General features: G+C 37.9%; 1 protein-coding gene across 3 annotated transcripts; it reads left to right on the top strand.

Moving 5' to 3' along the window:
* Nucleotides 1-34,673: 34,673 nt before the first annotated feature.
* Nucleotides 34,674-68,732, top strand: LOC128108273 (endogenous retrovirus group K member 5 Gag polyprotein-like). Of its 3 annotated transcripts, none has more exons than XR_008217406.1 (3): nt 34,674-34,781; nt 39,845-40,012; nt 40,253-41,409. XR_008217406.1 is itself a non-coding variant. In XM_052734632.1 (3 exons), the coding sequence occupies exon 1, from the start codon at nt 34,856-34,858 to the stop codon at nt 36,275-36,277; it is 1,422 nt and encodes a 473-aa protein (XP_052590592.1). In that variant the 5' UTR covers nt 34,689-34,855; the 3' UTR covers nt 36,278-40,012; nt 47,445-48,903; nt 68,534-68,732. The 3 variants fall into 3 exon arrangements, 2 of the variants coding, with proteins under 2 accessions (XP_052590592.1, XP_052590591.1); XM_052734632.1 differs by lacking the exon at nt 40,253-41,409 and adding exons at nt 47,445-48,903; nt 68,534-68,732 and having other exon boundaries at nt 34,689-40,012; XM_052734631.1 differs by having other exon boundaries at nt 34,689-40,012.
* The last annotated feature ends 3,357 nt before the right edge of the window (nt 68,733-72,089 follow it).

Below are 72,089 nucleotides of genomic sequence, written 5' to 3'. Positions count from 1 at the left end.
TTATATATGAACACACAGCAATATAACACACACACACATACACACACACACACCTATCAATCATTCAATTAATAATAAAAATAATATGTACACAGACAAGTTCAATTCAGAATTACTGCAATTATTTTATCTGCATTTTCTATTTTCTTTATATTGTTGTGATTTAAGTTAAAATAATGAACAAATTAAGAAAATTAATAATATTTTCATATAATATATGATCATGGAAAATAAAAGGCTAGCTAATAGTTGAAGGGGCCTCTAAGTTCTTATGTGGTCTGTGCTAACCTTGAGCCCATCTGTACTTGATAATCACATTCTTTGTTACATTCTCATTAAGCTCATATCAACTAATTGATCACACATTTCAGTTGATTAATACATCCACTTATGTCTGGCTGCTACTCATGTAAATAAGAAAACTTCCAATATGAAATTATTACAGATAATAGCAAAACATGATCCAAGCTTAAGGCAGAAGACAACGAAAGATTTTTTTCCCAATAAATGTAAAAATTAATTAATAGAAATTAAATAAAAGAAATATATAAATCTGCACAATTCATATATATTCATTCTTAGAACTTGTGAACAAGTCTCTTTTTTCCCAGTAATTACATAAGTTTGCAACCTTTTGCAGTCTGTTTTTGGTTTCTTTCTTGTTTCTTTTTTCTCTTTTTGAACATGTGTGTTATTTTAAATAATTTAGGTGTGGTAGTTATATAATGATGCTCATTGTAGCGAGCACATACCCCAGTTACAGGGGAGGAATAATCACTCTTGATTCAGACTTGGTATAACACTCATTTATTCACACAGTGAGATTACAAGCAATATTCATCCTGTCTTCCAAATGGAAGCAGGAGTACCTCTCCGGGTGTACAGGTCCAGACTCGCCATGTCTGTTCCTCTGGATCTTGGGTCAGCCTTCCTCAGGTCAGCCACATCTGCACTGGGGACAGGATCTCACGTCTCTGGCAGAGGAGAGTCGTCTCGCGCGAGGGCCTGACTAGCTCTGTTGGTCAGGTCTGAGGCTTCATCTTTTATATTCTTTCCTGGCTGGGTTTCTAGTCTTATCCCTACTTCCACACATAGCTTATAGTTTATCACTACTCCATTTGTGGTTTATTACATCATTCTATTGCTTATTACTCCTGACCAGGGTTGTTCACTCTAGACCTTATATGTGTTCCTTACACTCATAAACCCAACTTGAAAGTCATATGGAAGATGGAACCTATTTTTATAGGCCTGAGATAGGGGCAAAATAAACTCAATTCTAATAACTTTCCTGGCAGGGCACTGTTTAAATACCTAGCTCCTTCAGCATTGATAGCCTGGATGATACAATATTTCAGCTTTGTGATTTCACCCATTGTTTTAGATCCATGAAAACAAATTATTTCTGTTTGGAAAACAATAATTTAAAACTATTTTGATATCAAATGTGTTAGTCTAGAGCAGTGGTTCTCAACCTGTGGGTCGTGACCCCATGGCAAGCCTCTATCTTAGAAATATTTGCATTGTGATTCATAAGTAGCAAAGAAAAAAATTTTATGGTTGGGCTCACCACAACATGAGAAACTGTATCAAAGGGCCGCAGCATTAGGAATGTTGAGAACCCAGGCCTAGAGCTTAAATAATAATAATAATAGTTATGGAGAGTTGGGAAAAAATGGTAATGCAGGTTTATGTAGCTACCAATTTTACTTCAAACATTATCCTGCTAAAGGTAGAGAGATAAAAGAGCTGTGGACCTGGCATAATTCTTTTACATGCCATAGCCATCTCTTCCTGTTCAATTTGGTGATTTAGTCTTTCTTCACTTTATAATATTGGCGTCCTTGTGAATCGTCAGGTGTCTGCTGCTATGTGGGCATATACCTGTGTCCTCTGCTGTGGTGTGTGCTTCTGTGGCAGGGTTATGCTGTTCCTTTTACTGTTGCCCTGTACAGGGAGGAATTTGGCAATCACAGAGCTGGTGGTCTGTGACTGAGCTTTGGGGCAAGAGAGGGGTGACCAACAGCTTTATTATTGTGATAATAACTCCAACATTAGCTTTGGTGCTAAAAACACATCCATGCAGACTCAGGCTTCTGGAGTTCTCAAGCTGTATTTAACTTTCTTACAATCACACGAGAAATACCCCATCTTAAAACTAAAAGGCAAATAAATTAGGCTTGCTCTGCATAAAGATTATATAAGTTAAAGAAGAAAATGCTTGAAATTTATGATAAGATGATGAAAAATGCACACAAGTGATCTGCCACATTCTTCAGAACTGAGATAGACCACAATACAAGACCAAATATCTAACAAAAGCAAAATATCTCCATAACTATGTTTTGAAATGAGCTGTGAGCTATTGTGCTTTAAAGAAAAATCTTACCTCTAGAGAACATGCAAACAAGCCAAAATAATTTTAGATTGGTTAATTATTGTAATTTGGATAATTAAGATTATATTTATATAGCATTCTTAAGCTCATTTTCCATACTTTCTTCCTTTTTCTATATGTGATAATAAAAAGCTATGTATTCCCCTACTAAACATACTTGTGTGATTTTCTGTCTTTAAAATATTATATTCAGTATTCAATTGACAATTCTTAACAATTAGGTTTCTACCTTTTTATACTCCTACTAAACAAATGCTTTAAAAGAGAATGTTTGCACTACTCTAAAAGGTTCCCATTTTGTGAAACCACTGGTTGGTGAAACAACGTGAACTCATTTTTCTCAGTGCTGTCAGAAAGAATCAGGAATTGAATTGTTATCACACATGTGCTTTTCTATTGTTCTTTTTTCTATTTCCTATTGCTATTTCCTGTTGCTCTATTTTCCTCTTTGCTAGCCTTTGTCTGTTTTCCCTGTACCTTTACATGGTCTAATTTCTGGGCATGCCTGTTGCCTTGTCTTCCAAGGACAGAGGTTATACACAGAGACCACTATAGTGAGTTCAGACATAATTACTCCTTTAAAGAACATGTCCAAATCAGCCCCATTCAAAATCTAAGGCTAAGGACTTCAATATAGTGAGAGGCAGACTAATCCAGTCCATGACAATGTCTTCAATAATTTATACACTGTCATGACTTTCTAAGTTCTGTGGATTTTGTTTCAACAATACCACACACATTTTTTTTTAACCAGTCATGACTTTTTTCTATGCCCTCCCCTTCTCTTTTTGTGGAACAGGCATTTTTTTTCTTTTATGTAAACTCAATTTGAATTTTGAAATGCTTTGACACATTCTTCTGGAGTTAGACAAACGCACTAGAAGGAGAAATAACCAACAGAACCAAAATATGTTGATAAATTTATATTTTGAAAAGGAACCAAGTGGAGGAGTTTAAATTTAATGCTTGAGAAAATACACACTACCACACTGTGGCCATTTCTCTCAGTTTCCTGGTGACTACTGAGGTGGTGTATTTAGCTCTGCTGAATTAGGAAGAACTTCAAAACAAAAATAATCTAGTACCATAACTTTCGGCATCTGTAATGGTTAGTCTTGATTCTCAACCTGGTTGAATCTATGATCAACTAAAAGATTTGCTTTTCCTTATGTCTGTAAGAGCATTTCAGGAAGGGTAGGAGGGGAGGAAGCCTCCCTCATAGTAAGCAGCACCTTCTGGGTGGCATCCTATATATAAAGAAGTTTAAGGAAAAAGTAGAGCTGCTTGCCTACCTGCCCTGCCTGTGGTGATGAGTGTGCCTAGCTCAAGGTTGTTGCGGCTGTCTCTCACGACTGCCCTGCAAACCCAGCTTCTCCACAGACTGAAGATTAGCTGTTCTCTGAGGATCCTCCAGGCCTTCAGCACCAGATTGAGATGGCTGAGACATCCACCATCACAGACGAAGCAGTTCTCTTGAGTTTTCAGCTTCTCGAGCCTACAGCCAGCCACTGTGGGACTGCTTGCACCTGCCATGTCGGATCTTCTTTTGCAGTATACAGTCATTGTGTTGGTTCTGTGCCTCTAGAGAAACCCGATGCAGCATCCTTCATGCAATATAACATGAAGAACTAAAGTAGGCATTAGCAGTAGGAAGAAAAGGGCTAAAAATAGGGAGCAAACACAGCAGTCTGGGGATAGCCTACATGGAACTGGTAATCTTAAGTTTCAAAACAAATTTTGGAGACTAGAGAGATGGCTCAAAAGTTAAGAGAGTTTGTTGCCCTTGCAGAGGTCCCAAGTTCCATTCCCAGCACCCAGATCAGGCAGCTCACAGCCATCATGACTCCAGAAAGAAGGAGAGTCAGATATACTCTTCTGAACTCCACAGGAATATATATGTGGAGGAATATATACATGTATATATAATTATAAAATAAAAGAACATGTTAAAACATATCTGGAGAACACACCAACAAAAGCTATTATGAGAATCCTATGGACTATCAATCCTTTAACCAGATGTTGTAACATGTCGCTGTGCTCTAGTAAGGCCTGCTAAGAAGGCATTAATGTCATGCTGGGGAAATAAATGAGAATTGCATAGCAAACACCAAAGAAGAATATTAGGCAAGAGGCAAACCTGTGGGATGCGACATGATTGGGAAGATGCTTAAGTGTTTGCCCCAGAGGGACATAGTGTCTGCCCTCAAAATAGGAATGTGGAGAGTGGAGGAAACCCTGAGCAAGTGAAATCCTGAGTCAGCGTGTATTATAACATGGCACAACAATTCTGAAGACTCCAAACCTCAGCTACATGTGACAATTGGCAAAGCTGTTACCCATATGGCCCAGGCAAAGCTTCTCTCAGGAGCTTTTCTGATTAGCAGATTAATGAATGATCAACTACGGTGAAAAGACTAGGAACTGCAGCTTCCTTCACCTGGATGTCTACAGCCTGACACTGTTCTTTACAGAGACCCCCTGCAGAGACGAGCTGACTCCCTCCCCTGGCTTGTACCTAAAGCACTGAGGTTTCTGGCTAAGGTGGTAGCAATAGAAGATCCTCCCTAATTCCAGCTGCACTGTGTGCACACTTGTGTCAGCCCCCTGTTCATTTCCTGGGCACCTGTACTGGCTGCTTTTGCATGTCAACTTGACACAAGTTACAGAGTCATCAGAGGAAGGAGCCTCAGCTGAGGGAATGCCTCCCTGAGATCCAGCTGCAAGGCATTTCTCACTTAGTGATCAATGGGAGAGAGCACAGCCCAAGGTGGGTGGAGTCATCCCTGGGCTGCTGGTCCTGGGTTCTACAAAAAGGTGGGCTGAGCAAGCCATGGGAACCAAGCCAGTAAGCAGCTCCCCACCCTTCAGCTCCTGCCTCCAGGATCCTGCCCTGTTTGAGTTTCTGTTCTGACATCCTTCAGCGATGGAACTACATTGTGAAAGTGTAAGCCAAATAAAAAACCTTTCCTCCCCAACTTGCTTTTTGGTCATGGTGTTTCATTGCACCAATGGAAACCTTAACGAAGACACCATTAGCCAGTGTTCCAGGACCCAAGCCATGCGGGAAACAGGACAAGAGTTTCCTAGGAATTGTATGAGAATGGAAAGCAAAGCATGAAGAAAACACCCTGAATATAACTGTGTGTTATACAGAAAACTCCATGAATGTGATCGTACATTTTGTAATTTCTTAGAAATAAAACAGATATTTTTTAAAACTTAGCTTTCCTAGTCACAAAAAAGTAATTGTGGCACACATTTTAAAGGGCTGTTGAACATCTTTAAAGACTGTGAGGCACTCACTATCACACAAGAGCTTTCATCAATAGCATTATTTTTCCTGGAACTACTGTTTCCTTGTTAATTTCTCAATATGCAGCATTATCTCCTGACTGTTATATAATGTCCTTCAGAATTGACTGCCCAACTTAAATTAGCGTGCACTCGAGCTCCACTCGTAGTGCTTTGTTTATTTGTGCATGCTTATGTGGAAATTTATTATCTTGGCAGCACAGTGAGGCCACATTTTGTGTCTAGAATGCCAGAGAGAAAATCCCCAGCAACTAAGAATCCATTATAGGCAAGAAATTTATTTTAAATAATTCTATTTTGAAATAAGTTGCTTGCCATGACTGTGTTAACCACTGTTGGGGCTGTTCATCCTCACCTATACAGAAACTTTGTTTTCCAGGTTCATCACTTTGAAGACTGGATCTTCCTCTCAGTTTATCACTGCTCAGATGATTGACAGCTTTCATAGCTCTACCAGGTGTAACTGAAGATAGCAAATATTTTAACATATGGATATTAACATTAATATAAACTTCCATGTATGTTTACATATCAAATAAGGTTACATTTTTCACTTTACATCATTCAGAAGTCTGATATATTTAATTTCAGGACATTCAGAGAATGCCATTTCAATTCTATGACTTGGAAATATTTCATAAATGTAATGTAGGTGTGCCTGTGGATAGATGTATAACAAAGAAGTTAGGGCCATTTACCTAAGAATTAGTAGTGTTCAACTGAGAGAGAATAAAAATTGCTTTTAGTAGTTGGAGCAATTTCCCACACTAATTGTCTATGGCTCTTCATTTAAGCACCGTGAAATTCTTTGAAATTATCTTTTCTAAATACACAAGTAGATCTCCTGTGGCACCATATGCTAAAATGATTTTAAATAATGGCTGGATAATGGGGAAATGGCAATCAAATAATGTTTCTTGTCAAAACTAGTTATAACAATTTAATGTGCTAAAAGTGAAGGTTGTATTGGAAGTAATACAATTACTTACATAAAAGTAGAGAATAAATCCACTAAACATATCTCTTTTAAAGTCAAATTTATTGAAATGTATTTTCTTTTGAACTTCTTTCATTGCATATGATCATCACACATGGTACTGTGTTACCTAAGACTATTTATTGCATTAAACTGGATATTGTGTGTTCATCATATTCCCCTCAACCCCTACTGGCCCTCCTTTCTAAACACTCCCTCTGTTAGTCCTTGGTCGTACTGGACACTTTACTTAGAGTTTTATGTCATGTACACACATGCAATTTATGTGTGTGTATAACATATAAGGACCTCATATGAAAGAAAACCCCATATTTTCACATCTCTTAAATAGATTAGATGCACCTTTCAAGCTTCAATGCATCTGAATACTTAGATGGACAAGCTTCTGAATAACTTTTTTCAGATTATTTTACTGTAATTCGTTCACTTTCTGCTCCCTTTTTTTTGTCTTATACAACTTGATTATATACAATTTTATTTTTTTATTTTATTTTTTAATTTTTTTCTTTATTAAGAAATTTTCTACTCACTCCACATGCTATCCACAGATCCCCCCTCCCTTCTCCCCCCCAGCCCTCTTTCCCAAACCACCCCACATCCCCACATTCCCCAAATCGAGGTCTCCCATGGGAAGTCAGCAAAGCCCAGCACACTGAGCCTAGACAGGTCCAAGCTCCTTCCCACTGCACCAAGGCTGTGCAAGGTGTCACACCACAGGCACCGGATTCTAGAAGCTTACCCATAGACCAGGGACAGATTCCAATCTCCCTGCCTGGGTGCCCCCCAAACAGTTCGAGCCAAACAGCCATCTTCCGTATCCAGAGGGCCTAGTCCAGTCTCATGGGGGCTCCACAGCCACCAGTCCACAGTTCATGGGCTTCCACTAGTGTGGCAGGTCATCTCTGCACGTCCTCCCATCATGATCTCGACGTCCCTCACCTGCAGTATCTCTCCTCTCTCTCATCAATTGGATTCCCGGAACTCAGCCTGGTACCTGGCCGTGGATCTCTGTATCTGCCTCCATCTGTCACTGGACAAAGGCTCTATGATGACAGTTAGGTTATTTGCTAGACTGGTCACCAGAGTAGACCAGTCCAGGCACCCTCTGGACCACTGCCAGCAGACCAAGGTGGAGTCAACCTTGTGGATTCCTGAGAGCCTCCCCAGCACCCTGCCTCTTCCTATTCCCATGATGTCCTCATCTATCATGGTATCTCCCTCCCTGCCCTCCAATTCTGTCCCTGTTCCAGCTTGATCCTCCCATTTCCCTATGTTCTCATCCTCCACTCCTTGCCCTCTGCCATCCCTCCCCCAGTCCACTCATGTAGATCTCATCCACTTCTCCTTCACAGGATCACCCATGTGTCCCTCCTAGGGTCTTTTCCTGTTAGCTAGAGTTGTGGGTTGCAGTCTGGCCATCCCTTCCCTCCCATTTAGTATCCACTTATGAGTGAGTACATACTATGTTTGTCCTTCTGAGTCTGGGTTACCTCACTCAAGATGATATTTTCTAGATCCATCCATTTGCCTGCAAATTTCATGATATCATTGTTTTTTTAGTGCTGAGTAGTACTCCATTGTGTATATGTGCCATATTTTCTTTATCCATTCTTCAGTTGAGGGACTTCTACATTGTTTCCAGGTTCTTGCTGTTATGAATAATACTGATATGAACATAGTTGAGCATGTGTTCTTGTGGTAAGACTGTCTGCTCCCTTTTCAATGACAGAATATATTAGCTAATAATTTTATATCTGCTTTTATGATCTTCTACTAAAATACACTAAAATAATTTACATGGATTGACAAAATCATTAGGAAAAGGAATGTACCAATTTTCTTTTTAAAAAAATTATTTATTTATTTTATATCCTGACAACAGTTTTCCCTCCTTCCTCTCCTCCCAGTCCCTCTTCCACACCTCTGCCCTGCCCCCATCTACTCCTCATCCATTTATGTTTAGAAAAGAGCAGAGCTCCCAAGGATATCAACAAAACATGGCATATCAAGTTGCAGTACAACTAAGCATTCCCCTCATGTTAAGGCTGGGCAAGGTGACCCAGTATGAGGAATAGGGCCCCAAGAGTCAGCAAAGGAGTTGGAGACAGCCTCTATTCTCACTGTTAGGAGTCCCACAAGAAGATCAAGCTACATAACTGTCACGTATATGCAGAAGGCCTAAGTCAGTCCCATGCAGGCTCCCTGGTTGTCCGTTCAGTCTTTGTGAGCCGCCATGAGCCTAGGTAAGTTGATTCTGTGGATATTCTGGTAATGTCCTTGACCCCTCTGACTCCTACAATCCTTCCTTTCCATCCTCCTCAGCATTGCAAGAGCTCTGCCTAATGTTTGGCTGTGGGTTTCTGCATCTGTTTCCATCAGTTGCTGGATGAAGTCTCTCTAACAAGAATTGGGCTAGGCACAAATCTGTGAGCATAGCAGAATATCATTAGACATCATTACATTGACATTCTTTTCTCCAGTTGTGTTTTGTTCTATCCCAGGTCTCTGCACCATCCAACCTCTGGCTCCTGGTGCTCCAGGCAGTGTCAGAGGTGGGCTCACTCTTGTGGCATGGGTCTCAGGCTGGACCAGTCCTTAGATGGCCACTCCCAAAACCTCTTGCCACCTTTAGCCAGCACATCCCATAGGCAGAGCAATAATTTTCTTCATTATGTTTAGTACACTAACACATATAGTCCATTCTGGAAATTTTAGTAAATATTCTTAATAGTTAGGAAGAATTTCTTCCAGTATTTGCTAACTTCTGAGTACAAACTTCATTTAAAATATTTCCACCTGAAAGTAAAGAAGTGCTGTTACTAGGTAGTTAGGTTGATGTTTAAACACTAATAATTCTTCAGTGTCTGCAATAGCTTGGGGACAGGGAACATTGACTTGGGTGAAGCCCAATGAGAAGACACTTTTAGTAGTGAGACAAATTTTGGTGGTTTTAAGAAAAAAGTTGGGACACTTTTTGAAATTGTGAAGCAACATATACATAATTTAATGGCACACTGTTCATCAAACAACACATAGCAGCCATGACAAAATATTTCTTGGCGGAGGACAAATGGCTCTTAGAGGACTGACACAGTAAATGTATATATAGCAAGGATTTGGGGAAGTTTAAAGAGATGTATGAGAATCACCTCTTCCCACTACCGAGTTCTCTAATGACTTAAATTTCAAACAGCATTTTTAAGAAGATTCATTTTCATTATTATAAATCATGTGTATTTGCACCTGCGTGTGTGTGTGTGTGTGTGTGTGTGTGCGCTGTGTGGTCAGCTTGTGAATGTAGCAAGCACTCCTAGAGTTCAGTAGGGAGTGTTTTGATTGATCCTTTGGAGTTGAAGTTAGAGGGATTTTCAGCTTCCTGATACAGATTCTGGGAAGAGAACTTAAGTTCTCTGCAAGAGCAATAACTTCTAGAATGCCCAATCATCACTCCAGCCAGGCAAACAATGTTTTTACATGAATTACTTACAGCTTTACTGTCAATAAAAATTTAAGACTTAAACTTTTTCATGCAAAGCAGTGTGAGGAAATCTGCAGACCTCCTTTCTCCTGAAACTGCTAAGTGCTATTATAAATATTCAGTTTCTGGAAAATGTCCCCTGGGCATATTATAGCAAATGAAGAACCATTCGTCAAGAAAATCTACTTAATCTTGGGAAAAACAGCATGAGTTGGAATTTGATCTGAGACCTACTCTTTCCTTCTCAGCTGAATGAGATAAAAGCTACAATTTTAGGTTCTCACACCAGGAACAACAGGTCCCTCCTCCTCTTCTGCTACTTTTCAGAAGGCTAGAGTCACCAAAGTGCATGGATGTCACAATGTCCCATTCCATTCCCAGCTTCTTTGTGTTGAAGGCTGGGATTATGGAACAAAGCCCAGCTTCCCTATCACTCTGAGAAGTTTTTCAGTAAGTCTGCTTTTGTCCTCAGAACAGTTGAGAACCTGGAGAAGACACTTAATGTGCTAGACCAACAAGGCAAACAAGTAGACAGACCCATAGATTCCCAACCCTGTTCTCAATGCAAGCACCATATAGCCACCAAAGGTGGTGTTCAACTAGCCAGCAACATAGTTCTCCTGCAAACTGACCACTCAAAAGCTGAGTAGTGTTCCTTGCCTTAAGTCTTTAGAGGACTGGCCTAGGATGCATGTGGATGTGGGCTGGAGCTCCAGCACTGGAACAAATCAATCCTTTAATAAACTACCACAATGAATAGCATTTAGAAAGCTGTGCAAAAATAAAATGGAAAACTGAGCATAAAGAATCAACAGAGAGGAGAGAGATGAAAAGTTCAATAGCTGAAGTAAAGAATGCCACAGAAAATTTCAACAGGCAGTTTGGTAGAGTTCAGAACAGACTAAGTAACCTTAAAGACAGACTGCTAGAAATTAACTTATCAAAGGAATAAAAACAAAGACAGAATTTGGGAGAACGATGATTGTCCTTAAGAATTATGGAGTAGCACGAAGAAACATAGTCCATGCACAGTAGAAACTAGAGGAGGCAAAGAAAGAGAAATAAGGCCAGAGGAATGTGCTGAAAGACATATCAGATGGAAATTTCTCTAACCCGACAGAAGTCAATATTCATGTATTAGAAACTTAGAGGTCTATGAAAAGTGCTGTATTCATCCAATGCAGTCTCCATTAAGATACCATTATCATTATTTTAAAAATTAGAAAAAAACCTTTGTAATTAGTATGGAGGCACAAACAAACAAAACCTGAGTAGCTAAAACAATCCTAGGGAAAGCCAAGAGAATAAACATAATACTACAAGACCACAAAATATATTGAAAGAAATTGTAATCAAAATGGCATGGAATTGGCATAGTAACAGTTTCACAGAAAGGAATAGAGATGAGGACATGAGTCTAAGCACTTAGAGACAACTGATATTTGAAAAAGGAGTCAAGGCTACATAGTGGAGAAAGGGAAGGTCTTTAATAAATGCTACTGAGAACATGGACTATCCATAGGAAAAATAATTGAAAACATTCACCTATCAACCATCAGTTAGAAATTGATCTGAAATAGATTAAATGTGTAAAAAAAATACACTCTAAACAATAAAACTACTAGAAAGCAATGGGGAATTCCTTCTGGATATTGGATTTAAAAAAAGGAATTTAGGAATAAGACTCCAAATTTACAGGCAACAAAAGAAATAACAGATGGATCTACATCAAATGAAAGATCTATATAGGTCTTTCGATAAAGATCTATGTATCGAAAGATCAACAGTTTAAAAAAATGCCTATAGAATAGGAGCAAATACTACACAGATGTATTTGATCAACTGAAAATCTGAAATCTATGAGGAACTCAAAACACACAACAGCAAATTGCAAATGACTCATGCTCATGCATGTAACTCTAAGTAAATATGGACACACACACACAGATACATACATGCACAAACAGACATAGACATAGACATGCACACACAGAGACACACCTCCACACACAGACACACACATATACACATAGACACGCACTCACTGAGGCACACACAGACACACATAGATACACACACACACTCACACACAGACACACACAGAGACACATAGACACGCACACACTGACACACAACACACACAGAGACACACACAGGACACTTAAAAAGACACAGACACTCACACACCCAGATACACACACACACTCACACATGAATAGACACATATACACAGGTGAAAGTAGAAAGGGCAATTGGGTAGAAGAAGGGATATGCTGGGAGACAGGTATAAAAAATGATAATGAGAGGAGGCCATGATAACTAATTAACCTAAAGACAGAAATTGAACATGAAATTAACAACTTTTTTTACTTCAAAAGACATATAAGATTATTAAAATAAAAAGAGAATCAACAGAATGAAATAAAATATTTAAAAATTATATATCTAATAAAATACTTTTTATAGGATATATAAATAATTTTCACAACTAGCTATACAGTTTATAAACAATTTAAATAATTGAGGGTTATTCATAGCAATCTCTTCAAAACAATGTACAAGTAGACATGAAGACGTGTTGGAATATGAAGTCACACAACTACTGGGCAGCTCCTCAAATGATTAATGATGGCCTATAGGGTGGAGGATGATAGCTACATGATATGTCATGTAGAAAAGTACTTACGTAGAAAAGTGATTCAAAGACCCTAAAACTCACTATGATAATGGTTATAACTACCTGTGAATGTACCAAATATTATTCAAGTCTAATGGATATATTTGATGGGCACAGAGGAGTTATATCCATAAAACTATTGTATAAAACAACCTCAAATCCAGAGGCTGGAGGCGTGGCCCAGTAGTTAAGTGCCTGTGGTGCTCTTGAAGAGAATGGGAGCTCTCTAGCACCCATATTATTCTGCTCAGAACCACCTGTAACCCTAGCTCCAAGGTTCTAGCACTCTCTTCTACCTTCCTCAGTCAAATGCACTCACATGTACACATCCCCAAAATGATATACATGCATACACATGGTAAAGCAGTAAAAATAAATTCTTAAAAATAAATATACTTATATTGAGCTACCTTGGAATTTTGTTCAATGTGTGATATGATTTAATTTACTGGAATGTTAATAGAAATGTTCCTGGCTGCATATATACACAAAAAAATGTTGCTTTAAAATTAATCAGACATAAATGAGTGGATAACGTGCTATTAATATACCTCTAGCCATGACAACTTTTATATCCCATTTGTAGCAGAAATCACTTAAATTTATTTTGAGAAATGACATCTCTATTTTGCAACGCCTCATTGGAACTAGCTTCATATGATTTAATATAGCTTGGCATATGTTCTGAGAGATTCAGATCTGAATTTCATCACAAATAAAGAAGTAAATAATGATGTATCCACCACGCTTTTGAATCTAGAGACCATAAACTCATACATGCCCACAGGCACACACACACATACACACACACACACACACACACACACACACACACACACACGCACGCACGCACGCACGCACGCACATGTGCACACACAGACACACACATACAGCAACATTTTTTCAATCAGATTCTCTATTATACCATACCTTAATGGAATTCTTAAATAATGTTTTGCTTTCCTTGAAAAGAAGTCTGTACTTAACAGACATAGTGACAATCACAGGTAAGATGATTGGGGAACTATTAGTTCATGTTCTGCTATCATTTCTGTTCAGATAGTCTATGTTTAGCTGGACAGTTCTAGATTCTTTAGTTTAACTTGAGGAATTTCCAAGTATATGCTTTATCGTACAGGAGATAACTTTTAATTTTCGAGGCCTCTTGCAAAGCAGGAACTAATTGAACAATTAATAAGATGAATCTCATTCCCAGCACTGAGATACTAAATCATGCTCACAATTGGCTGGTTCACTCTCTCTTAAGGCAGACATCTTTACCTAGGACAACCAACTGAGCTAAAGTGTTCTGTGTAAGTCTAGCAGTGTGTCCTCAGAGCACTCATGAAAACACTCTTCCTGCTTTAAGCTGTCAGTAATTATCTTAGCACCTTTTCTTCTAAGCTCTAATGGGTGGTCTGTATGTCAAGAAGACCAAATTAAATTTTCTTTTTCTTTAGTAAATAAAATTGAATAATTGAGTGATTTACTATACTAAGGAGATATTGAAAGGAAACATTTCAACCCAAATAATCTTACTTAAAAGTCCTCCTAGAGAGAGCAGTGAAAAATTACATGGGAATTTGCTTATGTCCATGGCTTAGAAATTTTTCTTTATATGGAGTTTTTTACTTGGCTAATATTTGCAAGGTATTTATGCTATTTTATATTCACTTTACATATATTAAGACATCCTAATCCTTTCAGAGACTCCATAAAATTGGCACTACTTTTACTCAAATCTCATACTGAGAAATTGAGCAACTTGCCAAGTCACTCTGCAGTGAAAAGTCAAATCACCTGGCCAACTGACAGAGCCCACAAGTGCAAGGGGCCCATTGTGCCGTTCATGGGAGTAGGCGGATCATTCTTTGCTGTAAAAAGGAGCTTGTTTCATACCCAAGGCAATATTTTTTCCTATAAAAAGCTCATTAACTACATTAAAGGAAAGTGTACATGAAGGCAACAAACGTTGGGTATTTCCAGTGTATTAGAGAGATTGTTTTCCTGTCAATGAACGGCAGAGTCCAAGAAGAAGGAGTAAGCAACACACATCTGGCCATACTGTGTCTGACACTTGAAGACAGTTTAAGAAGTACTCTACTTCATTCTAGTTTCATGCCAGTTTGGTCACAAAAATTGTTCTGCTTTTGTTGGGTCAGACCTTCTTGGTATGTGAATCACAACTATTTACTTCTGAGTTGTTTAAGTGGTTTGTTCCTGTGGTAGATTTGTGCATTTCTAGCAGTGCGGTATTGAAGTCTCTCTTGTATGGTATTAGAGTCTCTCTCTCTCTCCTTTCAGACCTGTTAATATTTGCTTCACCTGTTCAGGTGCATGCATATTTACAGATGTTATATCCTCTTAATAAAGTGACCCTTTTCACTTATACCACCATTGTCCCACTTTACATATTTTTTAAGAACCCTCTTTTAACTATATTGAGTGTTTCTCCTCCTGTTCCATTTGGTTTCCATTTCCAGGAGATGCAAGCTTCCATCTGTTCACTCTCAGTCTATCTTGCCTGGTCCTAGAGCTTAACTAGAGACTAAAGCCAAGTTCTGTGGCAATTCTGGAGCCTATGGCTGTTAGAGCTGACTTGGCATATGGAAAGAGTGGACCTGCTTTTACCTGATACTGATTTGGAATGCAGGCATGCAGGGAGCTCAGTTTAATCAGTTTTATTAGGATAGGTATGGGGGACCCACCCTCAGTTTTTTCCCCAGGGTACTTTTGAGCAGGGAGAAGTGGGAAATATTTAGATAGAAATATAGAGGAGAGAGACAGAAACACAGGATAGCCTCAAGGTGGCCTGGGTCAAAACCCACCAGCCCTTTCTGGCTCTGCTAAAGGCCTTTTAAAGGAATGAGAAGGGGTGGAGCAAAAGGCCTCCCCCTTGCTAGATCAAAGCATACCTAACACAGCCAAGTGCAGACCCTTCCAAAACCTGGTAACCACGGCCATAAATCATTCCCTTATGCAGCCCTGCTGTGTAAAGCAAGCTCAGATCTCACTAGGAAACCTCTGTGGATCCCAACACATAGGCTCAGTGTTTACATCAGGGGCAAAGTATAGGCTTTATTTCCCCCAACTGTGGTGTCTTAGAGGGCATTTTTCTCCATAGTTCTACCTTGGATTAGGAAGGAGTGATGTGGGTGAACATGTTCTCCCTGCCTTCTTTACCATGTCTTTTCCATGTGTGTGTGCAGGCTCTGTAACTACTCACCTGTTTCCCCAGCTTTTCTGCAGCTGTTTTCATGCATGGAGAGTTGTGAAAACTGTTTCTGTAGATCAATGAGCAGCACAAATCCCTCCTCTTCTATCTTGTTCATTTCTCTGTTGAGTAAGATCTAAATGTGTTCTTAATTTGACATGGAAATAGTCAACATTTATATTTATTCTATCTTTCTATCTATGTATCTATCTATGTATCTATCTATGTATCTATGTATCTATGTATCTATGTATCTATCTATCTATCTATCTAATCTATCTATCTATCTACTGTGGTGATATTTTATTGGTATGTTAATAAATAAAGCATGTCTGGAGATCGGGGAAAAAGGCCAGCCATTTTTAAGTAAACATAGAAGTCAGGCAGGGGTAGCACGCACCCTTAATCCAATTACATAGCAGGCAGGGTCTCTGTGTGTTCAAGGACACGCTAGGGAACAGCCAAGTGTGGTGACACACACCTTTAATCCCAGTACCAATCATAGAGACCTGGAGGTCTGTACAGACAGGCAGTGACAAGGAAGTGAGGTAGCTGGGCTAAAAGCCAATGAAAGGGCAGGACAGGAAGGCAATAAAGGCATGGGTAGACAGGAAGTAACTCACCTTTTGATAGTTGCAGAGCTGGAGAGGTAAGGTTGGTGGCTATCACTATTTTCCTGATCTCTAAGGCTTTCACCCCTATATTTGGCTCCATGTTTCTTATTTAATAAGACTGTTTAGAAATTCAACTACAATCTCCCTATCATCTGTCTCTACTTATCTAGCTTTTCCCATTGATATTATTTTTGCCCTCTCTTTTTAAACTAAAGCTTGATCTTACAAAGTAATTTTTTCATTTATGAGAATATTAAAAAAACTATGAAGTGAACAAAAACTGTAAAATTCTTATTTTAGGGAGGAGAATGCTCCATCTTAAAAAATAATCATAAGTAATGGCAATAAGATTTTGTAGTTATGCTTTTAAGTATTCTGCCTAAAACTATTTAATTTGTTATTTAATAATCTGAGCAAGTTTGCAAATATTTTTTTTGTCTAGAAAATGAGTATATTTCAGGGTAAGACTTCTCATATAAAATTGTGTGATGAGAGAACAATATAAATAGTATTTATGATACATGCTGTTGTAAAATAAAACAGATGACAACGTTTTGTTTGCATGCACATGTTCATTTATATGTGATGTATACACATATACATGTATATATGTGGGTATATTCATGTGTTCATGCAGTTGTATGTATATGTGTGTATGCATGGGCCAGAAGTTGATGTTGAGTGTCTTCTTCATTCTCTCTCTATTTCATAGTTTTAAATATGTGTATGTGGCTGTGCTGGCTAGGCTTATATCAACTTGACTCAAGCAAGAGTCATCTGAGAGGAGAGAACCTCAATTGAGAAAACGTCTCCAGAAGAATGGGCTATAAGCAGACAAGCCTATAGATCAATTTCTTAATTAATGGTTGATGGGGGAGGGACCAGACCATTGTGGGTGGGAACACCCATAAGCTGGTGGTTCTCGGTTTTATAAGAAAGCAGACTGAGCAAGCCATGAGAGCAAGCCAGTAAGCAGTACTCCTTCATAGTTTTTCAGCTCCTGCTTTGAAGTTCTGGTCAAGTTAGAGTTCCTTCCTAGGCTTCCCTCAATGGACTCTGATTCTGGATATGTAAGTCAAATAAATCCCTTCCTCCCCAGTTTGCTTTTGGTCATGGTGTTTTATCACAGCAATAAAAACCCTAGGTAGGACAATGTTTGTGTTGGAGTATGTACACATGAGTTCTGGTGCCTTCAGAGATCAGGAAACAGTGTCATAGCCCCTGGAGCTGAATTACAGTTGTTTGTGAGCCACATGACATATGTCCTGGAACAGAACGTGAGTGCTCTGGATGAGCAATGTAGCCTTTAACTCCTGGACCATCCTGGAGTTTTGCTGATTCAGCTAAGCTGCTGCTCAATCAGCTGCAGGAATTGACTTGTCTCCAGAGTTGGTGCAGACATTAGCCACTGCACTCCTGCTTTACATGGTTGCTAAAGATCTGAACTCAGCTCCTCATGTTTGTAAGCCAACTTATTACCAACCAATATTACCGACTGAGGCATTTTCTAGAAGAGTCCTTAACATAGCTGTCATTATTCTTTAACATAATTTTCCATTCTTGTGTCTAAGATATGCATATTACTTTACTCTGAAATTGTTGCTGTATTTTTTGAATTTATGATGATGTTCATTTCAGAATATATACATGGTGCCACAAGTATTAAGTGCATGAGTAGAAAATTTAAAATAAATAAACCATAATTTAAGAATGAATTGATCCTTTAAAATGCTTTCTTACATAAGTGCTTTATAGATGAATGTTTGCTTATGGTTGCTTACAACCAAAAATAATCATATATAGTTGTTCAAGACAGTAACAGGTGAGGAGAAGATGTGAATGGGAAAACTTTTGAACATATTGATTGTAAGACAAAATATATATGAGGTTTCTTAAAATATACAGGCCATTTTGGGTTTAGAATTCATGGCTATAGTCTAAGCAAGAGCTAAACTCGGGGGTTGTCATTATAAAGACTTTGTGAAGACATTGAAAAGACAGTTATTTCTGGTTTTTAACTAGTAATTTTATTTCCTACGTAAAGCCAAATGCAGAGCAAACTTGATTAAGTGTATGCCAATGTAAACTAGATAGATGGGTTAATATGTGTAGCCACATGCTGATGAACAAGCCATGCAGAATGCTGCACTGAGAAGTATAGGTCAGGGGTTGGTGGATTTGATGGCCTAAAAGAAAAGTTGTATTAAATACAACTCCTAGGGAGTTAGAGCTGAATCATAAACTGGGGTTAATGATTATAGATGATTTTAAGGTTTAAGTGGCTCCTTTAATCCCAAATATATTGATTAAATGAGGTCAATGATCTTAGAGGCTAAGATATTGGAAATGCCATCTCAATCACATATGTGGTAATAAAATGGACGATGTTGGGGTAAAAATGACAGGAGTTTGAATTAAGAACAGCTCTAAGTAAATCTGTGCAAGGATCCGGAAGTGAGGAAACAAAAATCAGACAGTGTCCTACCCTCAATGTCTCCAAGACAGAGATAGAATTTCTCACTGCATTTGATTATTTCAGTGTGTGTGTGTGTGTGTGTGTGTGTGTGTGTGTGTGTGTGTGTGTGTATGTGTGTGTGTGTGTGCGTGTGTGTGTGCTTGAGTGCGCGGGCGCAGGCGCAGGCGCATACCATGGTGTACATGTAGGTAGATGTTAGATGACAACTGTAGGCATTGCATTGCTTCTCTTCTTCCACCAGGTGGATCCTTTGAATCAATCTCAGGTGAAGATTGGCAGCAAAGTATTTTTACCCTCTGAAATCTCTCATAACCACTAAGATCTAGTTTATGAAGCTAGTGATCTATACATGTAGTATGTTTTATTTAATATTATCAGAGAATGAATTTGAAATGCTCAATTTAATTATTAGTACTCTTCCCTTCTCCATGGTTTTGCTTCTGTCATTTCATCTCCCACAATAAACTGTAACCTAAAATATTAACTGAAAATCCATACGCAAACAATTCATAAGTTTTAAATGGTATGCTGTGGTGAATAACATGATGCCATCTTGCACAATTTTGCTCCATCTAGGCTGGTATATAAACTTGGTCCAGTGCATACATTGTGAACATGATACCCACCCATTTGGTACTTAGTGTCTGTCTCAGTTGTCAAATTGATTATCATGGTATCAAGTGCTACTGTTCAAATAACTTTTATTTTACTTAATAATGATCCTAAAGTCCAAAACTAATGATCTTTCTCTTCAGGCATACCAAAAAGAAGTCATTCAATTCTTTAAGCATAGACTTAGCAACTTCATGCATCCATCAGGGGTCCAGGGGTATAATTCCTGTTTCTAAAAGAAAACTACCACAGTCGGAAGACTTCTCGAAGGTTTTCTTTAAAGTTTTCCTGTACCCCAAGCTGTTATGGGTAGAGTGGGATTTGATATATAAGACTTTAGCAATGTGTTTTCATTTGAAAGGAACTACATAAAGACTCAGAAGGTAGTGTTGTGTGCTGCTTTCTGTGTTAATCCAGTAAACTGATAAACTGATGCACAGATTTAATATACTTTTCAGTGTTTCCATAGTTTACTGATAAAGTACTGCATGACCATTAAATGAACTTATTCTGAAAATCTGATAGTTGAGGCAGGCATGTGATGATGGTGATATAATACCTGTTATCTCAGCTCTTGAGAATTGGAGGATGGAGGATCAAGAGTTCAAGGTCATCCTCATCTTAATGGTGAGTTTGAATCCAGTCTGGGCTATGTAGAACTCTGACTCAGAAACAACAAAACTTTTGAGAACTTAAAACATACACCAAACTGTGACATAAACACCACCATAACCAAAATACCTCAAAATACAATGACCAAATCTTTAATTTAAAAATATTTTGAGCAGAGGGCTGGAGAGATGGCTCAGAGGTTAAGAGCACCGACTGCTCTTCCAGAGGTCCTGAGTTCAATTCCCAGCACCCACATGGTGGCTCACAACCATCTGTAATGAAATCTGGCACCCTCTTCCATATACATAATAAATAAATAAATCTTTAAAAAAATATTTTGAGCAGAAAAAAAATGTAGTCAAAGAAAGAAAGAAAAATACTCTAAACAACATACTTTTATGAATCCTTTAACATATGTCCTACCACCAGTTTAAAACAAGTTTAACAAAGGTTGAATTTACCAGACAAAAGTCTTACATAGTTTAAACAAGATGTTTTATAGTCAGTGGCCTGCACCAGAGACGCCTGTGCAGGTTATCATTCATGTTTGAAAGGCATGACCACGGCTTTACTTGTGTTCTGAAAATTGTTAGAGTTGTCAAGCACTAAGTATGTGAATGAGGTTTCAGAAGAGGTGAGAAGGAAGGATGGACCCCTAATGTGTTTGCAACTGTACAACAAGAAAGATAGATTTGTGAAATCTGGAAGAGGAAATGGATTACTACTTCTTTATCACTTATCTCTACCCACATTCACTTCCAATATTAAAGCCAATAGCCAATCATAATTCACTATTGACAACATTATTCCATTATTTATATCTTTTCTCAATAAAATTCTTGAATGTATAGTTTCTTTGTTTATGGGAGAAAATATGGAGATTTATTGATTGAAAGACAAAAATAGATGATGATGATAGATAGATGATAGACAAGTAGATAAACAGTTGATAGACAGAACATAGACAGATATAGAATTTCCTTTTTAAAGGAACTTTTAAAGGACCAAAATTCTAGAGCCACTTTAATTCTAGATAATAAGATAAGTTTTATTTTACCAAAATATATAAAACAATTCATGGGCAATGCCATCGGTTTATTATAAAATAAGTTACCGAATGATTCCAAAGAGATCATTAAGATAATTTCAATTACAAGTTGTAAAAATAAGAACCAAGCAACATTTATTTTTCCTGATCTTCTACCGACTCTTAAATACAAACAAGACAAATGTAGCGGCTTGCAAAGCTCTTCCCCAGGGCAAGGGCTACAGATAAAATGGGTAAGGCTTTAGTTACGATGACCTTGCGAGGGGGCTTTTAGAACCGGTTGTGTAGTATCATGCCAGCAGCACTGCCAGCATGGCAAGGACAGGGCGAGGTAAGAACCTACAGTTTGAATACAGGGAGACAGCTATCCACAGCAATCACAGTTTCAAGGCAACATGTTTTAACAATCCTAGCCAGATTTATTGCAATAAAATTTTCATTTTCTAGCACAATTTCAGTGATTAAATAATTAGTTCTCTTCATGCTTTTCAAATTATTATGTCAGTGAACATAATGTGAGGAGATAAAAAGAAGCATTTTTCTTTGCTCTTAGTAGAAAATTAATTTGATGTTTAGGAACAAAGATGTCCTTATAACTTTTAGAAGAATGTTAGCTGGTGATTTCTCCAAATACTTTCTCCTGTTGTGATCCTTGAGCTAGGCTTAATCTTTGTTTCTGCTCCCCCGATCCCCTGTACCACATGAAGTTCAAATACATGGTTTCAATGAATCACTATTGTTTTGTTTTGTTTTTTGAGACAGGGTTTCTCTGTGTAGCTTTGGAGCCTGTCCTGGAACTCACTCTGTAGACCAGGCTGGCTTTGAACTCACAGAGATCCACCTGCCTCTGCCTCCAGATTGCTGGGATCAAAGGCGTGTGCCACCACCACCCGGCTGAATCACTATTTTCAAGGTAGAGTCCCTATGTTTAAGACAGCGAAGAAGGAACCCCATTTGGATAGCACTGCTTCAGGTTTGAAGCTTTTACATGATCCTTTTCTTCTTAAGTGACTCAAACTGGTAGCTAGGGTAGATCTGTTTAGAATATTTTATAGTATAAAAGCATTTCTGAAATTCTGATCTATTTAGAAATCCTCGGGTACTAACAGGAACCCTCTTTCAATATTGTTTACCGTATACTCAGCCTGTGTGTTGTGATATAAACACACAGGCTTGGAAAGGGGTTACTAAGGAAACCCTTTGAGAGTTCTCAGTGTAAATGATGAAGTGACTAATTTTGAGAAGATACATTAGAGCAGGCACTGACCTGACCATTTTGACCTCAGCAAATATTAATGTATGGCATACAATTAACAGTAAAAAGGCAGGGATTATTATTAAACTCCCTTGGAAATAAGGACAAAAAGGTGAAGGTAGGTAATACAACCTTGTCCAAAGTTCCTGATTACACAAGCAGTTAACCAATGAGGTTCCTTGTCTCATTGCTGTGACAAAAGCAACTTGAAGAACTGAGGGTTCATTTTGGCTTTCAGTTCCAAGAAACACAGTGCCATACAACAGGGAAAGCAGGGCAGCAGGATAACAACATCACATGGCAAGTACAGTCAGAAATCGGAGTGACAGGTGCTCATACTCAGCGTGTTGCTGCTGCATTTCTGTCCAGGAGTTTATCCCATGGAAGATGGAGAAGATGCTGCCCACAGTTAGAGTGGACTGTCCCACCTCACTTTCTCTAACATAGATATTGTTCACAGAGTTGTCTAGGGACTTGGGTCTATGGTAATTTTGCTATCGAGTTAGCTAGAGTTATCTGAGAAGAGACAACTCAATTGAGAAAAATGCCTCCATAAGATTCAGCTGTAAGATATTTTCTTAATTGATAATTGATGGGAAAGTGTCCAGCCCATTGTGAGTGGTGCTTATCTCTTGACTGGTGGTCCCGAATCCTATAAGAAAGCAGGCTGAGAAAGTCATAATGACCAAGCCAGTAACAGCACTCCTCTATGGCCTCTGCATCAGCTCCTGCTTCCAGGTTCCTGCTCTGTTTGAGTTCCTTCCCCAACTTTCCTTAGTGATAGACTGTTACTTATGAGTTGCAAAATAAATTCTTTCCTCCCCGAGGTTGCTTTGGTCATGGTGTTTCATCACAGAAATAGCAGCTCCAACTAGGACAGAAGTTGGTACCAGGATAGTGGGGTATTGCTGTGACAGACCTGACTTGTTGGGTTTTTTTGGGGGGATGGTTATGAAAGAATTATGGAATGTTGGGCTAGAAAAGCCACTGAGTGTTGAGAGCTCAATGAGCTGTCTTGTAGAAGTTTGGAAGAAAGAAAGTTGAGGGCAGTGCAGACAACGGAAACCTGGCTTGTGAAGTTTCAGAGGGAAGGGAAGACTCTACTGGGCCATTTGTTTGAAGAATCTGTGGTGTCTGGTCAGATGGAGCTAAAGAATCAGCTGTGATTAACATGAGACCAGAACCACTAAAGTAAACATTTGCCTTGCTGGAACAATGATTGCTGGTCAGCTAGGACTGAAGAATCATTTGTGATTAAGAAGAGACCAGCATCGTTGAGGTAGAGTCTTTTGACATGAGAAGCGCCAACACCTCCAGTGGCTGTTTGAGCAGACCCGAGCGAGTCTCTGGAACACCAGATGACTCATAATGGAGTCTCAGCTAACTGGAGACCCTCTAATTTGTGCCAAAGCCCAGGATGTTCACTGCTTCCTACCCTTTGTCTGCAGACAGACTGCCTGGACACACTGCCTCCCCGCTGTACACCCTCCACATAACATGGGTTGTGTGTTTTTTGGAATCATTGGACAGTAACTTGATGTAACCTTAGCTGGTGTGTGCATATAAGCCAGTGAACATACATATTAAACCAGATCTGCACCTCCATGCTGGTTTCCAGAGTGTGCTTCCAGGAAAACTTGCTGTGACTCTGGCTCCCCACTCCCCCACTGAGCCACCCATGAGAGGGAACAAAAACCCCACAATCTTGTAAACAGAGCATAAAATACTTTTTCAATCTCTCTTCTTATACAATTAAAATGATTTTGGAGTGTATTCAAGTAGTTATTTTTATCCCTATGCTATTCCTTTGTACATGCTGAATAACATTCCATTGTGTTCCTGAAAATCCTTCATGCCCCCAACTAGGTTGACTTTTGTTTGAGAACATTATAAAATTACTTTGGACTTCAGTTGCACATTACATGGTCTTTTATTTATTTATTTATTTGAGCCATTACTCTAATACTTTGTATCTCACTCTAGTCTACTTTGCATTTATTTAATGATTTATGATGGTTAGGAATTTATACATAATTTGTATGTATAAATTCCTGATCTTTTTTGTTGATGTATCTGATTAAATATTTTATTTACTTCAGGATAACATTTATGTTAAATGGAATTATTTTATAAAATTTATCACATATGTTTTAAAAATATTTTGTTCTTATTTTTGCTAGTGTTTTCATTTTTCTAACGATGTCTTTCAAAGATGACTAAATTACAGTTTTGATCTTCAATGAAGCAATGTAGAGGGAAACAATGTTTCTTAAAAAGCAATTTTTGTGTATCCAAAGTTCACAGAGGTTTTAACATAAATATTTATAGTCTTGGTAGTACCTCTGTCTTCAGGACTCAAATCATCCAGAGAAAATGGACTTCAGGGAGGAAGTAAGCAAGCTACAGAGTAACAACAATTCTTTAGAGCAGGTTTGCAGTGTGTATTCTGAAGTATTGGAACTGGGGAAGAATCTCTAGAAGCACACTCTTTCCTTGTCATGTGGATCCTACGCAGAATGCTGATGGCAGCTTGACAAATTGAAGCTGCTATATTATTTAAATGCAGCAGTAGTCAGAATAGGAGTTTGTTTTTAGGACAATAATATGCACCTCTATCTCTTTGTTTTGCTGAATTTGAGTAAGTAACCACTACCTCATAGGAGTAGACATAAATCATAACTGGACCTGAGTCTCAGACTTTACATATATTATCAAGTAACTAGAGAATTTAATCATTTTGACATTAAATCACTGGTCAAATAGAGAAAAAGAAAATATCACAAATACAAGCTTTGTATCAGAAAGTTGTATTATTGCAAAGTTTAAAAATGAGACAATACATATTATAAAAAAATACTTGAGAACTCTGCTGTAGTATGCAATGGGACTCTCTAGTACTGTTCACATATAACTGGAGTGCCCAATGGTTGAATTCAAGGAATAACTTGGTATGGTAAAATTGAATACATACGTAAGTTCTGAAAGTGAAAAGACAGATAAATGGTAGAGGGAAAGCTGAATTCCTCTTTCTACCACTTGGGGTGACCTTTGCTATGTTGTCCTTTGTTTCAATCCATCAGCAGTGCCCTTTACAGTGTGGTTTCTTTCATTTATATTTACTTAGAAGTTTTCCTTCTTTGAAAAAAAAATTTTTAAACTTTTTTTAACATATAGTACACAATTCTGTTAATACATTTCTGTTAACACAATTCTGTCATACATTTATTTGTCTTTAAAATGTATTTCCATCTTTATTTCCTTCATTCATTTTTTTAAAATATTGCTTACTCACATTGATACTCTTTGTAGTGCGCATGTGCAAACACAAAAGATTTCCTTGCTGAAGACATTTGCAATTAAACATGGGAGATGGATTAGATGTACAACCAACTTAATAGTAGGGAGAAATGAGTACCATACAAGAAGTTAACAGTTAGTTATCAGCAGTGAGAGGATTGGAAGAAAAACTCCTGAACAGTGATGGGTTATAGAACCTTAATTAGTATGCAGGGACTCTATGGAATGAGTAGACTACGGCTCTGAAGACAGCAGCAAAGAAAACATGAGAGATTAACTCAAGAATATGGACAAGCTATACAGTACAGTGGGCAGAATGCAAACATTTTAAAACTGATTGTACTGAAGTTACAGGTAATAAAAGGCAATAGGAAATAGATTTAGAAATAACATTTAAATCACACAGGGATGACTCTGGAATGCTGGACTATAGAATATTCTTTCAGTAGAAAACTAGAAGTGCAACCTTGTTTAGTGGGAAATAGGATGAGAGACGCTGTTAATGATAAGGAGGGGATTAAGACAGCAACAAAGGAAAGTGAAAGAGTAGACAGTTGTGTGTGAGGCAAGCAAGACCATGTTATGGTAGTAGACAGGTCTGTGGAGATTTAAGGAAAGCACTGCAAAGTTTGGGAGTAAAGTAGGTCTCGCCTGTTTGGTGATGTATCTGCGCCAAGAGCTTCGCAAGCATCATTTGATATTATCGGCATAAAAAGCTCCTGGACAGACTATTGGCTCCATTTCACAGAGTGGGAGCTGAGTCCCAAGAGGTTATAGTCAGGAGGCAGAAGAACTAGGATTTGAACTAGGCAATCTAACCCCTGTACTGGGAGCATTTGTACTATTATGGAACTTTGTTGCTAATAGGGAGGGAGAAAGGAAAGGGTAGTATTATGACATAATGGAACTTTTCCAGCCTTAGTGACTGAGAAGCTGTGGGTAATAATCATGGAATTAGTGGCCTAACAGTATAAATGGAGATAAAGTGAGTTCCATTTTGAACTGCTGATCCTACACTCTTCATTTGTCATAAAAGACCAGACATGCATCAGGAGCTCAGGAAAGGGTGTGGGGAAACACAGCCTTTTATTTTGTAAATGGGAGTGATAGAACCTCTGGGAATGGGCAAGACAAGAGAAAGGGCAGGGAGCAGAAGCAAGCAGGCCAAGGCAAGCAGGAGTTGGAAAGTCATAAAGGCAATAGCAATTTCAGCAGGAATCATAAACATAATTTCATCTCAGAGAGTTGAAACATCTTCTAGAGTAGCACTTATCTCCTGCGTAGAGAAGCCATTCCACTGCAGGGCACCATGAGCCTGTAAATCAATTAAACCCAAATTATAAAGTCAAACAGCATCTGTTCCCATTGTGACATAAAATCTGCTAAGAAGAAACTCTAGCTGGAATAAGCTAAAAATTTCATAAGATGCCATCCCACTGAGTTGGTTTTCTTCATACAGTTTCAATAACACAGAGATAGCTTTGGGGGCTGTTGGGTCCTTTGAGATCACCTGCTTTAACACTCTCATTTTATAAGCGTGAAATTTGAGCCTTAGAGAACTGACCACAGGTCACCATGCTAGCTTTTTCATAGATGTGTTCATTTATATTTACACTCACTGTGTGTGTGTGGGGGGGTACTAAGCATTTTGTATTTTATGATAATGCATTCCTGAGAGTAATACTGAGAAGATGTGCCTTTAATGTGTGAATGCAACATTTATTAATATTCTAATTTGTATACATCTTTTCACTCTTTCCTATGAATATAGTCTTCATCATGTTTTGTTTTATGCCCAGTGAGACAGGCATGAAAGCAGAGAAGATCTCTAGGAATTATTTTGATTTTTAAAGAATATTTGTACATCTAGAGAGGAAAAGAAAGGACAGATTAACTTCAGGTGAAGGAAAGGAGGACACAATTAGGTTAGAGGAAGAGATGAAGAGGAGCTGAGGTCAGGGATTGGATGGATCCCTGCCTAAGAGTTGAGCATTTGTTCTTCGTTTTTCTGAAGATGCCACTTAACCTCAGCCCCAGGAGCTGTGACTAATACATTAAGTTTTCATTTCTACAAGAGTTCCTTTGTGTAGCTAATGGAGAGGGTAGAGAGGACCAAAGTGTATCATATAATTTATGAAATGTCATAATGAAGTATCAATTTTCATACAATAAATGTGCACTAGTATTGAACTGACATTTCCTCAGAAGAAGAAAAGGCAAGAGGGCAACCACAGACCAAGGTACGATTTCACCAAAGCTCAGCTTGGTGAGAGCCATGGATTTATTGGGCTTTCTCACAGAGCATGGGGGAGGGGTTGTTCATCAGAGGATGGGTGACTCCCAAAACAGCTGCATCACCATAAATCCAGGCTACCATGAATAGTGACCTCATGAAACTCAAATAGAGCAGGAACCTGGAGGCAGGAGCTGATGCAGAAGCCATGAAGTAAGGCTGCTTACTGGCTTTTTTCTCATTGTTTGCTCAGCCTGCTTTCTTATGGAACCCAGCACTAGTCCCCAGGGTAGCTCCACCTACAATTAGCTGGGCCTTCCCTCATCAAACACTAACTGAGAAAGTGCCCTACAGACTTACCTACAGCCTCATCTTATGAAGTCATTTTCTCAGTTGAACCTCCCCTCTCTTGAATAACTCTAGCTTGTATCAAATAGACATAAAACTAGCCATCACACCAGGGAAAAGAACTGTTAGGATAAAATTCACTTTCTTTTCTATGTACTCATGATCAAGACTATAACATAAGCAGAGATATGCAAGGATATCACAATCAACTGTAATTTATAAAGATACTAAAATTACTTAAGACAAAATAATACAGGGCAGTCATTCACTAGACATATTCATCTATGTTTGCATTTCCTGTTACTGCTGTATGACCCTTATGTTCTTTTCCTGCTACCTTTTGTTCCCCAGCCTTGGAGAAATTTAAATTTAGACTTAAAAAGTAGTTGCATTCTTGTCTTGCTGGTTTTGCTAAATTCTTGGCTAGTTCAGCTTCTTCATTTGAATTGTTTTCTTGTTTCCTCTGTTCCATGGGTGTTCTGGTGTACAAGGCCTTGCCTTGAGCCCCGGGAACCTTGTCTGCAGGATATTTTCCTTCTCTGTCCTCTTCTTTAGTAGTGTCCTACCACTGTTCAATTCCTGCTTAGTGACTGCCCTGACACCTATACCTTCCTCTTTTAAATCATCACCCTCTTCTTGTTCCCTGAATCTGTAATCAGGGAATGTGAAACACCTACAAACAAAACTTCCTAGGAAAATAATTAAGAACACAATACTATATGTATTTTTAAAACTACTTTCTTATAGATTTGAGTTGAACTAGAACTGTAAGTTACAATGACTCATTTTAGGAAAAACATTAATAATTCTCATATTTTCTCTGTAACTTTAGATAAAATCCTCTAGTCATTGAAAATTATTGTACACATTCAAGTATTGTATATAATTTAATTTTAGTAAATGATAGTAACTAATCTTGACTTTTTTTCTTGTGGGATTTCCTTTCTTTGTCTCACTGAATCTTAAACATTCTTAAAGTAAGCTTTGCTTTACTTATTTGAAGTGTAAATCTCTCTGCAAATATGTGCTTTCTAATAATTCCTTCACTAGATAAACCAAGAAAACCTACTCTCTCAAAGCTATAGTTCCAAAAGGAGTTTGGAAAATTCATATACACAGCACCTATCTCCCCCTTTGCCTCCTCAAGGACATAGGAAGGTAACCATGCTAGTGCCCAAAAACACAGACAATATCTCATCTCAGAGCCACCCAAACACTATGTTTCTGCAGCAAATGTGCTAAAATGTTTTTCAACAACCAAGAATTATAATACAAAACAAAGAGTGACATTGTAGTGACTAGCCACCCCTGCAAAGCACGCATAGCTATCCTTTGAAAACCCTGGGCTCCTCTAAGCTGACAATTGTCATCCAATTTTTCTTAGAAGGATGTTTACAAGAACACATTTTCTTTGTATAAAATTTAAAGGGAAATAAAATCTCCTATACCAGCAAGAGTAAGAAGCAGTGAGATTAGTGAGCCCCATCACAAAGAGTATATCCATAGACTTCATAATTTTCTCTCACACATAACTAGTGTTTTCTTCAACTGGAGATTTTATGATTTCAGACCTATAGGGTGACTTTTATTCACTTAAATTCATAGATAGATATTATATTTAATAAAGTGGTATAAGTTCTCTTCTGAGAAATTGATAGTTTTATTTAAACTTTGCAGCCATCCCTTATCTGTGAATGTTCTTGGCTGAAAGTCCAACTTTCAGTGGTACATTTCAACACTGACTACAATTACTATCAGTCAAGAGTGTCCACATCCCTGGGAACTGGAGCTGTAGGTGTCTGTGAACCTACTGGTGTGGGCACTGGACACCAAACCAGGATGAGTCTTCTGCAAGAGCAGGAAGGGTTCTTAACTGCTGGGCCATCTCTCTGTCTGGGTGAAGATTTTTTTAAATTGGTTTGTTTTTAACACTTACTGCAAATACCAAACTTCCAGTTTTTATTTTTATAAGCATATCAGATGATTAGCATAGCTGCAACCTTGTTTCTAATTCCCAGTCTCATTTTAAATTAAACAACCCAATATTCCTTCTTCCCTTCTAAATGTTAAGGAAGTATTAAATGTTAAGAATACACTACATTCATAACATAAACAAATAAGTCTTGACTATGTTGTCCAATTCGCTCCTTGCTTGCTTAAATCCCCTTAGACTGACAATTCAACACAACTATCATTCCTGACAAAGTACATATCACCAAGTACAAACTTATGGGTTTAAAAATTGTTTTTGTCATAGGAAAATTTATCCTCCATCTTCAAACTGTATGTTCAGTCATATTTTACGACTTTGTTTTCAAAAGCTGTGGTTGGTAAAATTGATGAGCTACACTAGTAAACACAGCACGAACATCCTGCGACTTCAAGCAAAAGATTTGTCATTGCCAGAAAACTCAGTTCGGTGGGAGTGATGGCATGTGAGCATGCAGAGCCTTTGCCATCTGGTTTTGAGAAAGGAAAACATGAATGTATCAAGCAAATGCCTCCCTGGACTGCACATGGTCATTTAAAGTGTTTTCTGGACTGGGTCTCTGCTTTTCAAGATTTAATATAACAGCGGTTCTCTTTACTCAGAAACCAAGAGTTCTAACAAGCATGAAAAGCATAGAGTACTGAGACATAAGAGTAGTTTTTAATAAGGCTTCCAAACCTGAACAAGCATGTATATCACCCAAGCATGCACATGAAGGTATGATCACTCGGCTGACTCTAAACTGGGGCTTGGGATGCATCTTCGTAGATGGTACTGAGATTCCTGCTCCTGTTAAACAGAGCACTGTGTCTATGGTTGCTGTGCCATTTACGTCTTTAACACACATTTGAAATATACTCCCAAACCTAATTGTCAAATGAAACCAAGTAAGTAGTGAACATTTTGAAGCTGTTTATTCTCTTGCCCTAGAAATGATTTGGTGAAGACACACCAATCATATTTATTTCAGTGTCTCATTGTTACTAATTAGAGAAGAAAGTACATTCTCTTTAAATTTCAAGATCTCATTCCACCAACATATTCAGCTCTTTTGCTATTTAAAAATCATATTTCAATAAGAAACTTCAAGTAGTGACCTAATGAGCTGGTGATAAAACTAATCCCAGGCATCAGAGCTGTATTAAGGGTTGAATTAATATTTTGCCCATGTGTGAAAAAAATGGAGTAAGTGGCAATAAGTTAATAGATTCTGTCACTAGTGGAGCAAACTAACTGCTTTTTAAAAAACTAACCCTGAACTTTATTCTCACTTCCTACTTAATGGAGAAGGCATGCTCCATGTATTATTTGTAATAGAAAAATCAAGTGATTCTCTCTTGGCTTCATTCTCTCTATAATTTTAACTTTCTATATTTATCACATGCGCCAAATTTGAGTGAAAGCTTGACATGCAGTGTAATTACCCCAGATACTTATAGGATGTTTGGTGCGATGAGGCAGGTTCCATTACAGTTGTCATTACTTCAGTAAACCACTCTGATGTCTTTACAGTTATTTTCTGTTATAAAGGGAAGGAAACTGAAAATTAAGACATTGGTCCTATTTTAAACATTTCAGATGTTTCAGGGGCAAAGCATAAAACTACACCTATTGAATGCGATGGTCATGCAAGCATCCCCTTTGTAACTCTTACTTACTAGCTCTATAGGTGTCAGATGTAATTTTGGTGACACTAAGGATCCTTCTTAACAACCTCTGCCCACATTCCTCCAGGAGAAACTGAAACTGTAGCTTCTGGAATTTATCTTCCTCATCAATGTCCTTGCTCAAGTTAGGGAAGACAATCTAAATAATCTATTTGTCTCCTCTGTCACAGTGCTCTGATTGCCAGCTGCTGGAAGGTTGGTTTGTGTCTGCTCAGGAGTTATTATATCTTCATTGTCTTCAGCCACAGTTTGATCTTGTCTTTAGGATGAATCTGCTGTTATCTATCATCTACTTACCTGTTTATTAGTCTGTCTTTTTGTCATGTTGTGAGGAAACAGGCCACATGCATGAGAAATAAGGGCTCTACTCTTGAGCAGTAACTTGAGCTCAGTAAGAGTCTTTTAGATATATTCTCTCCTTCAAGGTACTTAGTATCAATTTCATTGCTTCCAGCCCAGGTGTACAGCTCCTCAGTCTCCTATTCTTTCACTTTGGTTTCCAGATGACCAGTGAGTCCTTTAGGTCTGCAGTCCCCTCAAAGTGTAATTCTTAGATACACTCCTTCTGTTTGGCAGACTTCTTCTAGCTTTATGACTTCTCTGGAAATGCTGCTCTTCCTCTCATCTCCAACTTACCTTGTATGTTCCTTGGAGCACAACCTCCTTTCAGTGTCTGTCATCCGCAGTTCCTTCATGTTGAAGCTTTCATTCCTTCAAATTTTTTCTAACAGTAAAGATTACTATAAAATAACAACAAAAATTACTACCATGTCCCTTTGTGGCTAACAATCCATCTCATGTGTAACCCTCTTCAGATTTATTTTACAGAAGAAGGTCTACTTTTCATAGCTTCACAATTTTATCTTGTATTTTCTCTGAAAACAAAATTCATTGATTTTACATTCTTCAAATCTCCAGTGATATCATATTACAGTTTAATGAACATTTACCATTTTCTGTTTCTTATAATTTGTCAACTCTTAGCATAATTAATACTCTCTGTCATCTGAAGTTGTCTCCCTTATTCTTGTCTAGAATCACATTTTACTTCATTTGCCACTGTCAAAGGTATAAAATAAAGATTACTTTTAATCTCAAAAAGTAAAGGAAATAATTAAATTTTTTTTAAATTGAAGAGATAGCAATATCCTGTGCTTTTTTTCTTCCCAGACTGAAAACACATAGTTTTGTTCATAGACTGCTGTTCTGAGATTTTTCCCAAATAACAGAAAAGGATTTAAAACACCACCCAGATCCCCTCATTGCTGAAGGCTGTTTGTTCCACCTGGAAAAACATATCCGGTGAACACTAACGAGAAAGAAGAAAGGTTCACCTTTGACAAAGTCATGCCTTCTTTACTCATGACCTTTCTGTATGCACAAGTCACCCTTATATCCAAGGCCAGACAACATCATGGTGACATTTCTAACTCTATCCCCAACCATTTGATACTGGGTTCCTTTGTCTGTTGATCATGAGTTATTTTCTGACTGTGAGAAAATCCAGTAAGGATGTAAAGATATTGTTTACGATTTTGAATGTACCTGGTCTATTCAAAAGTGGGAGAGGTAACTTTTAAGGATGAAATACTGTTTCTGGAGTTATAAATAATTTACTTGATATAACTTGTAAACCTCCTTGTTCCTGTTCAGGTTTTAGGTTTGTGAATCCCCTACCTCTTCATTCTTATATTTATAGTGAGAATAACAATGATGTGTACCTCAGTAGATTTTTCCTTACTTATCTAATTGATTCATTGAAAACACAACTGCAGAGAAACAAAGAAGAAACACTTCTTGCTTTGTAGGTGAGAGTCTGGTGCTCTCCAAGACACCTTGTATTTCTCAAGACTTTGAAGATTTTTTAAAGTTGTCTAATACAGTAGTTGAGTGGATTAAATGATAAATTGTACGATGTGTTCAGTATATAGAACTGTTTAATCATGTAATTAGGACAGTTACCATGAGCACAGTCTTGATTCAGTGCTATGATTTCATGTTTTGTTCTATTTACATTTCAAAAAAAAATTACATTAGTAATCTGTAGTGATGATGATGGGAAAAACATGATCTGAGAGTGGTTTATTTCTTTTGCTTTTTCCCTTTTTCTTTTTGCTATACCCTATCAATTCAATCTGTTGGGAGCAGATGCTGAACAGGCCTTGTGCATAGCCTGTTTGCTTGCCCTAAGTTGCCCTAAGGTGCCCTTTTGTCCTTCCTCTTTTCCTGTGGTCAGTAAGTCACAGGATGTTTACGATATAGCTATTGCTGGAACATTGTTTCAAGAATCAGCTCTCTGCTTGTGGTCTTCCTGTTTGGCTGAGCTGCTGGGACATGGATGGGAACCTGAGGACCGTACCCTGACCCCATGGAGAGTAGGAAGTAGCAGGGTATATAAGGCTGATGGATAGTCAATAAAAAGCTCTCTTTGAATAATGAACCATGGTGTGTCCTGAGTGCTGCTTAACCTCGACGTCCCTCGCCAGTTCTTGGTTCCAGGCCATGTGGGTTGCAACAGGTGGAGGTCCCACTGAGACTTGGAAAGAAGGGGTAAGCATATGAGGCTCACCTTCACAAAGGAAGGGGGAGGATTGGATGTAACAGAGTAAAATAGGGTACGTACCATGGGGGATTCCACAGCTAAGGCTCAGTTGGCCACTGAGTTGAGAGAGCTGTTGCAAAAACAAGGAACAGGTATTAAGTCTAGTACCATACTGACATTTGTGGACACTATAGCTGAAGCTAGACGGTGGTTTCTGACAGGAGGAGGGTTGAATATCCCTGATTGGGAACAGGTGAAACGTGATCTACAGAAGGCATTGAAGGATACGGGACCAGAGGAGTTTCCTATTGCAGCCTTTTCTCTTTGGAGGCTGGTAAAGGATGCGCTATTAACTGACAAGGTGAAAGTGAAGGAACAGTTAGCAGAATGTGAGCAGGCTTTCGCCACTGCCCAGGAAGCTGAAACTAATGAGTCTTTAAAAGGGGAAAAAGAGGAAGAGAAGGCTATGACACCCCGCAAGAAACTTGCAGTTCAGGATGATGAGAGTGACCTGGAGTCTATATATGAGTTGTTGGATGAGGAGGAGCAGTTAGAGAGAGAGGCCGAAGAATTACAACGGCGGCTGCAGAAAACGAAAGTAAAACATAAAGAGCCTTCGGCTCCGATCTGCTGTCGTCCGCCTCCTCATAATCCATACTGGTTGGATAGGGACAATCAGGGTGATAAGGAGGAAGGGAAATGGAGGGGAGTTATCTGGCAGGATACTGTGCAGGATTATCCCATTTCCGAAACTGTTAATGCTGCTGAACAAGCTGTCAGAAATCATGTACCGTTGACATTTAAAGAAATGAAACAATTAAAAGAAGCAGTGAGCAGTTATGGTCTGCAGGCTCCATTCACTGTGACACTTTTTGAGTCCTTTTCAGCTAGCTATTTAACACCTAGCGATTGGCAGCAATTATGCCATGCTGCCCTGTCTGGAGGAGATTATCTCTTGTGGAAAAGTGAGAATCACGAAAGATGCTTAGAGCTGGCACGCATTAATGCGAGGGCCGGTCAACCCCAGAGGAATTATGACATGCTGGCAGGCGCAGGGCAATATGCTGATATTCAACAGCAAATATTGTATGACCCTGCCACTTACACTCAAATAGCTAATGCAGCGGTCCGAGCCTGGAAATCTCTGCCAAACCTTGCTGCGGAAGAACAAATTTCAAAGGTCTTGCAAGGTCCTTTAGAACCCTATGCAGATTTTGTTTCATGGCTTTTGCAATTGGCAGGAAAGATCTTTGGAGATTCTGATCAGGCTGTGCCAGTAGTTAAACAGTTGGCATATGAGAATGCAAATAAGTATTGCAAAGAAGCATTAAGAGGGAGCAAAGGCAAGAGTTTGAATGACATGCTTCATGTCTGCAAAGACATAGATGGTAATCATATTACTGGACAAGTTTTAGCTGCTGCCATAAGACATGGCTTGCAAGGCATGAATGGTGAGGTGCTCGACCTAAAGGATGTTTCCAGTGCAGGCAGGAAGGCCATTTGAAACGTGATTGCCCACAAAACAATCCAAACCAGTCACCTGGAATATGTCCCAAATGTAAAAAGGGTCAGCACTGGAGTAGTGAATGTAGATCTAAATTTGACACACAGGGTAACCCACTACCTTCAGGAATCAGGGGACGGGCCCCGCTCCGGGCCCCAAAAGCCAGAGTGTACGAAGCTATGCAGACCCAAACAGTAATCCCAGGCAGTGGTCACCTCTGTTTCATTCTACAAAACAACCCCTTTCAATTGACCAACTCAGTCAAGGAACACCAGGAAGTGCAGGACTGGACCTCAGTTCCACCGCCAGAGCAATCTTAACCCCTCAAATGGGACCTCAAGCACTACCCACTGGAGTTTATGGCCCCTTACCAAAAGGATCTGTGGGACTGCTTTTGGGTAGAAGTAGTGCGTATATGAAGGGCATAAGGATTTTGCCTGGAGTGATAGATAATGACTATGAGGGAGAGATAAAAATCATGGCAGAGGCAACACAGGGGGGCTTAGTGATCCTGCAAGGGGAGCGTATAGCTCAGCTACTTCTGCTTCCTATTGTTTCTACAAAAAAATAGAAGTTTATGTGTAGCCCAGGGAAAGAGAGGTTTTGGGTCCACTGGTACTCCTCAAGCATTCTGGGTAGCCCACCTAGACTCTAGGCCTAAATTAGAATTAAAAATTCAAGGTAAATCTTTTATGGGGATTCTTGATACTGGGGCAGATGTATCCATTATAGCCAAAGAATATTGGCCTGCACGATGGCCTCTGGAGGATTCTACAGCAGTGTTACAGGGCATAGGACAGACCAGACCACAGAAAAGTGCCTGCATATTGAAGTGGAGTGATCAGGAGGGGCATGAATGACATTTTCAACCTTATTTTGTATTAGGTTTACCTACTAACCTGTGGGGAAGAGATGTGTTAGAAACCATGGGAGCGGTTCTCACTACTCAAGCTCTAAAGGGAGAAAATCCATTCGTTAATAACATAATGATGGATATGGGATGGACACCAGGAAAAGGGCTGGGAAAGGCAGAGCAGGGTTGTGTTGCTGCTCTTACTGCCACCGATGAGGTCACCAGCCTACCTGGAGATCAGAGAGGCTTAGGGCATTTTTAGTATGGGTCACTGGTGTTCGGCCTTCTCCCACACCTATTACTTGGTTATCTGATGAGCCTGTGTGGGTAGATCAGTGGCCCTTACCACCAGAAAATTGAGGGCGGCCCATGAGTTAGTGCAGGAACGATTGTTGGCAGGGCATATTGTCCCTTCCATGTCCCCCTGGAATACTCCTATTTTTGTTATCAAGAAAAGGTCTGGAAAATGGAGACTTTTACAAGATTTACGTGCAGTAAATGCCACTATGCAGTTAACGGGGGCTCTTCAGCCAGGCCTTCCCAGCCCAGTTGCTACTCCCAAAGATTGGCATATGATAGTGCTAGATTTGAAAGATTGCTTTTTTACTATTCCTTTGGCTCGGCGAGATTGCCAGTGTTTTGCATTTTCTGTTCCTTCTATTAATTATAAAGAACCATATAAGCAGTATCATTGGGTTGTTTTACCTCAAGGAATGGCTAATAGCCCCACTATGTGTCAAATGTATGTTGCAGAAGCCATACAACCCATTAGAGCAAAGTTTCCATATGTATATATTACACATTATATGGATGACATATTATTGGCAGCATCCACCCAAGACTGTGTATTACAAGTTTATGCAGACTTGCAGCAAGCACTTGCAGCTGCAGGATTAGTGATTGCCCCAGAAAAGGTACAAAATATGGCTCCTTATCAATATTTGGGATATACTATAAATTCTGTAGGGGTATTTCCACAGAAATTATAATTTCATATTGCAGAATTAAAGACATTGCATCATTGGCAGAGGTTTTTAGGGGAAATTCAATGGCTCCGCCCCTCATTCCAAATACTCACTGGAGAACTTAAGATGTTTTAAAAGGAGATTCTTCTCCGACTTCCTTAAGGACCCTATCAGCAGAAGCCAAGGCCACTTAAGGAAAGGTAGAACAAGCACTACAAGAACTCCAAGTGCAACAAATAGATTATACCAAGCCCTTATTATTGCTAATTCTTCCCTCTGAATTTTGACCTACAGGAGTATTTTGGCAAACAGGGCTCATATTTTGGGTGCATTTATCTGCATCCCCATCTAAAACTTTGAATGCATATTATGAATTAGTAATTTAGCTCATATGGAAAGCTAAATATATGGGGGAATCCTTGTTTGGAAAGTCTCCTGAGTGCTTTGTACTCCCTTAGACACAAGAAATGTTAACTTTTCTTGTGTACTTTCACAGGCTATATAGATAATCTTTATCCAAAACATAAACTTATAGAAAGCTTTAAAGTGTGTAGTTTTATTTTTCCCCATATTGTAAAACAGGAACCTATTAAGGGTTTTTGTTTAATTTTTACTGATGCATCTAAAGGAGGTTTTGCTGTGGTCATCAATGGAGATGAGGTAACGTGGATGACAATGGCCTCCATGACTACATAACAAGCTAAGATTACAGCTTTACAATTGGCTTTGCAAGTTTACTCTTTAGAACCTATAAATGTCTATACTGATAGTTGCTATGTGGCCAAAATGATGCATAGTATGGAAACCACTCCATACACTGGAAAACAGTCCACAGTACATTCTCAATTACAGCACCATTCAAAGGTTAATTTGGACTAGAAAACATCCTCTGTTTGTGGGCCATATACGAGGGCACTCTGGTCTTCCAGCGGTGCTTGCAGAAGGCAATGCCACTGCAGATGTAGCTATTCATTTCACTTGTGTAGTCACCACCTTTGATCAGGCATTTCAATTACATCAGAAATTCCACCTCAATGTGCAAACTTTACAGCATCGTACTGGCTATACTCACACTGAGGCCTTAAAAATTGTATCTACTTGTGCCACTTGTGCTCCTTTTATTCATGTACCATCATCAGGTGTTAATCCTCGTGACCTACGTCCCAACCATATCTGGCAAATGGAAGTCACGCATATTTGAAGTTTTGGAACTTTATCATATGTACATGTGTCTGTGGACACGTATTCTCATTATATAGTAGCCACTCTTCACAAGGGGGAGCGTGCACAAGATGTAATTAAACATCTTTTGGCTGCTTTCTCTTGTATGAGAGTTCCACAGCGTATTAAAACAGATAATGGACCAGCTTATGCCAGCCAAAGTTTTCAGAAATTTTGTTCACAATGGAATATAATTCATAAAACTGGCATTCCCTATAACCCTCAAGAACAAGTGATAATTGAACGAGTGCATAAACATTTAAAGACTTATTTGCAAAAAAAAAAAAACAAAAGAAGGTGAGATGTACAGGGATGTACAGGGACCCCAATTACTCCTTTCCATTATTTTATTTATTTTAAATTTTTTACTTGTGGATGTTCATGGGCGTACTGCAGCTCAATGGCATTTTTCGGTCCCCTCTCCCTCTGAGGTTCTGGTCAGGTGGAAGGATCTTTCCACGGGCACATGGCAGTCCCCAGCACCGCTATTGGCTAGGGTAAGGGGAGCAGTTTGTGTGTACCCTCCAGGTGCTGAGAAACTAATCTGGATACCAGAACAGTGTGTTTGACCTGTGGAACAGACACAGAAATAACATGAAGAACCTCATGATTCCGATGGTGCTGATGGTCCTTAGCCCTTGGGTCTACACAGAGTCTTCATGGAGCCTGGTTAAGAATCCTCCAGTTTTGTTGCCAGTAAGTATTGAAAGCTCTGTGTTTCCTGCTGTCTTTGCCTCTAATTGGACTATTGGAACTGCAGCTAGTAATGTTAAACATGATGTGCAAAGCATAAATGTCACCATGAATTTACATAATTCCCTATGCTTTGCTTGAAATGTTATTGTAGGATTCAATAACACCAAATTTTTTCTTTATTCTCTGGAATGGCTCAGGTGTGGGAGGGGAGGAGTTAAATTGTTCAACTTTGAATTGCAGCCTAAGTATTAATTGCTGGAGTCCTAATGTCACACATGCTGTGGTGGTGAGAATTCCTGCCTTTGTCATGATGCCGCTGGAATAGAATGCAGCAGAATTTCCTTTGCAACTCCATCACAGCATAACTGCTGCTGTAATTGCTGCCATTGCAACTTCAGCTGTTGCAGCCACTGCAGCTTGATTGGCTATTTCCCAGGGAGTGCAACAGGCTACTACTATTAATGCCCTCTTGGAAAGAGTGGCTGGTGCTTTGGACATCCAACAGACTTTAAATGGACAATTAGACAACATATGTTATGTGCCTATGGGTTTTCTGAAATATGTGTAACCCCTCATATTGTTGTGAATGTATCTGCTAAGGTTAAAGAATTGAATGATTACTTGAGAGGGCCATGGAATGCAACTTTTGTAAATTTTACTTTACAATTAGTTCGTGCCATTGTTCATATTAATGAAACTGGAGTCACTCCTATTGATGAAAATGTTTGTTGGCAAGCTATGTCAAAAATTGCTGAATGGGTTACTAGAAGGTCAGGGTCCATTTCCCTACTTATCCTGTGTATACTGGATCTTGGGCTCAGATTCTTCATGGTGTACCGATGGCGTCTCCAGTTTAGTCGAGGCCAATGGGCAACCAAGCAAGCTTTATTAGCTATGCAGCCCCCTGAATCTGCTCAGGTATGGTTACATATGTTGGAATGATAGTACCCAAAGACAGGCAACTCCGGTGCCATGCTGACGACCTAAGACAGGGGATAGAAGGGCCTCCCCGAGGACGGGTAAGTCAGACAGGGTGCTACAGGTGTCCTAAGACAGGGGCTATCTGTGTGCTTTAAAAAAAAAGGAGAGGACATGTTGGGAGCAGACGCTGAACAGGCCTTGTGCATAGCCTGTTTGTTTGCCCTAAGTTGCCCTAAGGTGCCCTTTTGTCCTTCCTCTTTTCCTGTGGTCAGTAAGTCACAGGATGTTTACGATATAGCTATTGCTGGAACATTGTTTCAAGAATCAGCTCTCTGCTTGTGGTCTTCCTGTTTGGCTGAGCTGCTGGGACGTGGATGGGAACCTGAGGACTGTACCCTGACCCCATGGAGCATAGGAAGTAGCAGGGTATATAAGGCTGATGGATAGTCAATAAAGAGCTCTCTTTGAATGATGAACCACAGTGTGTCCTGAGTGCTGCTTAACCTCGACATCCCTTGCCAGTTCTTGGTTCCAGGCCGTGCGGGTTGCAGCACAATCCATTGCCCTCCCATGTGTCTGTGGTTTTCTCTTATTGATACTCCTTATTGTTCTTTTCAGATGTTATTTCTTAATAATCCCTACACTGTTAATACTCAGTCATATTTTTTATGAATTTCATGTCAAATAACCCAAATTGCAATAAATAAACAAATAATCAGAATGAATCAACCAGGACTTATGTCCAATCCCCTTTCTACTTGTTTATGTGGCCTATGGACTACTGCTCTGCTTTCTTGTAGAAATCAACATTTGTGCTACTTCACTAATCAGAGGGCAGTGTTTTTAAAAGGGACCTTTTAACACAATCATAGTCACAATGACACAATGATAGCTAGTTGAGAAAAAGTAAACCTACCATAAATAAATGTCTTTTGAGAATTGATTGGATACTTTACTTTTACAAACTTAAGATGAGAAAAACAATATTGTAAGAAAAGAAATATTGAAAGAAGACATTTCTTTTCTTTAGTGCATCATGGCTACACAAAAATGTCATGTTATTTGTGCAGAAGTCAACAGTCAGGAAGAATTCCCTCCCTTGGTGGGAAAGCTGTTGAGCTCTTTATGGTGACAAAATGAAATAAAGCATTTACATCTCCAGTGTCTCTGAATCATGCTTTATGGCATTGTGTGGGATGGAGTGAGTGACACTTTGCATGATTCTATCCCATGTATTTTCTTTCCAAAATTATGTAAACATGAATATTCATAGAGTATATGTGAAAATAATTGACATTTAAATGCTATAAATGTCTTAAAACCCATAAATACAGTAAATGTTATTTTATGTAGGGCGGTATTTTCCTAGGTGGTTCTGTAGTTATTTAAAGAACTGTTCTCTGTTTAATTCAAAACTATATCAATATCTTGATTCCCAGTACATCATAATCCCCCTGATATTTGTCTGACATTTAGATTGTACAGAATGCTTCTACTCTTTAACTCATCACACTTTCACACTGTACTTCTGAGAGTCTGTCCCATGTGATGCTGCTCTGGTGTGGCTCTCTGTAGGTGGAGTTTTCCATCTAGACCACTGATCAGCTCTGTCCTGACAGCTGCTTCCCAAATAACCACACAGCGAGTAATTAATTATAAATGCTTGGCTGGTAGCTTAGGCTTGTCTCCAGCCAGCTCTTACAATTTAAATTAACATATATATATATATATATATATATATATATATATATATATATATATATATATATATTACCCAGAGGCTCATTTACTTCATCTATTAACTTCCCATGTTGCTTCTTACATGTCTGGCTCACAACTCCTCTGACTTCCCAGGGTTCTCTCTGCCCCTAAAATCCCACCTAGCTATCAGACAATTAAGCTTTTTACTAACAACAAGAGGGACATATCTTCACAGTGTACAAATGAATATTTCACAGCAGTTCTCCAAGTTAATTTCCATGGATTTTTGAGGGCATGTCAGTTATTTCTTTAGAAAATATACTGAGCAAATATAATGGTTTTCATTCATTGTCTATATATTTTCTTTATTAACAAAGTGTTGAATCTTCAGTTGTTGCCACTAAACCCAATACTCAAGTGTAGGAAGCACTGCTCAAGACACACACTGAGAGACCCACATTTGACCTTACTCATGTCATTCCCACCTTGCGAGACCCAAATTTGACCTCATCTGTGTCATTCTCACCTTGAGAGACCCATATTTTAGCTTATTCATGTGTCATTCCCACCTTGAGAGACCCACATTTTAGCTTACTCATGTGTTGTTCCCTTTTATTTATTTTTCACTATCTTTTTATTTTTATTTTTGCTAAATGTTATATTTCTTCTCCTTGATACTTTACAACCGTAAGCTCACTAATTCATTATGACCCTTCCAAACATTATGTGTCTAGAGGACATATAGTTCCTTATGATGCTATTAGCATAATTATCATTCTCAAAAAGTACCATGCATACAGCCCATGTGAAATATTGGGATAACTCTCTAGGTAAACATTCCAAGCATATCTACAGAATATAGATGAGTATGTGATTAAAAGGATAGCTTTAATATATTTTTAAGTAAGATGACATCACAAACATAAATCACAAACGAGTCTTAATTAGAAAAGCCTCCTGTCCTTCACTGTGAAGGTGCTAGAAGGTCCTGAGAGTCAAAGGAAATAATCTCTAGAACCGTACTCAAATATACTGCTGCTATGAGGCTACCAAAGGTCCCTGTGCTTCTTTCCAGATTTTCCAGACCTACAGACCATAAACCTTCTCTTTTAGGCCAATGAAAAGTCACTGGGCCCATAATTAGTCACAATCAGATGATATTTTATGATTGTGGATCACCAGTGTATAAATGTAAAAAGAACTTTATTAAGTTTTGTTATATAATCACATATTTTAAGTGTCTCTTTCTCATAAATTGGCAATAAAATTATCCAGTGAGAACAGAGGAGAATAATGTGTTTGCATTCTCACTAAGAATGGCATAAGATATTGAGCTCTTTCATTTTATTTAAACTTTAAAGTTAGGTTCATATGTAAGAATACTTAAATAAAGTTGGATTCATGAATCTGGATAGGTTTAAAGACAACTGTTATGATGCACATAAAAATTCAAACACATTAATGTGCACAATTAAATGCTTATAACACAGGAGGATAACCACCATTCAATTGCTATTATATCTTAGATTGTAGCCTAAAATTTTAAATGAAAGACTCACATTTCAATCATAACCAACTTTGATTGGTCAAACATTGCTAATTAACTTTTCTAATTTTAATGATATTTTAAATACTTTCTCCAATAATTTGACTTAAACCATTAGTTATTCTAATTTAGACAGTCCTGCAAAATCTGTAGACTGTCAATAGGAAATTTATCTTGAGGCCATACAGTACTGTTCATATTTCTAACTGGGAACAGTTTGACATGAATTAACCAGATAGTTATGGGTTTTGTATAAAACAGTATTTCCAATTTTTAACATTTTTATAGAATGTGCCCTATTATGTAAGCCTAGCTTGTGGTACAGGTTTTCTTCTAAATCAGTAAAAGCATATTTCCACTAAGAAAGAGTGAATACACACACCTGAGTTTTTCCAGATGAGATGTAAATAGGTAAGGTCTTTCTATGTAATCCCATGTTCTTGGCCAGGTAGATGTTCTATGAAAGACTCAAATCATGGTATTTTTCTTTTTAAACATTTATTTTAGTTTAAAGAATTATATACATGGGTACCATGTTTACATAATTACACTCCTTCCTCTCCCCCATTTATACCTCACTCCCTCTAGCTACCCTCATCCCCCATACTCCCTCTCAGATTCACAACCTCTTATAGATTTTTATATATACACATGTCATTATGTGATATATTTAATGTATATGTAATATATGTAGCATATAAACAAGTACATATACACATACATGTACATTTACATATATATGTAAATTAACATGTATATATGTTAATACAACTGAATGAGTCCATTTACTGTCACTCATATGTTTGGGTTTAGGGCTGACTACTTGGAGTTGGAATAACTGTCAGAGATCTGGTCACTAGAGAATCCTGAGTCAACTTTTCTAAGCAGATATTAATTGCCTAAAGCTCTTCTTTCATTCAATCAGGGTAATACATACTTGTATAATGGAAACATAAAACATATGTATATATGTAATATTTTCAGAAGACCAAATTAGAAGAATGTAAACTATAAATGAATTAGATTTGATTGTGGGTGTCTGAGCACACTATTGATGAATCACTGACACTCAGATACATAACTGGGACTGACATAATTCGTGTATTATGCATTCTATACAATCTAGCTTTCATGTCACTAATATTAAGTATAACTGTAAGTAAATTTGCTGCAACTCTGTGGGTTTGGCCCTGGGTTTTGGCACCAAAATGTGTGCTTTGCAACTCTGGGGAAAGGTATCCTGACTACTTGGGTTGCTTAAGACAGCTCTGATAGCTGGAGCTGAAAAAGAGACAGCTCAGCCCTGGAGGGCGAGGTATCCCAGACACCTTGAGCTGCTCAGGACAGCTCAGCCCTGAAGGTGTCCTGGACACCTGGAGCTGCTCGAACAGCTCTGACAGCTGGAGCTGCAGAGACAGCTCAACCCTGGAAGGGAAGTTTTTCTGACTGCTCGGGTATGTCAGGCCTGAAACTGCCTCAGCAGGGAAGGGTATCCTGACTGTTTGGGAGAGTCAGGTTATACCTGGTGTGATGGGGGATGATCTCCCTGCAGGATATAACAATCCTGCTCCTCTCCTGGAGAGCTGCTACAGCTGGGTTTTACTCAGCCCCTACTTAAAGGGGCTTCCTAGTAGAGCTCTGCTTCCCCAGCCTAAGATGTTGCTTCTTTTGCTTCACTCTGCAAAAGGCAAAACCCCTGCAGAAATGTAGCAATCTCCTCCAGCTCCAAAGAAAAGTGTTACTTTTTCAGCTCTCCCTTGCTCCATCCACTGAGGGACATCTCAGCAAGGATCTTCTGTTTAGCTCCTCTTTGCTCTTTCCACTGAGGGACGTCTCAGCAAGAATCTTTTCTACACCAGTGAATGAAGATATTCACACCCAAAACTCTTTTGAGAAAGATTTATTTGGGAAGGAGGAGTCCAGGAAAGTAGCTGCCTCTCTACCAGGGTGGAGAGAACAGCTCACAACAGACTAGATAGGGTGGTTTACAAAGGATGTCTTGGGGATGGAGTCTCTCAGGGGTTGATTTGGGGCCCAGAGTTCTACTGTCCTGCTTTGTGATTGGTTGGTTTCACAAATCAGTTGGCCAGGGGCAGAGATGGCTCTGATCTGAGCCAAACTGTATTTCTTTCACAGGCCTTACTTAGCTTTTTGACACTAATTCTAAGGCCAGGTCACATTTCTTTTACTGACTGTGATTCTAGAGACCAGGTGTGTTTCTTTGGTACTAGTTTCATGGGTTTGGGGATAAAGTATTCATTTCTCTGGCTCAGGTCCCAAACCCAGGCTGTATTTCTTTTCCTGGTCCTCAGCCCCAGGGCCAGAGTTCTACTGTCCTGCTCTGTGATTGGTTGATTTTATAAGTCTGTTGGTCAGGGGCAGAGATGGCTCTGATTTGAACCAAACTGTGTTTCCTTCACTGGCCTTATCTGAGCCATCTTTCCCTAGTTCTGGGCTCCAGAGTCAGGGTGGGTTTCTAAAGACTATTGTCTAATGATTCAGTCTTCCCCTATTTTATGTTATGTCCAACCTGCTGTTATCTTATTGTGGTGATTATCATGAAGTCCAAAACTGGTAGAAAAAATGTGCTAGATGCAATCAGCAAAAAGTGTCTTAATGTGCAGAGCAGTACTGTCTTACAGCTGATGGAGCAGGACCCCCAGGCTGAAAATATCCTTTTCTTAGTCATGCATGTCCAAGGCTAAAGTTCTCATTTCAGTCCAAATCATCACCCTGTGAAGGATTATGGCACAATCCAAACCTTAACAGTATTCTAGATGTAGTTGCTTTTAGTTGTAAATATGCAAGACAAAAACTAAAACAAGTTTTCATTAGGAGACTAAAAGACCTGACCTCAAGACTGGGGTGTATATTGTGCATGCTAGTTCCACATAGAAGTGATGAAAGTGATGAAGTGTGTGTGTGTGTGTGTGTGTGTGTGTGTGTGTGTGTGTGTGTGTTGGTGTGATATGCAAGACCTCCTAAGGCACATGGCTCACTACTAGAGCATCTCTGAACCAATCAAGGAATGCCAGTGATTGTGTTTAATCCCAAGTTCAGTGACTGATCTTAATAGTTTGGCTCTCATGTTTGGTGCACTACTATCTCTCTGAATTCTTCCTTTGAAACTTTGGTTAGCATTATGATCTTAAATTGGGAGAAGTGACAAACTACAAATCCCCATTTATTCATGCAAAATTAACAGATTTTCCTTTTGTTCAAAGCTTTCCAACTTTAAACTTACTTCCTTTCACCTCATCCCAGATGCCCTAAAGTCCAGCAAGCTGTGGGGATTCATCATCCAGAGTCCAAAGGGGAAAAGTCCACTAAGAAGAAAGCCAAGTGTCTCTTAATGTGAGGTGATGGGACAATGAAGATGAAAGTTGGAAGGTTTAGGAGGTAATTTGCATGCATGGAAATCCTTAAAATTAACAGAATTTTGGCTATAATTACAGGACTTCAAAAGAAGGAAGATATTGGCAGGTAGGGAGGTGCCAGAGGAGCTAGGCGAGGACAAAGAATAAGATGAAAATAAAGTATATGAAAAATGTTATAATAATAAAAGAAGAAAGGTAAACAAGGCAGAAGAGCAAGTTTGGGAGAAGACAACTGTGATCTGTGGTTCTATGTAGGCTCTCCAGGATGAGCGATTGGACTCAGAAAACTGAGGGGTATATTGAGCATAAAGGGTTTATTCAGAAGAATTGGGCAATTTGTGGATCGAGCATTTATACCCATTTTCATGGTACCTATAATGACATGTAAATACATAACTTATGAAATTTTGTTTTAATATATGTAAATAAATAGAATTTTCCCATGATATTCTATACCAAATCATCTCATATTTCATGAAAAGATGTTGTTTAAACTAGAAACACCTAGAAACCCTTTTATAATACTGGATTTATAATGACATCGTTTCAAATGAGCTGAAGAATCAATAATGCCAGTTTTCCATATTGTACTTCATTAACTTTAAAATATTAATTTTTTACTTTTAGATTCATTTATGTGTATGTGTGTGTCCATACAGGTGTCTGCAAAATCTGCACTAGAGCCCACAGAGACTAGAAGTGGGTGTCAGATCCTCTGGAGCTGAAGTTACAGGTGGATGTGAGCTAGCTGCTGTAGGGAATCGAACTCAGTTCCATTAGAAAAGCAGCAAGCACTCATGTGGATTAACGACTTCAATCTCTATTAACTTTCATTTTGTATTTTCTTACATCTTCAAAAACATCATAAATTGTAAATGGAAAAATTCAGCATATCAAAGTAAATCCAAAAACGTAAAAAGTACAACAAAACCCACTATGGAACTTTGAATGACAATTTAGCCATGTTTTCCTGCTGGTCTATAATATATTATTGCTGACATTGCCTAGTGTACTATCATAGGGGTAATTAAGTCATCCATATTCACAGTAATGGAAAGCAACTTAATTATTAGAAGTAGACTCTAGGGATCCCACTTACTTTTGTTTTTTAAATTATATTAGTTCTCTGAGAGTTTCATACAGTGCATTTTAATGATATTCACCTTATAATTCTTGGCCATTTTATCTCCTTTATTACCCTGCCAATTTTGTATTCTATTATTTTTTAATCTTTAAGACCAATCTCTCATCCCCAAATAATCATGGACATGTGATCTTCCACTGGAGAGTGCTTGGCTTACCAGGTTACCAGGGATTATGAAAACCTGCTCTCACTGTCCCGGCAGGTAAAATTTTCCAGTAGCTCTTTGGCAAAGGGTGGGGTTCTGTGTCCCTCTCCTCTTTATGTGCTTGGAGTTGGTCTTGCTTGGGCTTGCTCAGGTGCTATGCATGCTGTCATGAACTCACACGTGCAGCTTCCCTGTTATGTTCACATAATAATATTTAATAATATTTCCTTGTAGAAATCCACTGCCTTGGGCTCTGACTCTCCATTTGCCCCTCTTATCCAATGGTCCTCGAGCCTTGGGGTGGCATGTGGTATATGTGTTCTGTTTAGGATGGAGAATTCTGTAGTCCCTTGTTCTGTGTACTTGGCTCAGTTTTGGGTTATTGTGTAATTTACCACCTACTATAGATGTGGCTTCTTAGCTGAGGGATGAGAGATGCATTGATCTTTGGAAATAACAATAAGTCATTAGAAGTCAGTTTTATACTATGTCCTTTTAGCAGCATAGTATAGCAGCATAGTAGGTTCTCCCCTAGACATCATTACTATGTAGCCATAGGCTTTTAGCTTGATAATGGTGCCAGGCATTTGGTGAGGGGGGACTTAAATTCTATCGGAAAATTGGTTATGTAGACTTTTAGGGATTTTTAATTCGTGAACTTGAAGCATGTTCTAGTTCCATCTTGTAGGAGTATTATGGTTTTTTTTTTATCAAATTTCTGCAGATGTCTGGTTCCCAGGATCTTAGTGGGTCTTGGATAACTGCTTTTCCATCATTTTGCAAAACTTGTTCTTCAGCAAAAGTGAAATGAGCTGCTTCAGAGAACAGAATGGCAGGGCTTCCATCCAAGTCTACTTCACAGTATCTGCTCCTAATGGTTTCCTATAGTGTAAAGACACAACAAATGTTAGCATACACCCTAGTGCTACTCCCTTCTATATTTTGAGAGAGGGAAGGAATCCATAATGTGCACATTTAATTTAATGAAAAGCATGTTGAAGTCAAATCTCTGCGTGTCTGCTTGAGTCTTATTCATATCCTTCTGAACTATTTGTTCTTTCTGACTTAATAGAATGTCTTTTGGTAATCTGTTTTATGAGCCATTAACAAAGACTCAAACTGGGATGACTAATTAAATTGGTGCCTGCCTACTCCTTCTCCTCTTTATCTTCACAAGTGATTTCAACCAGGAGAGATTTTACTGATTTGAGATGATTACCTACATTTTTGTTATATACATCCTCCCCCCATTTTCTTGGCCAGTGGATTTTCCAGTAGAGAGTTTTTCTCACAAAGGGACAGGTGCAGATATCTGTAGACCATTTTGATGGTCAAACCAAATGTGGTTGTGATAAACATGCAGTAAACTAGAGGTAAGATACATTGCTTGGCATCCTGCACTATATAATATGAACTCACCATCAACATACACATAAATCTTACTGAGCCTGAGATGGTACAGTGCCAGCTTTTGAGGAAACCTATATTTTCCATTTACACTGGAAGTATATTCCTTGATTTTCAAGCAATGGTTCACCATTGCTTATTCTGTTATAGTAGCCATTTTTTATTCTGTTGTTGAAATTTTTATTCATTTACACTTTATTTTTATCTTAATTCTTCTCTCATACATTACATCCCAACTGCAGTTTCCCATCATTCAATTCCCCCATCCCTCTCACATCTCCCTCTCTTCCCTGGATTCATTCCTCCTTTTCCCTTAAAAAAGAGTGGGCCTCCCGGGGATATCCACCTATCATGTACTAACAGGATAAGAGTAAGACTAGGCAAAAGTCCTCATAAAAATGTTGAAGCAGCAACCCAGTAGGAGGAAAAGGGTCCCAAGTGCAGGCAAAAGAGTCAGAGACACTCTCCACTCACACTGTTAGGACTCCCACAAGAATACCAAGCTACACAACCATAACATATATGCAGAGGACTGAGTTCAGACCCATACAGGATCCATGCTTGTTGTTTCAGTCTCAGTGGGCCCTTATGAACCCTGCTTAGTTTATTCTGTGTGCCATGTTCTTGTGGTTTCCTTGACCCTTCTGGTCCCTATATTAATTCCTTCCCCTCTTCTGCAAGATTGCTCTGGCTTCACCCAGTGTTTGGCTGTGTGTCTCTGCATCAGCTTCTATTGCTGCTGAATGACACATCTTGAATGGCAATTAAGTTAGACCCTGATCTATGATTATAGCACAAATCATTGTGAATCATTTTATTGACTGACTTTTTTTTTGTCTGTCATGTTTTGTTCTACCCCGAGTCTCTGGAATGTCCTGCCTCTGGTTCCTGGCCATCTAGAAAGTATCAGGAGTGGGACCCCTCTTGGAGCATAGACTTCAAGTTAGACCAGGTATTGGTAGCCCACTCTCACAAGTTCTGAACCACCATTGCCCCCAGCATATTTTGCAAGCAGAACAGGTTCTAGGTCAAAGGGTTTTGTGGCTGTGTTGGTGTCCCAATGCCACCACCAGCATCCTTACCTGGTCACAGAAGATGGTTAGTTCTGATTTTGTATCCTCCATTACTGACAGTTCTCACTAGTGTCATTCTCATAGATTCCAGTAAGTTTCCACTGCCATAGGTTTCCACATTGCCTTCCTGATGCTCCCAAATTCCAGTTGTTTCTTCCTGTACTCTCCCAACATCACTTCCTCTTCAACCTGATTCCTGTTCCCATTCCCAACTGAGCCTGGTCTAACCACAAAACCTGTTTTATTTCTCATTCTCAGGGAGATCCACGAGTCCCCCTTGAGCTCTCCTTGTTACTTAGCCTCTCTGGGTCTATGAATTGTAGCAAGAATTTCCTTCACTTAATAGCTAATATCCACTTATAAGTGAGTACATGTTTGTCTTTCTGGGTCTGAATTACCTCACTTAGAATGATTTTTTTCTAGATCCAATAATTTGCCTATAAATTTTCTGGTGTCATTGTTTTTAATAGCTGAATAATACTTTATTGTGTAAATGTACCACATTTTCTTTATTCATTCTTGTTTGAGGGACATTCTAGGTTGTTTCCAGGTTCTGGCCATTACAAATAAAGCTGTTATGGATATAACTGAGCAAGTGTCCTTGTGGTATGAGTGGGCATCCTTTGCATATATGCCCAAGAGTGGGACAGCAGGGTCTTGAGGTAGAAGATTCTAAATGTTCAGCAGAATCACTATATTGATTTTCAAAGTGGATGTACAAGTTATCATTTGCACCAGTGATGGAGGAGTGTTCCCCTTGCTCCACATCCTCTCCAGCATGAGCTATTACTTGTGTCTTTGATCTTATCCATTCTGACAGGTATAAGTCATTTTGATGTGCATTTCCCTGGTGACTAAGGATACTGAACATGTTTTAAGTGTTTCTCAGCCATTTGAGGTTCCTCTGTTGAGAATTCAGTTTATATCTGTATCCCATTTTTAAATTGGATTGTTTGGTTTGTTGATGTCTAGTTTGATCAGTTCTTTATATATTTTGGATATTAGTGCCCTGTGAGAAGTGAAGTTGGTAAAAAATTTTCCCATTCTGTATGCTGATAGTTTATTCTATTGATGGTATTCTTTGCCTTACACAGCTTTTCAATTTCATGAGATCCCGTTTATTAATTGTCTGTCTTAGTGTATGAGCTATCTGTATCCTGTTTAAGAAGTTGCCTCAAAGGCCAATTTCTCTTATTTTGAAGGTCAGTTTATCTAGTTTTATGTTGAGGTCTTTGATCCACATGGTCTTGAGTTTTGTGCAGGGTGGTAGATATGGATTAATTTGAATTCTTATACATTCAGACGTCCGTTTATACCAGCATTATATGTTTAAAATGATTCCTCCCCACCAATTATATATTTCCAGATTCTTGATTTAAAAAATTCAGATGTCTGTAGCTATGTTCATTGATGTCTGGGTCTTTAATTCAATTCCATTGATCAATCTGTCTGCTTATATGACACAAACATGCAAATATTACTAAAGCTCTGTAGTACAGCTTCAAATCAGGGGTAATGATTCCTCATTTTGTTCTTTTATAGCACAGAATTGTTTTATCCTGGGTTTTTTATTTTTCCATATTAAGAGGATAATTGTCATTTCAAGATCTGTTAAGAATTGTGTTGGAATTTTAATGGTGATTGCATTGAATCTGTAGATCACTTTTTGTAGGATGGCCATTTTTACTCTGCTAATCCTACTGACCCATGAGCATGGGAGGTCTTTCCATCTTCTGACATCTTCTTCAATTGCTTTCTTCAAAGATTTGAAATTTTTATCATACAGGTCTTTCACTTGCTTGGTTAGTGTTACCACAAATTATTTTACATCATTAGTGGTTATTGTAAAGGGTATCATTTCCCAGATTTCTTTCTCAGCCTCTTTGTCATTTCTATATAGGAGGGGATACTGATTTTTTAGTTAATCTTCTATCCAACCACATTGCTGAAGGTAGTTATCAGCTATAAGAGTTCCCTGATAGAATTTTGGGGGTCGTTTATGTATGTTATATCATACTAGATCATATCATCTGGAAATGGCTATATTTTAAATTCTTCCTTTCAAATTTGTATCCCTTGATCTCCGTTAGTTGTCTTATTGTTCTAGAGAGAACTTCCAAGTACTATACTGAATAGATATGGGGAGAGTGGACATCCTTTTCTTGTTCCTGATTTTACTGGAATTGCTTTGAGTATCTCTCCATTTAATTTGATGTTTTTTATAGGCTTGCTGTGAAATGCCTTTATTATGTTTATGTATGCCCCTTGTATCCCTAAACACTCCAAGACTTTTATTATGAAGGGCTTTTGGATCTTGTCAAAGGTTTTTTCAGCATCTAATGAGATGATCATGTCTTTTACATTTCTTTCAGTTTGTTTATATGACAGATTACATTGACTGATTTTTGTGCCGAACCCTCCTTGCATCTCTGGGATAAAGCCTACTTGATCATGATAGATGATTTTCTTCATGTGTTCTTGGATTCTATTTACAAGTTTTTTATTCAGTAATTTTGCATCTATGTTTATGATTGAAATTGGTTTGTAATTCTCTTTCTTTGTTGAATCTTTGTGTGCTTTGTGGATAGGGGTGACTTTGGCCTCATAAGATGGATTTAGCAATATTCCTTCTGTTTCTTTATTGTAGAATAATTTGAGGAGTATTGGCATTAACCCTTCTTTGAATGTTTGGTAGAATTCTGCCCTAAAACTCTGTCTTTGGACTTTTTTTATTGGAAGCCTTTTTAATGAAGACTTCTATTTCCTTAGGGGTAATTGGTCTTTTTAAATTATTTAACTGATCTTGATTTAACTTTGGTAACTGGTATCTAAACAGGGAATTATACATTTCTTTTACATTGTCCTGTTTGGTCAAATGCAAGTTTTAAAGTATGACTAATTGATCTTTGGATTTCTTCAGTGTGTGTTGTTTTGTCCCTTGCTTTGTTTCTGATTTTGTGAGCTCGTGTATCCTCTCTGTTTTTTAGACACTTTGTGTATGGGTTTGTCTGTTATGTTGGTTTTATTGAAGAACAAATTCTTTGTTTTATTGCATGCGTGTACTTTTCTTTTTGTTTCTATTTTATTGATTTCAGCCCTCAGTTTGATTATATCCTGCCATTAACTCATTTGGGTGAGCTTGCTTCCTTTTGTTCTGGAGCTTTCAGGTGTGCTGATAAGTTGCTATTATAAGATCTCTCTCTCTCTCTCTCTCTCTCTCTCTCTCTCTCTCTCTCTCTCCTAATGTAGGCAATTCTTTCCCCTTAGCACTGCTTTCTTTGTGTCTCATACATTTGGGTATGTTGTGCATTTATTTTCATTGAATTCTAAGAAGTTTTTAATTTCTTCTTATTTCTGCCTTGACCCAGGAGTCATTCAGTTGAGAGTTTATATGAGTTTCCGTGAGTTTGTAGGCTTTCTCTTGTTTCTCTTGTTGTTGAAATACAGTTTAAACCCATAGTGGTCTGATAGGATATGGGGGGCTACTTTATTTTTCTTGTATCTGTTGAGACTTGCTCTGTGAGCAAGTATGTAGTCAATTCTGGAGAATGTTCTGTGAGGTGTTGAGAAGAAAGTGTATTCCTTTATGTTTGGGTGAAATGTTCTGTAGATATCTGTTAGGTCCATTTGTTTCATAATGTCTGTTAGCTCTAGTATTTCTCTGTTTAGTTTTTGTCTGGATGACCTGTCCATTAGCAAGAGTGGGGTATCGAAGTTCCCACTATCGATGTCTGAGGGTTGATGTATGATTTAAGCTGTAGTAGTGTTTCCTTTACAGACATGGTTGCCCTTGCATTTGGGGCATAGATGTTCAGAACTGAAATGTCATCTTGGTGGATTTTTCCTTTGATGAGTATGAAGTGTACTTCCCTGTCTCTTTTGAATAATTTTGATTTGAAGTCTATTTTGTTAGATTTTACAGTAGCTATACCAACTTTGTTCTTAGGTCCATTTGTTTGGAAAATCTTTTTCCAACATTTACTCTAAGGTAAAGTCTATCTTTAATGTTGAGGTGTGTTTCTGGTATGCAGCATAGAATGGATCTAGTTTTTGCATCCATTCTGTTAGCCTGTTTCTTTTTATTGGGGAATTGAGTCCATTGATATTGAAAGAGATTAGTGAGCAATGATTGCTGATGCCTGTTATTTTCTTGTTGTCATTGTTGGTGGTTTTATTGGTAAAGGTGGTGGTGGTGTGTGTATGTGTGTGTTCCCATTCTTTGGTTTTCAGGGTGTAAGTTTGTTTATTTTCTGTGTTGTCATGAGTGTAGTTTACTCCTTGGGTTATAAGTTTTCCTTCTAGTACCTTCTGTAGGACTGTATTTATGGGTAGATATTGTTTGAATTTGACTTTATTAAATAATATCTTGTTTTCTCCATGTATTGTGTTTGAAAGTTTTCATTGATATAGTAGTTTGGGCTGCCACATGTGGTCTCTTAGAGCATGCTGGACATATGTCCAGGCCTTCCTGGCTTTTAGAGTCTCTGTTGAGAAGTCACATGTAATTCTAATAGGTCTACCTTTATATGTTATTTGGCCTTTTTCCCTTACAGCTTTTGATAATCTTTCCTTGTTCCATTTATGTTTAAATTTTTTGTTCACTGTATGACAAGGGGACTTTATTTTCTGGTTCAATCTACTTGATATTCTATAATATTCTTGCACCTTTATAGGCAAGTCCTTCTTTAAGTTAGAAAAAATTTCTTCTATGATTTTGTGAAAAAATTTTGTGAGCCTTTGAACTGGGATTCTTCTCTATCTTCTACTACTATTATTCCTAAGGTGGTCTTTTCATAGTGTCCCAGATTTCCCGGTAGTTTTTTGTTAGGAAATTTTTAGATATAACATTTTCTTTGGCTGATGTATATATTTCTTCTACTACATCTTCAATGCCTGAGATTCTCTTTCATCTCTTGTATTCTGTTGAAGATGTAGTTCTTGTTCACTTACCTAGATTTTCCATTTCCAGAATTCCCTCAGTTTGTGTTTTCCTTATTGCTTCTATTTTCATTTTCAGGTTTTAAATAGTTTTATTTGTTTGATTCAACTGTTTGTTTGTGTTTTCTTGGCTTTCTTTAAGGGATTTATTGAATTCTTCCTATTTTTTGTTTGTCTTTTCCTAGATTTCTTTAAGAGTATATTCTTTTCCTTTTTAAGGACCTCTATCATCTTCATTAAATTCATTTTAAGGTTGTTTTTTTTTCTTTTTTCTTTTGAGACAGGGTTTCTCTGTGTAGCTTTGGTGCCTGTCCTGGATCTCACCAGGTTGGCCTTAAACTCACAGAGATCTGCCTGGCTCTGCCTCCTGAATGCTCAGATTAAAGTCATGTGCCACCACTGCCCTGCTAAGGTTGTTTTGTGTGTGTGTGTGTGTGTGTGTGTGTGTGTGTGTGTGTGTGTGTGTGCTTCAACTGTTTTGGAACACTCGAGGGTTGCTATCCTAGAATAGTTGGGATCTGATAGTCACATATTGCTCTGATGCTGTTAATTGTATTTTTATACTAGTGTCTAGGCATCTGAGTATTTGAGTAATTATAGGCCTAGGTACTGATTTCTGAGTTTGTCTTTGTTGGATGGATGTTTTGTTCCTTGGTGTCTGTTTGCTCTCTGGTCTTCAAGTCAGAGAAGCCTGTGGTTGAATAGAGCATCTTTACCCTTGTTAGGGCCTTGATTTCAGACAGCCATGGTGGCTTCTTATTGAGCAGGACTTTTCAGCCTGAGTTGGAGTCTGGAATTTTGGCAGCTGATATGTCCTCTGGTGAAGGTGGGGGTCCTCTGCAGAAGTTGGGGGCTAGGATATAGTGGACTGGAGGGGTAGGGTGATTTGGGGTAGGCTGATTGGGCACTGAATGAGGACAGTGCTCAAGCAGGTAACCTAACTGTGGTTCTGGTGGTGTGTGCTCTCTGGTCCAGCAGGGTGCCTCCACTGGAATTGGGGTCTAGGTTATGGTTATAGAAGGGCCAGTTAGGATGGGCTAGGCAGGCACTGAGAAAGTGGGTATGTTCCATGGGCATGTAGCCTACCTGGGGTTCTGGTGGCCAGCTTGGCCTCTGGTGGGGCAGGGGTTTCCACAGGATTTATGGACCAGGATATGATAATGGAGTGGGGAAGAGATGACTGAGGTAGGCTGGTAAGAATTGCTGGTGATTAGCAGGCAAGGGTCCTACCCTGGTTGCTAGGTGCCAGCTTGGTCTCTGTTGGAGAAGGGGGCTTCTGCCAGTGTTATGGGCCAGGATATGATGACAAGGAGAGGGGAAGAGTTTCGGTAGGCTGGTTAGGCACTGAGGGAGTGTTGTTGGTCTATGGGACAGGTGCTTACCTGTGGTTCTGGGTGCTGGTTTGGTCACTGGTGTAGCAAGGAGCTTTTCTTATTGAAAATAGATTCTTCTTTTATACAATATATTCTGACCAGTTTCCCCTCCCTCTACTCCTGTCAGCTATCCCACCTCCCCTCTCCCTCATAGATATTCCCCTTTTATTCTCCTATAGAAAAGAGCAGGCCTCCAATAGACTACAACCACAAGGACAAAACAAGATACGATAAGACAAGGCAAAGCCTTCATATCAAGGCTGGACAAGTCAACTCATAGGAGGAAGAGTCCCAAGAGCAGGCAAAAGAGTCATGGACACACCTCCTCCCACTGTTAGGAGTCCAACAAAAAACACCAAGCTAACAGCTATACGTATCTGCAGAGGTAAAGATGCTTATAGGTCCTGTGCTTGTTTCTTTAGTCTCTGTGAGCCAATGTGAGTTCTGCTTAGTTGATTCAGTGGGCTGTGTTCTCTTGAGTGTCCTCCATCCCCTCTGATGCCTACACTATTTCCTCCCAAACTTTCATGGGGTTCTCCAAGCTCTGGGGGAGAGACCATATATTGATATGACAAGGCAAGAGAGTACTTGATATGACATCAGTTTCTGCATTAAATCAATAACTGTTTGCATGATGAAAGACACTGTTTAACTATATGACTGTTAGCTCCATAGTTTGGGGAAGCCAGTGTCCCATGACAATTATGATGCAAGAAAGAACCCTTATGGAGCTAGTTTTCTGTTGCTAAATGTGGATTTTCTAATGACATAGACAGCTTAGGAGCACATTAGTCTCACCTAGGCTCAGTATAACACAGTTATTCCTAACCTAGACTCAATATAATATCAGTTATACCTAACCTAGGCTCAGTATAGCATCAATTATGCCTAACACAGGGCCAGCATAATGTTGGCACCTCCTGAGAAACATTGCCGTATCTTCTTACCGTGTTTGTGCGTGCACAAGCGTGCACACTATTATTTCCAAATTATGTTATAAATGAAGAGATGAGTCTGTGCCCTTAGCAGTGGCCATATTGTCAGGCATACCAGCTTATCTAATAACTCTTTGCTGAAAAGCCTATAAAGCCCATATAGACCCAATCCAAATAAAACAAAGAAAAATTTTAAAAATCTTGAATGCTTCGCTCTGATATTTCTAAACTTACATATGTACAGTGAAATGAAATTATATTTGGTTCATTTTAATAAAATGCTTTACAGTATCACTCTTAGTAAGATGAATATGAAAGAAAATGGTTTCAATCTGATTGCATTAATATTTTATTGGCAGCAGCTAGGCAAACCAAGGATTGCTTGTAAACAGCACACAATCAGTGGCTACAAATATTCTTGGATCCCACAAGCTTCAGCTTCCTTAAGAAGCAGTCATGTATTTGAAGAAAAATAACTCAAAATTTTCATTTCCAAATTTAGATTTTATCACTCACTTAAGCAGTTTATTTGATTAAAATTGTGAAAAAATGTCACAGTTTGGCAGCGACTTGCACATTCTCCTGTGGTCAAGATTACTAACAGATTCAATGATGTTCCTTTTCAAAAATAATTATCAATGTCAAGATTTTTAATATATGAAACCAGGGACAGTGAGATGAAAAATGCTTTTGCCTTTTCTTTATCAGGATGGCAGGTTGCAAAACCATTATTCCTGGTTATTACTTCAGTGTACTTTTAAATACATTTGTTAATTTAATTAGGACATCTTGAATTTATAGACACAACTGAAATTTTGCAACCTAAATTATGAGGCATTGTGGCCCAAGAATGCATTGCGTTAGTCTGCAGTGCATCACAGCATGTTCTTTTATAGGGTCACAATAACCATGGCTAATTTTACCGAGCTTGGATAAGCACGGTATCAAGGCAAAGAAAGAATGCTTTCATCTTAGTGGCTGATGCAGTTTGCAAAATGTTTTCTTTGTGTTACTGATGGTGTAAAGAATGTGAAAATAAAATATGTTTGCTGTGCTATGCTCTGGGAGATTACAAGTGATGATTGTAAGACAGAATCAAGTCATGTGTATCTTAGGACAAAATCTGACCAGCAACCAAGGAGACACTTTTAAATACCAGGAAGATTACTTTCTTCTTAACTACAAGTGAACTATTCCAGAAAAAGACAGAGTTTTCTCCTCCCCGACTTCTTTCTTCCCTTGTTTACATTAGGTTCTTACTATTAAAGGTATTGCTCACTCATGGCTCTAAGGTCATGGTTCTTTGATGTACTTTTTACATTCCTGGACCTTTCTTAACCAAATTCTCAATCAAAATATCTCCCCAGAAGTCTCCATTACACTATTCTTGTTATGTCAAATCTAGATAAGAGTTCTGTAATAACTGGTAGTGGTATATTAATAAATGTTCCCACAAAGCCACATCTACTCCATGTTTCTTTGAATGATTTGGCTATTTTTTTTGTAAGTAGAAATATTCAGATTTTGTAATCATTTATAAGATAAGAAAATCACCTGGATCTTGAAAGGTCCCAAATTAGTATAATACTGCCATTGTTCAACCTCTTCATCTACCACATGCCTAGAAACACTTATCTGTTTTTGAAATACATACTTTATTTCTGTGCATTATACATACATGAGGAGATGAATACATCTTAGTAAATGAATAGAAATTTGGTTAAAAGCTATTATGTCTAAATATGTCCCATATATCCTCAGCCCTTATTAATGCTCAAACACATGAGCAAAGAATATTACTTTATCGGCTAGTGTTTCAATATCTATATGTAATAACATACCCTATTGTAGATCCAAAAGTTACTTCAGTTGTTCAAGAGCATATAAAGTAACTTGCCTTCATATTGGGACTTCCCTCTCTGAGAGGTGTAAACTTCTCTGTAGGCCAAATTATATAAGAGGCAATAATAACCCACTACTTTTCATATGACAAAACAGGGAAATCATATCTAACATATGAAATATTTCAATTGATCCTAATTTTTAAGGAAAATAGTAGGTGCTTTCAATAATTTCCTATGCTTGAAAATCAGTGCAAAAAATAGTTCATTTAAGGAATCTTCTAGATTGCTGTAGATTTGTGGTTCTTTTGTCTTTTGTTTTATTTTTTTGTTTTTTATTTTTCAGGACAGCATTTCTCTGTGTAGTTTTGGTGTCTGTCCTGGATCTCACTCTGTAGACCAGGCTGGCTTCAAACTCACAGAGATCCACCTGGCTCTGCCTCTCGAGTACTGGGATTAATGGCATGCACCATCACCGTCCAGTGCTTTGTGATTCTTAACCATTGTAGTATAATACATTGTCTCAAGGAGCGTCACAAAATTCACACCCACTAGATTTTACTTCCCAATTAAATCAGAGCCATGGATTAGGGTGTCAATACTTTGTAAAACTCCATCATGTCGAGAGCTTTTCCTCTAGGGTGAAAGCAAGATCAGTAATCATGATCGATGTTTTAGGCTTGATCCTTGAGAACTACTGACACCTCCAGACAAAATTCTTCCTACAGAGAAATTCAAGAATGGCAGTCCTATTGTTTCTGGGCTATGGACATTTTTCACTATAGTGAAGAACAAAGAAATGTGGGAATCAAGTACCAAATAAGACCATGCATAATGAAGAGTCATTTTACTACAGAAGTACAAACTCTGCATTTGAAGACAGTGCCTGAGCAAGGGCAGCCACTGGTGCCATGGTTAGGAGCTACATATTGAACTATCCTTCAAAAGATGCTTGGTCAAGATAAAATGAAAAGACTTTGAGTTTTCCCAAATCATCACCAGCTGATGTGGTGAACAGCACAGGAACCATTACTACCTGTTGATGAGTGTGAGTGGTGATGAGGTCCTGGGTCAAGATAAGAAAATTATAACAGTAAAATCCAGCTCTAGAAACAGTCTGTGCCCTGCACACCTGCCAGGTTCTTCTCAAGGAACTTCAGTTATAGTGGAAGATACAGGTAATGGCCATGCATTAAGCATGACTTGTTAGTACCTAAATAAACATGCCTATTGAACTAAAATTTACTTCTATTTCTATAAAAGTAATATTCAAAATATTCAAAATATTCACATGGCAGAGAAGGAAATAATATATAGCCCAGACTGTGAATTACAGGTAAATAAATGCAGTTCCTTTACATCAATGAGGGGGGATATTGTTTATAAAATGTTAAATCTAGATGTGAGTTTTACAGTGAAGAATCTTAAAGTGTCCATTCATTTTGTTGAATTATGCATTAGAGACAGGGATTTCTGAAATACTCGGCATGGTGATTATTGCTGTGGGATGCTAGATGAGATAAATTGTGCACATAAGGACAATTACACATGCCCCATCCTGGCAAGCTCAATTCTATCTTTTAATAGGTTTGGTTAAAGTGTAAAGAGAATATCCATTTCACTTGTACTTACATAAGTTTCTTATGACCAGGCAGCACTTTGAACAGTAATTCTATATTATGTATTCCCAGTATAATGCACGATCCCCCTACTCATGTTTAGGTTTCTTTCATAGATTAACCTTCTTAATAAGGAAATGAATATTAGAGCCAACATGCTATGGGGGCATTAGCTGACTTTGCTTTCGCCTTCAAGGGATGAGAGTGTTCAGAAATATTCTCGAGTTTGACATTTCTTACAATGTTTATGCACCATTTTTCTTAATGAGAATCTTATCATTTATATTTATCCTAAATATAAAACCATATTGCTCTTTGGATGTAATTAGTTATATGCTCATCTTTCCTAAAAGTGAATAAAACTCATGAATTGGTGGAAAAGCATCATTAATGTCTGAACAAAGTCAGACCTCCTCAGAAAAACAGTGATCTCAATTTCCATGTCTAGAAGTCTGTCTCCCTTAAAAATTTTCAGTTTTTTGTGCTGTCTATTCTAAGACCAGATAAGTTGAAATGTGTAATTTGATAACACCATATTTAATAAATACACAAGGAAAGTTGTGGAGTTAGTGACGGATCTGTAACTTGTTACACAAAGCTTGAGCTGAGGATTTAGAAGTATATTGCCATGGAACAACATGTTGCCTGGACTCAAGGAGCATGTAAACCAATAACTTCCTTTCAGAAATGCATACCTGTTAGAAACCTAAGTGCAATCTGTTGTTGCTGCTAGTGCCTCAGGAGATGTTGTCCAAGAGTAACTCAGTTTGAGAATATCTGAAATCAAAGAAATCCTTCAGGTCAGAACTTTACTCCAGTAGATGCAAATGTAGTTGTAAATACCCACTGAAGTGTATGAAGATCTTCCTAGGAGTACATATGCATGAAAGTTTTAAGAAACTTTTATTAAAAATTTCAATTTAAATTTCCGTTTATGTTCCTTCTCATAACAATATCTTCCTGAGAATTTACCAATTGTTAGTGCATATTAAACTTTTTTCTTAGTCTTTCTCCCATTGTCAAAAGTAAGTAAATAAAATATTATCATTTATGTTGAGAAACTGAGTAATTCTAATTTTTTATTAAAATAAATTTACAAGATGTAATTAATATTCAATTTTTAACAAAATTGACATAGTAATTAATGGTGCTCCCAACACACTGATTCATCCAAAATAACTTTGATAATTGGTCACTATTTGATATTTAATATAGAACTATATTATCTCTTAATTTGCATTCATAAGATTATTAAGATTTATCAAAATGAAAGAAAAATGTCTAGTTATATGAAAATAAAAAACCCAATCTGTCCTTACATTTTTAAATCAATCAATTTTTACAACTTTATCTATAAGAGATAAATTATAGTTACATTTTATATTTTATAATTATTTTTTAAAATGTTCACTCATTTAAAATATTTGAAGTGGCCGGGCGGTGGTGGCGCACACCTTTAATCCCAGCACTCGGGAGGCAGAGGCAGACGGATCTCTGTGAGTTCGAGGCCAGCCTGGGCTACCAAGTGAGTCCCAGGAAAGGCGCAAAGCTACACAGAGAAACCCTGTCTCGAAAAACCAAAAAAAAAAAAAATATTTGAAGTGATATTTGCAATAATAAAGGAAGAGAGAATTTATCAGAACACCTCAAAATTTAAAATATTGGGGTTAAGTAAAATTTACTACACAAGTATATATTATACTTACATAATGATCATGCATGTGTGTGTGTGTGTGTGTGTGTGTGTGTGTGTGTGCATGTGTGTGTATGTGTATGTGTGTTTTGTTCCAAAAGAATAAAAATTTTCATGGGTGCATTTTAAAATTAATACATTTAGATTTCACTAAAATTTTTTAGACTAAATGTAATCCAAATATGCATTAGTCAAGATAAAATGATAAGAACTAATTAGAACATATATATATGCTAAAATTAATATATTTTAAAAGTATAACATTTTAATTACTTGTCCTTTCTATTTAGAATTTTAATAAAATGTCTTTAATAATCTTAAGATATATGACTGCATATATAAATTTTCAACATTATTTGAAATATTATGTACAAAGAAAGATTTCAGATGCATAAAGATCCAAATACCATGTTTTTCTCAAGATTCTATTGTGGATTACCCCAGGCATCTTTAGCACAATCACTATTTAATGATGATTAGTGAGACAGATTTGAATTTTGAATTGAAATAAAATTTCATCACCAATTTCCTCAGATCTTGAGTCACATAGATGGAGATAATGAAGGAATTTTCCAGAGCCACTGGATAGATTCAGTATAAATAAGAGAATAGGGTTCTGCAAATTACCTGTTGCTTGAAACATTTAGTGACTTTCATAAGTCATATATCTGACCAACATTATTACAGGCTTAGGCATTTTCTTATGAGGTTATGCTTGATAAACTTATAGTCATTTGAGGACAGAGAGAAATGTTCCCAGAGCTCATGGAGACTGAAACAGGACTTTAGAAAAGAATGAAAAATACCCAGCTTTTATATTCTCATTTGGAAGACATGCTGTGCCTTAGTCACTGTTTGATTAGATTACTTCCTAGAATACAGTTAATCCAAGTGATAGTAAAAAGGAGTTTTGCATAATTGCTCTATAAATCAGATATATTGGGTTATACAAGAATACAGTTGAAAAACAAAACTCTATAGAAATTTTTTATTAACTTTTACTGAGTAATGTGAGTATATAAAATTAATCATTAAATTATTCTTGCTATAACTTATTTTATATTAATAATCCTTAAATTAAAATAATTCCTAAGCTAAAGATTAAAAATCTGTTAAGAAAGCTTAAACTGTGTAATAGTATGTTAAATAAGAAAGAAATGTATTTCAATTCTAAATACGTTAAGCACCATTATTTCTTGGCATTTAGATTAAATACTTTTGAGAAACTCATTTTAAAATATCTTTACAAAGGAGATCTTAGACATAGAACTTTAAAGAATTCGCAATGAATATGAATTGCCTATAGGGCTCAGTTATTCTAGGGCAAGATGATGACAAAGATATTAATAAATATTTCTAATGAGAGAAAGGATCTAAGTAGATGAAATAGATGATGGACAGATAGATGATAGTTAGATACGTACATGATAGATAAAATAGATGGGTAGATAATAGAGAGATTAATAGAGACATATAAATGGGCATTTATGTAAAATATTAGTATTTATGCAATACTAGGATTGTGAGGGTTCTAATCAAGCTGACATTTCACTATGAAATGTACCCTTACACCAGACCTGCCACCCACCCTTACAGTTGGTATTCAGACTCCAGTAACAAAATCCCAACTTTGAAGGGCTGGCCAAAGAGAGGCACGTGAATATGTTCCTCAGGCTTCAACAACCTATACAGTCTGAGGGCTGTAACAGCATGCTGACTGTTCATTTTCTACACTGATCTACGTCTTGGTGGGATTAAAAGCCAAATTGCTGAGTAAGTATTTGTTGAGTAGGATGCTGAGTCCTTGGGGCTTATGGCAAGAAGTGGTATAGCTGGCTAATATGGTAGGTTTCTTTTCAGTATTTTGAGAATTCTTCATATACTTTTCAGAGTGGTTGGACCTGTTTAAAATCCAACTGACAGTGAACCAGTCTTCCCCCTTTTCCAAATGCCTTGTAGCTTTTGTTGTTGGTTGTTTTGCTGATCTTCACTATTGTGATTGGGCTAAGATGAAATCTCAAAGTAGTTTTGTGTTTCCCTACTTACTAAGGGGTTGAGCACTTTTTGAGATATTTCTTAGCTAGTTTACTACTTTCTTTGAGATTTCTGTTCAGATCCATCACCCACTTTCCAAATAGTTCATTTTTTATTTTTTCATTTTGTGTATGAGCTTCTATGCCAGTACTAAATAAATAGCACTAAGAATGCTTGAAAAGCCATAGGGAATCATATTATTTTATGTCTACTTAAAAGTACACACACACACACACACACACACACACACACACACACACACACACACACACACACATTTCTATTAACTCAGTTAATTATTTACTTTGCTATGCTGAATTTTTTATTATTATTTTATTTTAGATTTAGGAAGTCCTATTTGTTAATTGTTGACTTTACTTCCTGGACAAATGGAGTCCTATCCAAAAATTCATTTGCTATACCAATATCTTATATGTTACTGAGTGTGTTCTCTTCTAGAAGATTCAGTGTTTCAGGTTTCACATTAAGGTCTTTAATCCATTATGAGTTGTCTTGTGCAGAGTGATAGACATAGGTCTAATTTCATTCTTTTAGATGTGAACAGCTAGTTATTTCCACACCATTTGATGAAGATGATATCTTTGCTCTAGGGTCAGTTTTTGACCTTTTGTATCAGAGTGCTGCAATTAAATGTACTTATGCTTGGATCTTTAATTTTGTTCTATTGATCTACATGTCTGTTCTATGCCAGTACCATACTGTTATTACCCCTATCTCTCTGTAGTGTAGCTTAAAATCTGGAATAACAATCTCTGCAACATTGGCTCATATTCCTGTATTTTGCTTATATTTGTATAGATATTTATCCAAAATTATCCTTAAAATGTTTAGTCATTTGACTTTTAGCATTTTTCATTTTTGTTTTCTTTTTTCTTTATCTACTGGTTTAAATGTTATAGATCTTATTTTAATAAATTTTAACACATTTATGTTTAACTGCATTTCTAGCATATTTGAACATTTCTTGCCAAAGACTCTTAAATGTCTTCTAAATACTCTCCCATTGCTCCCTGCAAAATAATTTTACCTAGACATCTTATTCCTGCTTTTTAAAAGACTTGTGTAAAATGAGCCATATATGATAGTTATTACTAACTGTATTAAGGTTATTGCTAGGCTTTGCTAAAACCTTATATTGATAAATTTTCTATTTTTCTTACAATTAAATTCCTTTCTTTAGTTAATTTTTACAGAGAAAATATCCTTGTGTACTGTTTTGACAACTGACAGAACCATACAAAATATTTAGATTCCAATATACTATTTGTCTTCCATACCTGCAACTCAACAAAAATTATAGATAGTTGTTCATCAATAACCTCCATGTCAATACTCCCATTGTGTCTGTGGTGTATTTATTTTACAAGAGTCCCCAGTAGCATTCACACAGTTTTCATTACTTTATTAGAATGCTACTTCTCTGACCTTACTAACTACTCAGATTGCTTTTTTCTTCCCAGTACATGCTTGACCATTTCTTCCCATGTTCCTTATCCTAACTCTAACCACTTTTCTCTGTTTTTTTCCCCTTAAATTCTTTGTAAACTATCTAATCTATTGTTTGCCTTCACTGACAGTGAAAATAGAGAAACAGAATGCTAATAAGTCAGGACTGAAAGCATTGATGTCTACCTCTGGCTATCTCCCACATGTTGAACTCTTGGGTTTTTTTTGGGGGGGGGTTGTTGCTGTTTTGTTTTATATCTTCCAAATATATTTCTTGTCAAAGTCTCTATCCCTTGCATGGCAGAAGCATTCCCACAATGGCTTATGTTCTAGGCTAGTTACCAGCAGTAATGTCAATCTTCCTGTCCATTCATTTCTGCAAGTCTTAGTGATTTTGAGAGAAGTGGGGTGCATGGGGAAATATGCTCAATACACAGCTCAAACTACATTTAAATAAATGTACAATGAATTTGTACTATGAATTTTTAAAATGAAAATGAAAAATATTAATAAGACATAAGGAAGAGAGTGAAGAATGTGAGCATAGATAGGATAGCTTTAGTTTTGTCTTTATAAATCTTGATTAGATGCTGTGAAATAATTTCCAACAGTACCCTTATTCTGATGTCAATCTGAATTGGATCTTCATTGTTCTTCTAGATGAAGCCTTTTTTCCAGAATATGTAATAATCTATAACACGGTTTTTATTATTATAATTTGAGAGTAAAATATTTCTTTGACTAGAGGATATATGGGTTTTTACATACATATCAACAATTAAGAGAAATTTTATTCTCTTGCAACTAACTAATAAATTAATTACATATTTATATGGTTTTGGATGTCAACTTATTTCAGATTTCTTGCCTGGGCTTTTTTTTGCGGTAATAGTCATGGGTAGTTTCTCACACCCAAACAAGTGTCTGTGGGCTTAAGAATGCAAGCTTTTCCAGCTTCTCACCATGGGTGTTTCTCAGGGTAATACTTTCAGAGAGCAATACTGATAGATCAGTGCATGTATTTACTGGGAACAAATCAGATTACTTGCTGCCTTTTAGTCAGTTAACTGTATACTCAGTCTTATTCTGTACTGTAACTGCATGTGTAGCTACCATCTAAGCCAACTATTTTGACTCTGTAGCAGAAAAAAAAACTCGATTAATGTAGGGGCGGTTGTCTGTGCTTCACCCCTGAAGCACCGCCCCTAGTAAGCAGCAGGTAACTGCTAGGTACCTGCCCCCACCCAGGGCATGGCTGAGACAGGGACCTCTTAAGACCTAAAATGCCTATGTGCTCACTCTCTCAGCTACCTCGTGATCCTGGATGCTGGATGCTATGGAATAACTCAGAGTTCTCCAGAGAACTGCATTAGACCTGGCCTCACCTCTCCTGGATCCTGCAACCAACTACCTTTGCTAGTTGTAAGATAACTCAAAATAAACTTTTGACTATCAGATAATCTATGTGGAATTGCCTCATTAATTGCCACTATAGATTAACCCTCATTTTTCTGCTGCTATGTGTAGTAAAGTCCTGTCTCTCTTATCCAGAAGTGAAACATGAGATAGATACAGCCAGCACATTGACTCATAAATAGGGGGAAGTCAAACCCTATGCTCTTTTCATTTTCTTTACATTAAGGTGTAACCAGAATTTACATGGACAATCTGACTTAACAGTACCTTGAAGATACTTAATAGATTATTTATTTTGCTCTGAGACACTTTATAGTGTCATTAAGTCCCATTTGCCACTTTTTGTACCTTATTCCCCTGAATAGTTTTTACTTACTAGTGTTAGCTCACATACAGGTAGGTCACTCAGCATGATGCAGCTGATGCTCAAGTTTATGTCACCAATGCATTTAAGAATCATTTGCTACCAACTACCTTTGTAGTTCCTAATGTACCTGCCCACTCAATTGCACTAATTATTTATTGACTCTATTAAAATAGATTTTTTAGAGTAGACACAGAGCATTTCTAGCTGAGATATTATCAATCATCACTAAAGTCTTCAGTTCTCCCAAACACGGCATGGTATTTTATTCACTTGAAATTTTACACATTTATTTATTTTACTCTCAATCTACTACCTTATACTCTTTCATGGATATTGAATATAATTTTTACATCTCTTCAGACTTTATCCCATGGAGACAGAATTACTTCTTACTGTTAGACTGGTCAATTGTCAGTAAACTTTTCTAATACATATCCCTTAGGGTTTTTTTTATGATTTATAAAGAAGAGAGATTACTAGACAACACCATAATAATGATGAGAAAGCATGAGGAATTCATTTATCTTCATCAAAGTATTGTCCACTGTATATTCCATGTTAAACCCTAACCACAGTAACTTTTGACTGAGTGACAGCAAATAAGCACTTGGTCTCTGTCTGCTGCAGCCCATTTTACTGGACCTCTCATATCAGGTGTAGCTTGATACAGCCTTGGTGATTGTGGAGAGGCAAGGAATGGTAAACCAATCTATTCATCTAGATCATTTTAAATGAGGTTTCCAAACTGTATTTATATTAAATCAGACATAAAAAATGAATCTGAATATCAGCTTTTCCTAGGATTGTAATTTTTATAGATTGGAAGAATAAAAAAAAAACTGCAGCTGGGAACAGGTAAAATTAGATTTCAAAAGATGCATTATTTGAAGTGTTTGGCTTTCAGGGCTGCTCTATGGTCAGTTTCCAACTCTTTTAACAATGAGAAGAAATGATGTCCTGGGGGAAAAGCTTCATCATTTCATTTTATTGGAGGACACAGAGATTTGATGTTTTTGTTGAAATGTAAGATGATCATTAAGTGAATATGGTATCTAGCCCTAAATTTATTTGTCCAAAAATTGAAACTATTTAGGTATTTTTTTCGAATCATTAATGGAAAACATCTTGTTGATAATTTTTCATCTTTTGTACTTAAAAAGTTTCCCATATTTTCTGTTTTCTGCATTTGAAGGCAAATTATGCTTTATTAAATATCAGTAACTACATAATAATTCATGAATCTCTATTTGTTAAACATTAAACTCACTGGTATGTTATTGCCTTTAAGTTCAAACATAAAAGACTTTAAAAAAATGCAAAGAAGACCTATGATTGCTATAGTGATATTTTATTTGTACTAAAATGTGATTTGTATGTTAATAAATAAAGTTGCCCGGGGGGTCAGAGCTATAAGAGCCATAGCAAAAGCTGGGCAGTGGTGGTGCACGCCTTTAATCCCAGCACTTGGTAGGCAGAACTAGGTAGATCTCTGTGTGTTCAAGGATACAGCCAGCATTGGAGATACACACCTTTAATCTCAATACCAACCATAGAAGACCTGGAGGTCTGTACAGACAGGCAGTGACGAGGAAGTCATGTGGTTGGGTTTACAACCAATAAGAAGGAAAAACAGAAAGTCAACATAAAGACAAACACACAGGAAGTAGATCTCTCTTGGCTAAAGAGGATCGCTGAAGCAGGAAGAGTAAGGCTCTTAGCTCTGACCTCTTGAGCTTTTATCTTTACATTGGCTCTCTGTTTCTTATTTAATAAGATGGTTACTTCTGCAATTGGTGCCCAATGTGGCAAGAATCCATTAAAAACTGCTTGGCTTGGTTTGGGGGCAGGTCCGGTTTCCCACCTGGGTGGCCGGCTCCTTAGCTCAGGCCCAGATCAGCTTGGTCTCAGGCCGGACTGACCATACCCCAAGCAGTTAGCTGCAGCTGGAGCTACTTCCTTAAAGCTGGTGCTACAAACAGCTCAGGCCTGCCCTGCCAAACAGGGCCCCTGCCTGTAAAGCCAACACATGGTCGGAGCTTAAGGAAGCCAGAACCCGGGCTTGATTCATCTCAAGCGGGAACTCGTGGCTGGATTTAAGCTTTTAGCCAGAACTTGCATCTTCTCTCTCTCTCTCTCTCTCTCGATTCACACCTCAGACACTAGGTGGCTGTTTTGAAATTCCCTTGGATTTCTACTGTACGACGCAGACTTGGTAAGTCAATTAACATATCAGATATTTTAAAGGAAACTACTTAAAAGAGAAATTTTCTCCACATTAAAAAAAATGGGTTTTATGTGTACATTGGAAGAATATTGGGCTTTGTTTGAAATTTTAGGCAGTCTGACAATGGAACAACTATATGAGAAGATTAATGTTGATGGAATTATGCAGTTTATTACTTTTCTTATCCTCATTTTACTATTTAAAAAGATAATCAATTTAAGTGCCAAAATAAAAGTTTTAGAAAAACCTGTTAAACTTGTAAAAATGAATTATAGAGAAATTCAAATTCAGACAGAAGAAATTAATAGTGAAGTTGTTTCAAGATTGGATCATAAGGTTACAGAAAGAAAGCCTGTTTTCACACAGTCACCCTTAATTTATCCGGTAACTGTACAGCAGTTGCCTAATCAAATGACTACACAAAATATTTGGGCTCCAATTGAAATGTTAGATTTACGAAGGTTTAAGGAGGCAATAGTATCTTATGGCATGCATTCCCCATATGTAAAGCAAATGTTAAACTCCTGGTCAACATATAACAGGACTGGCGGGAGCTGGCACAGGCTGTTCTGGAACCCAGTCAAAGGCTTCAGTGGCAAATGTGGTTCAAGGATGAGGCTAAAAACATAGAAAAACAATGGAGGGATAAAGGAATACAAGTCTTCCAGGATCAACTTATTGGGGAAGGCCAAAATGCTTCAGTACAAACACAATGTTTATATGATATCCAAACCTTAATTCTATGTTGAACGGCAGCCTTGAATTCATGGGACAGAGTTGAGGAACCAGGAAAAAAAACTGAGTCATTTACAAAGGTTATACAAGGCCCAAAAGAATCTTTCACAGATTTTTTAAA

The sequence above is a fragment of the Peromyscus californicus genome, unplaced genomic scaffold, assembly GCF_007827085.1.
Source record: "Peromyscus californicus insignis strain IS unplaced genomic scaffold, ASM782708v3 Scaffold_13__1_contigs__length_99412109, whole genome shotgun sequence".
Lineage (NCBI taxonomy): Eukaryota > Metazoa > Chordata > Mammalia > Rodentia > Cricetidae > Peromyscus > Peromyscus californicus.
Note: the sequence above shows the minus strand (reverse complement) of the source record. Positions and strands in the feature narration are given on the sequence as shown.

What these genes read in the sequence shown, in the direction of transcription:
- LOC128108273 (XM_052734632.1), top strand. Translation starts at nt 34,856, where the DNA reads ATGGGGGATTCCACAGCTAAGGCTCAGTTGGCCACTGAGTTGAGAGAG.